This window comes from Botryllus schlosseri, chromosome 4, assembly GCF_051294905.1.
Source record: "Botryllus schlosseri isolate E-star chromosome 4, Bs_hap1, whole genome shotgun sequence".
NCBI lineage: Eukaryota > Metazoa > Chordata > Ascidiacea > Stolidobranchia > Styelidae > Botryllus > Botryllus schlosseri.
In genome coordinates this window covers 26,894,103-26,966,191 of record NC_137239.1, presented here as the reverse complement: position 1 = coordinate 26,966,191, position 72,089 = coordinate 26,894,103, and the positions used below count along the sequence as shown (strand labels likewise).

At 40.7% G+C, this 72,089-nt stretch overlaps 3 protein-coding genes and 1 long non-coding RNA gene across 4 annotated transcripts; 2 read left to right on the top strand and 2 right to left on the bottom strand.

The window, feature by feature from the left end:
• Positions 1 to 21,156: 21,156 nt before the first annotated feature.
• LOC145437663 (uncharacterized) lies at positions 21,157 to 27,740 on the bottom strand. The gene is made up of 6 exons (XM_080314947.1): positions 27,282 to 27,740; positions 26,978 to 27,215; positions 23,543 to 23,614; positions 23,379 to 23,471; positions 22,674 to 22,848; positions 21,157 to 21,386 (listed from the first exon to the last, which is right to left on the bottom strand). Exons 1-6 carry the CDS (start codon positions 27,446 to 27,448, stop codon positions 21,178 to 21,180), a joined length of 954 nt encoding a protein of 317 aa, XP_080171073.1. The 5' UTR covers positions 27,449 to 27,740; the 3' UTR covers positions 21,157 to 21,177.
• A 5,035-nt stretch (positions 27,741 to 32,775) lies between these two features.
• LOC145437664 (uncharacterized) lies at positions 32,776 to 33,860 on the top strand. Its single transcript, XR_013914706.1, has 2 exons — positions 32,776 to 33,031; positions 33,507 to 33,860. It is a non-coding gene; the product is annotated as an uncharacterized LOC145437664 (long non-coding RNA).
• Positions 33,861 to 36,498: 2,638 nt separating this feature from the next.
• On the bottom strand, positions 36,499 to 42,365 carry LOC145437660 (kynurenine/alpha-aminoadipate aminotransferase, mitochondrial-like). Its single transcript, XM_080314945.1, has 10 exons — positions 41,790 to 42,365; positions 41,211 to 41,255; positions 40,973 to 41,149; positions 40,067 to 40,262; positions 38,765 to 38,974; positions 38,638 to 38,703; positions 38,512 to 38,580; positions 38,250 to 38,360; positions 36,992 to 37,327; positions 36,499 to 36,704 (listed from the first exon to the last, which is right to left on the bottom strand). Exons 1-10 carry the CDS (start codon positions 41,909 to 41,911, stop codon positions 36,654 to 36,656), a joined length of 1,383 nt encoding a protein of 460 aa, XP_080171071.1. The 5' UTR covers positions 41,912 to 42,365; the 3' UTR covers positions 36,499 to 36,653.
• Positions 42,366 to 46,778: 4,413 nt separating this feature from the next.
• Positions 46,779 to 63,010, top strand: LOC145437662 (SH2/SH3 adapter protein NCK1-like). Its single transcript, XM_080314946.1, has 5 exons — positions 46,779 to 48,566; positions 50,218 to 50,299; positions 54,120 to 54,742; positions 57,901 to 58,068; positions 60,218 to 63,010. Exons 1-5 carry the CDS (start codon positions 48,441 to 48,443, stop codon positions 60,413 to 60,415), a joined length of 1,197 nt encoding a protein of 398 aa, XP_080171072.1. The 5' UTR covers positions 46,779 to 48,440; the 3' UTR covers positions 60,416 to 63,010.
• Positions 63,011 to 72,089: the final 9,079 nt, after the last annotated feature.

Here is a 72,089-nt window from a genome sequence, read left to right as displayed (position 1 = left end):
CCACATAGTTCAGTGACAAACTTAAAACTTGTTACATCGGTCGATACTAACACTTACCGTGCCAAATGTCATGACCGATCTCGGTATAGAACATCGTCAAAATCAATGGAGACCAATACCGGCTTTTGAGTAAAATCCGTTTGCTGTACTATGTACATGATAGAACAGCACACACTGAACTTCGGAAACGGAATTACTACCATTATCTTTAAGTAGCAAGCCTGAAACTTGGAGCAGTGTCAAATACTACCTTCACGACATATCATACCAAGTTTCAAGAATTATCATGGTGCGAAACACCGTCAAAATCGACCTATACCAGCAAAGGTCGACTCAACGCATATTACGGTAACCGAGTTCAGATATAGATACGATTGTTACATCACACCTTAGGGGCGAGTAGGCATATTTGCCCCGGTTGCTCGGCCATTTTACGAATAGGAGAGAGTAAATCACCGTTTCTTTATTGTGCGCGGCTTTGAGAGAATAGATAGTGAAAGCTTGTTATGAGCGCTACCGGGGCAAGCCCCGGCTAGGCATTCACAAAGCGAAAACACAGAAGATAATTCGATTTTCGCAGATACTTCGCTATGTATGGGCGTTTGCAAGCGAAAGCACAAGAAGAACGCGGGTTTCGCTGTGATCTCGGTATATATTGATTGCTGTGCGTCTATAAATGGTTAAATTGTTATTGAACAGAATTTTAGGTGGGGCAATGCCCCAGTTGCCCTATAGGACGAGCCACCACTGATATAGTAGGGATGATGTGAACGTTTAAAAGGTTCAGGTTCGTGTGAACGCGAACCTTTTTGAAAGGTTCTGTGTGAACGCGAACGTGAACCTCATGACGTCACGTGACGTCATGCTGGTACTTCCAACCCTACATTTCAGTGAAGTGATAGCCTGTATTAATGTACGTACACGATACCTAGCGACCAGGGCCGTAACAGCACTTCGTCAGGCCCCCCCCCCCCAAAACTTTGGTCGTGGGCCCCCCATAGGGTTATAGACCGAACTTCTGGGGGGCGGGAAATTTCTAGAATTCATGACTGAATCGGTCAGTATGATCGGGAATTGCATATAGATTGTTATCAATCTTTATCTTCTCTCTGCTCACGAAATCAGATTTGCCGGTAGAGCTGAGTGTAGTGTGTTTGAAAAGGTAGGACCAGTCAATAATAATTAAACATCTTCGGGCGTATACCCGTTGGCAGGAACGAAACAGCACCTCGTCAGGCCCCCAAAAAGGTGTGTCCTGGGCTCCCATAGGGTGATGAAACGACCCCTCCATCACGTTGTTCGCGTTTGTCACGAAATCATCTGTACTGTACTGTGAGCCAGCGCGAAGCGCGAAAATTTTCGATAATTTATGATAAAATCGGTCAATCAGATCTGCGATTGCATATATTATGCTATCAATTTATTGTCCTCTCTACCCACGTAATTAGATTTACCGGTAAAGCTGAGTGAAGTGTCTTGAAAACGGGAGGGCCCGTAAATAATAATTAAACATCTTCAGGCCGGCGGACCCGTTGATATGACTTCGTTACATTATATTATTTCATGACTTCTAGTCTGCATGCTATATCAAAAAATATAGAATCGCCCAAACGTAGGTTTCTAAACTAAGAGACGCACACGATTTCAAATTGGTATTTCTTCACTGGCATAAATTTTTTCCCAGCGGGAGGGTATTTGACTTGTGAGGTTCAGATTGCAAAGACAGGAACATTCGGCGCCAGTCATTTAGGCGCCTATGGACAATTAAACCTATATGTATTTTGTATATATAACGAAGTCTTTGGTCAGCAGAAGGGCATAGACCCTTTCGGCCAAGGTTTTCTCGCTGCCGATCGTTCTTGCACACTTCTTGGAGTCGCATGTTATATGGCCTAAAACTTGGTAGGTCGCGGCACGGTAATGGCCCAATACCCAATAATAAAGATAAATGGATACTTGAATTCGCGCTAGCGCGAAAAAATTTTGAAAAATTGCATAAATTTTCAAAACATACTCTATGATTTATGCTAATTAACAAAATAATTTTGGGCCCCCTTCGAGCTCGGGCCCCCCCCCAATTGGGGGGTTTGGGGTGCGGCAGTTACGGTGCTGCTAGCGACGACTCGGGCCACATATTACCGCAATGCCGAAGTACATATTGACGTTTTAAACGTCGCCAAATGTATCAACTGGGGCAATCAAATGATATAAAAATCCCATAATATCAATATCTTCCGTCGCTTTGCCAGCAATTTCGACGAGGACTTGCAAGGGAATATAAGCTTACGCATTGCTAAGTATTGCTAAGTTGATATTGGGCAGACTGTAAAACGGGTTACTGTACTTGCTACCGATATTATCCCTTAAACAAGTTATACAACAGTTGCCAACACCACAAAACAAGTTCTACAGCAGTTGCCAACACCACAATCGCACGGATTTAGTTTTGATGATACAATAAACATATGAAATCAAAATTGACCCAGTACGCCGGGTAGATTTCTTACATCAAACAACGATATCAATTTCATTGACTGGTTGAATAAGCATCATTCGCTGACTACCTACATGTAGAGTATTTCACTCTTGATGTTGAGTGATTGCGGGTCAAGCTCACAGCAGAGAGTCACTAAATATGCACAAACGGAAAGCTGGATATTTCGAGCAAACTTTTGTAACAAATCAAGTAAAACTTTTGAGATTGTCAAGGTTCATGCTCGTTTAGTGTTAATTTTTATGCTGCCAGCGCCATGCATAGAGTGGCCCGCAGTTGAAATTGAAATATATTTCAACCAAAGATCTTATTATGAAGTGAAAATTATAATCTATGAAAAAGGTTCACAGTGCAGAACCTACCAAGGTTCGTTTGTGAACGTGAACCTCTAAATTTCCGAGGTTCACTCACAGAACGCGAACCTCGCGTTCACACCACCCCTAGTATATAGAATATTGGTACCGCTCTGCAATGGCGGGTACATAATTAGTGAAGCTATTACCTAGGAGACCATCGACCCGGTCATTATCGGAAGTATTTGTGCGTAGGAATGGTACGGAGTTTTTATAGATAACAAGTTATCTATAGTTTGTTCCAGTTTGATAAATCAAGAGATTAACACTAACTTTATGCGCTGCGATCAACCGGTTACCTTAATCCTGGGTTGATAAATCCTGACGAACGCGATAACCGACTTTCATTGCTAATCCAACTTTATGATCTCCGCCCTAAATACTTATCGACTTCTCCATTCTCAAAGTATTCGGCGGTAACATAACGTTGCGCTACACGCATAAATTTTATACGACACAGAACGTGAAGAAAACGGAACGTGGATAGCTGAAGGCGTTGTTTGTAATTCGAGTTTGTAATTGTGAATGTCACATCCACAACAGTTCATTTCGCGCCGTAGATCAGGAAGACAATGTGTATTTGAAAACTGCGTTTTGAAATGAGCGGCGACATATCTCCTGTGCTCATCGACTCAACGTATCGCACAATTCATGATTTCGATTCGGATACATCGCCAGGAGGTTAAAGGTAGTAGTCATTTCGATGGCGTGGGTTCGAATCCCATCGCTGCCACCACGCCAGGATACAGAGCCTCTACTCTCTGTTGCACCACGAAACGATGTCGCCACACGATAACCGTTTATTACAGAAGAGTCATCTTACCAGCACAAGTAGTCGTTATGTCAGGCAACTAAATTAACGGCGCAATCAGATGACTAATCATTAGCGTGCCAATTAACAGGTGCCGAGATTCGGCTCCAGTAGGCTATATTACAAACAATACTGGCGCATGGACTTTGCGAGCCGGCGTGACAGTAACTTGAATTTGATGATTTTGAAGAGAGGGGGTCCGAGCTCCTAAACCTGAAGACGGCATTGTCTTTACCTGTCAAAGACATGTTTATTCTGCCACAAGAATAGTTATTTTGGCCGTGATGAAAATTTACCAACAAGTCGCTGCGATATTGATCAATTTTGTACAAAAATAAATAATTGGCAAAGAGCCATATCTTATACCCAAAAGAGCCATATATGGCTCGCGAGCCATAGGTTCCCGACCACTGAGATAGGAGGATGTAGAACGACACGCATCAGTAGCGATCCTTTTACTCTAACATCCACCTCGGCCTAGAGTGCCCATTGTCACAGTTCTTTTTCGATGTTGATCTCTTTGAAGCCACGGCCCTTTCTACTAGTTCTTTTCCATTCATCGTGAGTGCTTTCTTTCGTCGGGTCTTTTTCTGGGCTTTTTTTGTCACCGTAAGAACGGCAACGGCGGGGGAATAGGAGCCCAGATAAACATCCGACGGCAATCGGACCCGGTTCGTCAGATTGGTGGGCGCCTATCGTAACCACTACACTATCTCCCCCGCGCGCTACACCATCTCTCCATGCAGCATTCATTTTTGTCGCTTCTTTTTATGTTATCCAGCGTGCACGCCACTTGTTTGCATGCTGTAGGCCCAGGTGGGTGTCTGATTAAAAGACCACTCCATGTCGCTTCGGCACTCTCCTAGCTTTTCATTATATCGCAATCTTGATGTGGTGTATTGATTTGATAAAAATTTCAATAAAATGATGGTGGATTATTTCGAAGCGGTATCATTTCCCTAACCAGATTTTAATTGGTATTTTCGGAAACTAGCTTTCAATTAATACCAGCTATATAAACTCTGAGCGCTCGTGCCGCCGGCTATAGGACTACCCAATATGCTGCTTTGTAGCTTTGTGCTCTGTAGTAAACTCTAACGCTTGCCCAATCGTAACGACGGGAGTTGCGTATCTATTCGTAGGTTAGTCATCTATAGTTTTATCGATCCGGGTCGGATCAGGATCCTGAGAAACCATGATCCGTATATCTCTAATACTTAACAGCTCAGATTCCATTATTTGTTCCAATTATCCAATATGAACATGGCACAATAGACACTGGGCAGTGAGCAGTTGGCAGCGAGCAGCAAATATCCATTTCTTCCCGAAGCTTTGATGCCTGCATTCACATTTGACATTTCCTCGGACATAGCTGTGAGTCACGACATTGGCGAGCCGAGTATCTTTACAACAAAGGTATTAATACGTGAACCTAGTCCTAAAAATCGTAACCCCGATGACTAAAGTTATAAATATCTATCTTTTCACTACACTGCGCATTGGGACTGTTCGTCCGTATTCCGCATTGATAACATGATAAATGATCGATTCAAAATGCATAACAGAGGATTATTAGTTCATTTACCGCGTGTAGAAGGAATTTCGTCTTAAGCAGTCGTCTCCGTGTAGGGTTACGCACGGGTCGGAAATGATCAATGGTTTATGTTATTTGGTTTACAGCAGAGGTCTCAAACACGCGGCCCGCCAGAGCATTTTGTGCGGCCCGCGACGACATTTTAGATTTTTAGTAATTTGAAAATATTTGAGTGTCACATATCTTTTCAGGTTATAAAGTCAAAATCCCCTCTTAAATTGCCCCGAAAGCCTGAAACTATTCATCAAACTTCACTATCACATCAATTGCAAATGCTACCATGCAGTGGAAGATTCACTATTTCGCCACATTTCCAATTCACGATGACAAAAGCTGACCCTTAGACGATTCGTGACTGAAATTTGTGAGTTGGACTTGGACGCGACGTTTCTTAGAATTACTCAGACTCGGGCTAACTCGATGGCAAAATGAAAATGACTCGAGTGGACTCGGAGTGACTCGGAATGCCGTGAATTTGTTAGAACCATGGATGCAACAAACTAATCGCGTATCAGGGGAATAGTAATAGATCAGAAAATCACATCTTGGTATTTCGCTAACTAAGCAAGTAGCTATGGCAACCATTGGCAATCAGTCAGTTACATCTTTGGTCGCTAAACCAGGTTATTAGGGCCACTTACAGGTACCGAGTACCGTAGTGGTACGCTCCAACGATGTAACAACAATGGGCCGTTCGGTGTTCCGACATTCCAATCACTAGGACACATTCATTAATATATTTATATTATATTTATATTTGTTTCTGCTCCTACATTTGAAGATATTTGGCCATGAGATTAATAGCCTACTTATGCTGATTGGAATTACAATGGTCAACCGAAAAATGTTTTGATATCAGATCAGTCTTTATTATCAATCTGTTCAATTTAAAATATTCATAGTAGCTGCAAAATTATAACCCGATAGCTTTTATGATCATACATTTGTCCGCCCATTTGGTGTCTATATGTTATAATTAATATATATCAAGTACAACAACAATTCTATTCAAATAGTTGTATGTGATGATTCTTTTCTTGCCAGGCCTAAATTTATACCAGCGTAAATCACATTTTGACGATGTATGTATACTGATAGTCTTCTGGATCGGTTCACTTTCAATAGGACAATTCATTCCCGCCAAATAAGGCATACTTGGAAAGACATAGAATACCCCTATAAATGCGGCGGCCCGCGGCGTCGTCAAAACTGGAAAACTGGCCCGCGAGCACATTTGAGTTTGAGACCTCTGGTTTACAGGGACACCTCCGTAGCGTCCCAAATTTACCAAAGGCCTTATTCGCTTGCCTTGTTCATTTCTTTAACGTCGCATAGCCTCCAGAGCGAGGCCTTCTGAAATCCTTTCATGTCATCTGAATACTTTAAAATGTCTTTCGATCGCTCGGACGTATACGTTATGGATTCATACTACAAATCACAATTGCATGTATCTGTTGGACTTACCTGTTCCATTGAGTTCAGCTACTTTATCATCTTCTGTATTTGAATGACACGATACCTCTTGACTTCAAAGGTATTTCTCACCGATGTGAGGTTACGCTGTCTTTCCACGTGCATATGAACTCTTGACACACGTCTCCCTGCACTAACGCTCACATCCATATTAGCCAACTACAATGTATGGATAGCTTACGGTGTACACTAGCTCTACGGGTTGAACTCACATATATTAATCAAGTGTCAATGCCAGTACATGGAAGATTCTAGACCACCACGGATATGCAACGCCTTTACGGGCGGACTTGGACAACTACATAATTCTGGATGTCTAATTAAGAAATGTCGGTAACCTAATTCTAATTCTAATCTAATTTTAATTGTATTTTCTCGGTTCCGAAAGATGTTGTGCGAAAGTGCGAAAGTGCGAAACGAGCCAATCTTGGCGTAGACATTTGCCATCATCATGCTTGTGAGAAGGAACTCTGATTTGATACGAACTAAGCTTGAATTTTGTTATAGTTCTTTCTAGTTCGGAATTATTATTATAGTTATTATTATTATTTGCACACCACTGCGGCCCGTATCGCCCGTTTCAGGTTATGCGCGCCAGGACACGAATTTTTTGTAATTTCTTTGGTTCTCGTAAACTTGGGAACGACTTCCCTTCTCTTCTCTCAGTCAATCGTCAGCTCTTGCACCCATCAGACCGCTTCGTAGTCTCTGCTGCCAACCTGTAGCACGGCTCACTTAAAGTCTCGACTAATCAATGGCACTGCCGTAGAAGTGAGATCGGCGACGAGGAGCCCAGAGAAACCTCATACACGTCGAAGATGGTTAGAACCGGGATTCGAACCCACTTCCATTGGTGTCGTGACTCAGTGCGTAAACAACTGCGCCACACTTGATTCCGTATCTGCTGACTTGTAGCACGGCCAACTTCTAGGCCGCTCCAGCCGCTCCAGCCTTCTATGGCTCGGGAGCGATAAATGGCTCTTTCGGGAATAAAATATGGCGCTTTGAGAAATTTTTAATTTTGTACTCAATTTATGAATATTGCAGCAACTTGTTAGTAGATTTTCATGACGACGAGAATAGTTATTCTCGTGACAGCACAGACATGTCTTTGAGAGGCCAAGAGAATGGGGTATCCAGGGTTAGGGGCTCGTACCACCCACTTTTCAAAATCTCCAAGTTACTGTCGCATAGGCGACTAACACCACTCGCGAATTTGATCTACCAACAATCGCGAGCCAGGAAATCTTGGATTGCACGATACCATACCTTAATAGAATAAAGAGAATAGCAGATATGGCGACACTCGTAGGACAATGCAGTTTTCAAAAACGAAATGTCTTCCTGATCCACACCGACAAAAATGCCTTGGAAGTGGCATTCGCAATTACAAATTCAAATTAAAAACAACGCTATACCTATCCATTTTCTTTATTGGTTATTAAAATTAGCTTTCTAGCACCCCCTAAAATATAGGTGTGTAACGCAACTTTACATTACGACGAAAATATTAGGAGTCGATCAATACTTGGATTTTCGGAATCAGTGTGACAATTACATTTGATTAATATCAGTGAGTGTAAATTCTACGCTATGTACGAAGAGTTGCGCTGTCACAGATGAGGCTTAGCCCGTCTGTAGCTCATCTGAGTCTTACCTCTCCCTTCGCGCTTTATTTTCGAACAATAAATTAAAAAATTCCGTGATTTTATGTATGAAAATGTTCAAATTCTAGTCATCCACAAACATTGATAGAAGATACCAATAACCATTGAAGGGTTCACAAGTTTTCTTCGCTCATATCTGAGAACATCTGAGGCACTGCCTCACTTGCCTCACCTAACCTCACGTCACTGACGTATCACATGATGAGTATTTACTGCTGTAATGGCCATGCTTGGCTCCATCTACCCACGTGGACAGAGAAATACGGCGCACACTACGAATCCCAATATATTAGTGCCCCCAATACGTCACGGATGTCCAATTGTGACTAGTTGATTGACATGTATGGCTATTTGGGAGTTACAATTGAAAATATTGGGCCAATATGGTTCTGGTCGAAATAGGTTCCCGATCACTGAGATAAGACTTGATAGCTAGCTTGAATGAATCCAGCCGTGGGTTAATTCGAAAGCGTCATGGTCTTCGAAAATTGCCCAAACTTGACAATCCAGTTATATACCAATTCTAAAGTCCAATTAATGACTTCGCTCTGGTAGAGTTTGTGAACACTGGCGCAGGGGTGTAGGAGCCCAGATTAACACCTCTCACTTCGAAGCGCACCACATGCGAGCCTCGCAGACTCTCGTGCTGCCCCACCTCCCCCATAATCAGATCAACAATAGTTCGCCGGATTAAGTGCGACCTCTGCTGACGTGCTTCAATATAATATTGGCCAATGTTGAAAATTTGCCAGTCTGTCCTAATCATATATGTGTATTCGAAGTTCGAACCTCGTCTCATATTTTATTTGTCGCGACTAGCAAGCAATATAGCCACTTCTGTTTTTCTGTTTTTGTGAAGAAAATCTCCCTGAGATAGAAATAACATAGCGAATCACAAATAGAGAAATTATATAGACTTGTTTCAAGTAGGTATATATAGTCGATAAATTTGTATTTAGGGGAGTGCGACAATATCGTGCTACATCCCCACAATATACATGTGGCGTCATAAGAAGGCACAACATTTCACTGACCAACCCCTGCCCCAAGGATTGGGTTAACTTGGAATAAAAAGTTTGAAACAAAGTACATTGGATGTGTGACACCATGGAAAAGTATTATGACTATCACGTTACGCCCATGTAAATTATGGTCAATGAATCACAGAACAAAATGGGAGGTAGGATAGTTAGAAGGGCATAAGATGCGTTTTTGCTCTATGAATTGGGGGTTCGGCGTGTATACGGTTGTTCTCATTACTGCGCGATAGCGCCACACGATTGTAGAAATTGTCTATCCCTAACGCCTATTTATTCAGCAATTATGATTGTACATTGCACACAGTTGTAAAATGGAGATATCTCCCCACCTGAACCGCGAACAAAACGTAAAAATGAAAAAATAAACACTAAATACAGATCGCAAATGAAAATAATACGATCAGAATCAAGTCACGAGCCAGGTTTAGTCAATTTTCCTTTGTGTTGTATTGCACAATGACTTGGTCCGTGGTACGCTGAAGGTGGCGAGATAGCGTAGGGGTATGTTCCATAGCTGCAGATCGACTCCAGAATCCCTATACCTACGTGTAGATCGTTTTTCTAGGCTCCTCCTCCTTATCCGATCTGAGTAAGCAGTATCTTACTAACGCCTAGAACGAATATGGGGGCTGTGTGCTACCGGCTGACAGATCAGCAAACCTTATAAAGTTATAATAATACAATAATAAATAAATTCGACCCGATGTAAAATGACCAACGAAGTCGAAACACCATGAATACGAAAACAATGACATACTGATGATAAAACATTTACAGTGCCTAGATCAGTGTTTCCCAACCTTATTTGAGCTACCTCCCCTGGACAACGAATATAGTGCCAGCGCCCCCAGCCCCACACACCCCTCGCCACGCCAAAATCATAAAACGAAAGTTAATATGCATTTATTACAGCCAATAATGAGACGGATGAAGCTCGTGTATCATTATTATCATCATCCTCGTCATATTGGGTTTGTGTTTTGATAGGAACAATCTCATTCTAAAATCTCCAGTGTCCACTTCATGTATAGGCCTACTGTCAAGCAGAGTTGGGTCAATTACATTACTTCAGTTCAATTACAATTACAATTACAATTACTTTCATGAATGTTTCAATTACATTACAATTACAATTACTCCATGCTAAAAATATCAAATTACAATTACAATTACAATTACTCCTTGCATGCTTCAATTACATTACAATTACAATTACAATTGCTGCTGTTGAACATGTAATTTAATAATCATAAATTCAACCGTGCTCCTTGACAACCGTAGCGTCGTATTTAACAACAATTCAAGTCTAGTTCAGATTGTGTAGTAATAAATGCGTTTATGTGCGTACAAGTACATAGTATGCTATGTGAGATGTCATTGTGGCGTAATATAAGCTTGTTTTGAATGCTCGGTAATTATGGCTCACGTAATTGGAAATGTAAAATGGTATTTACCTAATCTCCTATGGGTTAGGATTAAGGATAGGGTGCAGTATGTCGTTGAAAATGTATTATAATATATGCACGTGTTGGATTTGCGTCTATAGTATATAATTAAAGTAATAATATTATTTTTATCGAGGGACGTAGGAATTAGGATGAGTGAAAACAAAACCGTGCTTTGTCAGATAAGACGTTATATAATATCCAGTGGTCTGGTTAGTTAGCCAGACGAAATAACGATGCAGCATCGTGATCTGAAATCGTATTGTAGATTGCCAACCCACTGATAGATGCGCAAGATGTGAGTCACGGATGAATGCACCGACAAACATACTGCAGAGCCGGCTAAAAGCAGCAAACTTTGTAGTCCTAGAGCTGGCGATCCATGCGTCCAAATTTGATGCATCTGGTCTTTATCGTAAGCTATTGATGTACTAATTCCGAAAATACAAAATAAAATCTCGTCAGGGCAATGTAACTGCCCCAAAATAGCCGTTTAAGGCCGACTGTTCTGAAAAGTGAGAGCGCTGCAGCAGCATGACCACAACAATTACCAATTACGCCCAGCGATTGTTCAGAACAATGCCGATTCCCAGACTTTCACGACTATTTTGGGATGGTACCATTGCCTGGAAATATACTTTTATTGCGGAATCAGTGCGATACTAGCTTTCGATTAGGACCATACATATCAAATTTCGACGCTTGGATCGCCAGCTATGGGAATATCAATTCTGCTGCTTTTAGCCGGCTCAGCAGTTCGCTTCTCGGCGTATTCAATCGTGAGTCACGTGTTGCGAATCCATCCGTTGGTTAGTAATCCAAAAATTGTATACAATGGCAGCCGAGGCCAGCATAGCGGTAAAAATATTAAAAAAAACTTCGCCCGCAAGGGCGCAGTCAAGGGCTTCCGCGAATGGATCCACCAAATTCCTTGTCGACATTTAAAGAGAATGCATTATAAGTCAATTGTTTTATGTTGTGCTTGTCAGGTCTCAATAGCAATTTAATGTAATTGAAATTGTAATTGAGCAAAATTTTTGTCAAATTACAATTACAATTACAATTACACAAAATAAAAATGCTTCAATTACAATTACATTACAATTACATTGAAAAATGTAATTAATTACATTCAATTACAATTACAAATTACAATTGATCCAACTCTGCTGTGCATACTAAGTAGCTTGCCAAGAATGGAGACAGAACGTTCAACAATAGCAGTTGCTGGCTGACAACACTGAAGTTGTGCGTACACTGCTGGTGACACACCGTGTTGCTTCATTCTGACAATGTTGTCTACATCACAATTTTTCATCAGGCGCTTCTTGATATAAAAACCATGCAATGCCGAAGCAGTCTTGCTTCGTTTAGGATATTGCGGTACGTTGTTGACCATAACACCATGTCAACCTATTTGTTTCATTTGACCGTTTATGATTCACAATGAGCAGACAATGGGCCGTCTAGAACGGTAGGCCTATAAAGTAGGCTACAAGCTGTGAAATATCATAAATGCCAGACTATGAGTTCGATTGGCGTAGTGGTGCAAACTTATTTAAAAACAAACGTTACAGTAAAATTCTAGATAGCGTGACTGTTACATCCTAAGGTGGTTCTTACTTAACCACCTGTACGTTTTAGAAGTAGGCCTACTCTAGTAGATTTTCGCTACTTACCGAAGCGGTTATGATTTTAGACGACTTGAACTTTTATGAAGCAGTTCTCAGTTTTCTATAGGCAAAGGTATAAAACTATCTACTTGGAAATATCTGCTTCTACTGATACTTGAGCACGGAAATTACAAACGTACAACTTCCGATAATGTGACACATATATATTACCATGTTTGAACCACAAGAAATCGGATTATTTACTTCTCATTTTTAAGCGGAAACTTGATTTTATCATTTTTGTGTGGATCGCACAAAGCTAAAGCAAGCCTTGTTAAACAGCTCCTCCCTGCGTGACATTTCTTCGCCAGTTTTAGCCTAGTCGACACGCCGTATTTTGAAAAATGACCTCGCCAGATTTAGGTTTTTGCCTTCCGCCTTTCATAGGCAGCCAGGTAGGCAGCAATTAGCCATTATATATATATATATTAGGGTTGTCCAAAATCTTAAAATCTTAAAAAGTCTCCGTGATTGTGTCTCATTCTATAGATTATTGATAAAAAAACAACAATTAGCCTGAAAGAAGCTTACAGAAATGCCGTTAAGATTTCGGCGTTTGAAAGCGTTTGAAAGTAGCTGCTCAAGAATGGGCGTGCCACCGACCATAGAACGGCGAGAAGACTGGTAATCAAACAACAACGGCTATTGATTGGCTAATCGGCTATGCTTCAATGATCACGCCAGCTTGCTGATTAGGTGAGAGAGAGAGAGAGAGATATGATATTCTTTCTCGCCTGCACCATCGAGATGCTTTGGCGACGGAGTTGCGATACGGCCCCATGAGGTCATCTAGTCTGCGCCCCCGTTTTTTTTCTCCTCCATGCTATCCGTGATTGCTGAGCGCCTAGCAGGATAGCTGCGGATACCATTTTTCGAGTCTTTGGGATGACCCGGCCGGGGATCGAACCCACGACCTACCGCTCGAGAAGCCGGACGCATAACCATTACACTATCTCGCTCGGTGTTCAAGAAGTCTGCTACCGGCGGGGATTCTGAGTGTGCATTGTTAGTATTTTGGCGGGTGGTGATTTAAAATTGATTCAGGGCATGTTGAGTTACGAAATACATGATGAACAAACAACACCTGCTTCACAGAAGCTTTTACAGCATGACTGCTTTATTGTGATAAGGAAACGGCTGAAGCCTACATGCCGTGTTTTCATCGAGATAAAGCAAAGGCGCTTATGCAAGTGTTGAGCGAATTCACCGTTTCAGTACGCATCCATCATCAGTGAATACAAATATATATAGCTTAACAATGACACTATACTTTGTGTGATCTTATTGGGCTGAAGCTGTAGTATATAGGTGACGTTTTGAATGCTCTAGGGATTGGCGGAATCAGCCGGTTATGCTTGGCACTTATCAGATGCTTACAGCAAATTGAATGCACTTGTAGGCGTTGTTTAAGTCATTAATGAAAACGCAGAAAAGAGGTGGTAATGTACGCACACTCGTACAGGCTATGCTGGATATGGTATCTCAAAGTCCTTATTGATCCCGCTGAAAAGAGGTGAGAAGAAAAGCACAGACAAAGCTGCATATAGTATCCAGCATAGTTTGGATATCATATCCAGCATAGCCTTTGCTTACCTTACACCGCTTTTCTGCAGCATCAGTAAGGACTTTGACAACTCTTATAAGTGAATTCAATTTGCTGTAAGTATAACTGCCAAGCGTAACCGGCCGATTCAGTCGATCCCTAGAACCTTCAAAACTTAAACTATATACTACAACTTGGGTCCAATAAGATCACACAAATTAGTCAAGCTTTATATTTGTATTCACTGATGATGGATCCCTTCTTAAACGGGGAATTCGTTCACCACTTGCATAAGCACCTTTGCTTTTTCTCGTAAAAAACACGGCATGTAGGCTATAGCCGCTTCCTTCACAATACAGCAGTCATGCTGTAAAAGGTTTTGTGAAGCAGGTGTTGTTTGTTCATCATGTATTTCGTAACTCAACATGTCCTGAATTAATCTGAAATCATCACCTGCCAAAATACTAACAATGCGCACTCAGAATCCCCGCCGGTAGCCGACTTCTTGAACACCTAATCAGCAAGCTGCTGCTGGCGTGATCATTGAAGCATAGCCGATTAGCCAATCAATAGCCGTGGTTGTTTGATTACCAGTCTTCTCGCCGTTCTATGGTCGGTGGCACGCCCATTCTTGAGCAGCTACTTTCAAACGCTTTGACCGAAATCTTAACGGCATTTCTGTAAGCTTCTTTCAGGCTAATTGTTGTTTTTTATCAATAATCTATAGAATGAGACACAATCACGGAGACTTTTTAAGATTTTTCAAATTTTGGACAACCCTAATATATATATATATACAGAAGTGGTCAAAGTGGCCAAGAAAGCTACTCAAGTATAAGTAAAAGTAGTGACGAAAAAATCTACTCAAGTACGAGTAAAAGTACTTCTGCCATAAGAAACCTAAAACTACTTGAAGTAGAAGTAGAATTGACTGACGTTAAATCTACTCAAGCAAGTTAGTAGTTGTGAAAGCAATCGTAATTCGCTCGCATGGATTGTCAAAAGCTGCAAATTTAGCTATGCGAAAGGTGCAGACCTTGATTCATATTGATGCATACCAGGAGGTATCCAAATGTCGACAGCATAAGCATCCGCCCAGATCATGGGATGTAAATGATAGTATTGATATGGAAATACGATACTAAACCTCTGTTTACTCGAACAGCCCGTTTTAGAAAATATCATGGTATGGCGCCCTCCCCCATATTATAAGGCCCGTAGTTTAGTCGAAGACCAATATGGAGAAGGTTTATCGGATACGGTGTAAACACTTTACACGATTAGTAAACGTTAATTAATAATATGGTGGATCGTAAAAATGCCATATTGTGTAGCTTTATTTCCGGAAATTAAAGGCATTACTACATTTGCTTTTATGCTTCAACATGTATGTTCTCCAAACAAAAGACCTTAAACTAATTAGAACTAATTAGAAGTATTATACTGGGAATTGAAAGAAAAATATAAATACTACTTTAGTCCAGAAAGTTTCAAAGGTGGTATGTTAAAACAGGTCTAAAGCTAAAAAAAAGTCAGAGTCCACTTTCCCAGATTAGTACACGTCACGGACTGCTAGATTACGATATAAGAAAATGCTAGATTGCGAAACCTCAGTTTCAAAAGTTATGATGGGCCATATATACTGTGATGAATATTTCATATGGGCGACAATGCGGTGTGAACGAAACCACGCAACTCGCTACCTAAATTATATTTACCGATACTTTCGTGAAATCATATACTGGATACTCCATATTCACTGAACGCGAAGCGCAACGACTATTCTGGGCTTTACTCAACTTTTATGAAAATTAAATGTTGGTACTCCGTAAAAACAGCCCCGAAATTCCTCAGGCTATCTTCCTGATTGGAGGCTTAAGCTACTTGTACTTGACAAAAGGAAAATAGCGAAAATAAGTAAGTAGATAACAAAATATTACGAAGTAGAAGTATAAGTAGCGGGAAATTTCATCTACTTGAGTAAGTATCCAAACTACTTGAGTGCTTCAAAAAAGTAGAAGTACTTCGTTACTGACCACCTCTGTATATATATATATATGTGGTAACTTTACAACCGCTTCAACAGAAATATCTCATTTAACTAGGCTTACCATACGTCCCGTTTTAGGCGGGACAGTCCCGCTTTTTAACGTCTTGTCCCGGCGTCCCGCCCAGTCAGCCAAGCGTCCCGCTTTTTAAGGCCGTAAGAAATTTAGGTCAGATTTAGAGCAAATTGCGAGTGATAAGCCGTAAATTAGCACAGAAGTGACGCTCCGGCGGGTATTTCGGAGTGAAAAACGGTGATTTTAGCTCTGAGCGAAAAGATGACCTTTTTTTTTAGTCATCCACCTAGCAATGCGGAGAGAAAAATGGTATTTTGAGCTCTGAGCGGAAAGAAGACCTTTTTTTTTTTTAGTCATCCACCTAGCAATGCGGAGAGAAAAATGGTATTTTGAGCTCTGAGCGGAAAGAAGGCCTTTTTTTTAGTCAACCGATCACAAAGTGGGATAAATTCACCGGTTTTTGAGAATTTTTCTCCGGTTTTGCAAGCCTCAGATTTCTGAAAAAGTGTCCCCCTTTTAGATTTCCAAAATATGGTAATCCTACATTTAACTAATCTCTCTTGGCTAAGCTGGTGCCAATAACATAATACCAGAAGAGAGTGATTGACATTTTAGTCAACAAATCGAGGTTTTGCAAGTCTTCAAATACCACAAGCTAAGACTGTAAACCAGTGATGTCAATCATACCTCCCTCGGTCCGGATGTGGCCTGCCAGAAGGTTTCATCCGGTCCGTGAAGCAATTCAGAGTAAATTGAAAATGATTGTATTCCCAGCACATTTCTAACATAAGGTGAGATTATTAGTAAGAAATAGTTTCACATAATATTCACTCAAGATAGCAAATGTCGATCATGTTAATATCCATATTATAACAATCCAACAACGGTGTTGAGTTTTCACGCGAGTCACCATTAGCACCACGTCAGTAACAGTCGAGAAGGCGAAAAAGTTGCAGAAGAATGTGTAATCATTCTTAGGGCTCTATTGCATTCTGTGGACCACTCCTACCCTTACAAGTTTAGGAAAGATTGAAAGACTACTCCAAGTCGTTTCGGCACCGTCCTATCTTTTCATTATATCGCAATCTCAAATCGCAAAATGATGATGATGACCGCTCTAAACTAAAAATGTTACTCACTACGATCAAAATTAAATGGTCGAGAACATCTTTCAGGCTGTGGAAAATCATGGTTATATTGATGATTGAGTATGCAGATTTCCTCGGTATAAGATTCACAAATATATAAAACCTACACGGTTAGGTGATTGCGATAGCGACCTGTTTCTTATCACATTAGTCATCTTCACACGCGGGCTATCTAGGCTGCTCGTCGCTATCTGTTCCGAGTAACCAGTGGTTCTCAAACTGGGGTGCGTGAAAGCGTCTGAAGGGGGCATGAAGCTCCGTTCAACTTATAATTTCTTCCGCGCTTGGCGAGAATTACCTACAATTCATAATTGATGCTCTTTGTATGGTCCTAATTTTATATTTGAGAATTCTTCCATCAACAGTCATTACCTTCTATGCCAGGGGTTCTCAACCTTCTTGCCTTCGCGGACCCCCTTTGGACCGTCACGGTCCCCTGCGGACCCCCTCAAGTTTTCGTTGGAAATTATCACAATTATCGTACAACCATCATCTGTATTGTACAAATATTAACTGTAGGCTTATGGGAAACAGCCACAAAATGCCTTTTCCTGAAAATAACATCATACTACATGGAGAAATTGGGTAGACCTTTATTATTTCGAAGCAAATTTTGCAGCTGTTTTTATTGTCTTGACAATCCGCGTCTTCGATTTGATTTGAACGATTGCCGGAAATATTTCCACAAGGATAGGTGCTGGCGAATGTAATATTGACGCGTAAAACTTCTGGCGACACCTTTTGGTATGATCGCAACTTTTCAGTTCCTGGGCAAAACTAGGCCTGGAATACTTACCGTTTAACTTAATTGATAATCGCTACTTCCGCATGAGCAGAACTTTACGGCGTTACCTCTACTTTTATTTGAGTACCGATGATGACTACTTTGACCACCACTGCTCGGTTCTCAAAACACATTATGCAGCAACAGTTCCGGATTGTATCAAACCATAAAGTATAAAAGTATACTCACACAAAAAGACAAGGCAAGTTTGACCAGTCTCTGAGCACAAGTCGTAACCTTCAGTTTCACAGTATTCAAAGTAAAGTGATATTACGAAAGTCAAGCCGAAAAACAGAATACTAATGAAGATTGTTCTTACAATATCAAACATCGGTACGTAGAAATGTTGTCTGTATTTTCTGTAAAATCATATATGTAACTATGTGGCTGGCATTCAAAATATCATGTGCCAAAATAGCGAGTTTCAATATATTGAGGCAGCCAGAATAACCCTTTAACCCCGAAGCTAACCTAAACCATAACCCTGTAACAAGCAAAACTGACCTTACATCCAAATAGAACCGGAACTCTAAGACAAGCTACCCTTACACTCAACCCTATCACAAGCTAACCTTGTCCTTATGCGTAACCCAAGTGTTTCCCAGATTGGATAACGAATGAAATATCAGCTCCCCCCTCCCCGCGCCTAAATAATAAAACGTAAGTTATTCTGCATCCATTACAACTACTAAAACGGATGAGGCTGGTACATTGTCGTCATCCTCGTGATATTGGGTGCCAGTTTTGCTATGACCAATCTCAATTCTCAAATATCCACGTAACACTAGATGTCAAGTCAGTTGATGGTGTGTGTTCGAAGCTTTACTAAATATGATCTGGGAAATGCAAAGGGGACAATGTAACAACTTTCACATCTATTTCAAAAGTTTTGGAAGATGAGCTACTCAATTGTTATATTTTCTCAAGAATAAAGTAGTATATGTATAGATTTGCATCGCTTTCAAGAGTGAAATTGTGATAAAAACCGGGCGATATCGCTTATGACTTAATTACTTTCATACATTGGTAGTGTAAAGTTACGAGATTCCGAAATGAAACATTATGCCAACTACGAAGAACGATTAGTTGTGGTTTTCTTGTTCAATTGCCGATCGAAACGGGTATCGCTGTGTGAGCGTGGCAATAAAACTATACGGATCCTTACACACACCGCATATACGTTTGCGAGTCGAACTCGCGCGTGACTTGATTTCAGTACGCCGTCGCCTACCTACCCACCCTACGTCCTGTAGTGTGTGGATAATATCATAACACTGCTCCGATAAGCCGCGATTTAAACTCTGCCTTGCCGCTTCACGACTGGATATGATTTGAAAGCTTAGGCCTCGCCCTAATGTCCCGCAATCTGATGGATCACAGTCGGCGTCAATGTTTGACGCGAAAATCCAGTTATGCTGTAACACAAGTTTTGCTTACAACTCTCAAAGACTTTTCATCCGCGATCGTTGTAGATGTAAATTGTTTTGTTCCACTTCCGTGAAATTATGTACTTAACAACACCATTTCCTCCTCACTAACATTGAACTGAACGGCAAGAAAATGGAATTCGCATAGGAAGGAAATGCAAATCAATGTATACAGTCTTTTTTCAGGAAAGCTTGAAGATGATTAATCCCCGCATATCCTTCAGAACATTAAACTACGACGTGTAAAGAGCTGCTGTGGTGGTCAGCAACGAAGCACGTCTACTTATTGGACCTATAATTTTGGGTTATAGTTGCGAACATACATCCTGTAATTTCCAAATTTGCCACCTCCGATTAACTGCTAAAAGCATGGGACCAAAAGTCTTTGAAACTATTCTTCTACATATCTTCGTTTTTCAAAAGTCGTTGTGGCATGTCTAAATCGTTACTTCTACTTGCATCGATACTTTTATACTTCTACTTGAGTAGTAGCGTTGACTAATTTGACCACTTATGTACGTATGCAAGCTAATATGCAATAGCAACTACCAACACGGAGCATATCACCACACGCTTGTAATCGGCAATGACGTGAGATATGCACCTATATATCCTACATCCTTCCTAGATTTGACTTCTTGATGGCAGATGCGCAGAATCAGACTTACCCGTAATGTTACTTGAAATAGAGCCTTATAGATGTAACCTCATTTATCAGTTGCTGGCAGTAACTAGTTGTTGTTAGAAATGGAGGTCATTGAAGTAGCCTATGTCATAATATGAAAAGGCTAAGAGCCACTGACATAGCATTACGATTGAACATACGCGGTTGCACACACGCGCAAATCTATTAGTTTGGGTATGACACGATTTGACAGGCGCCAGTACAGATTCAGAATATTTCCGCAATGCCAACCGCGATGTACGAAAACTAGGAGGAAATCGGCGAGGCAAGTGTATAACCACAATTCGAACGGGGGCAAATTATTTCAACGAAGAGTGTTGATGCTACAAAATTATTCCCACAAATCACCAACGTGATGACTGATGACGGGATAAAGATCCGGAGATAACACTAAGATTCTCAGACACAGTGGAAATTCGATTGTCTTAATTGCAGTATTATACTCTAAGTAGCATATAGGCCTGCATTTGACATCAACAGACATGTTATACTTGAGTAGAGCATTAGTTGCTTTGATAACCACTGTTTCAAATTGAGCTCACCACGAATATGTGTGTGGGTGGGAGTGGATTATTCTAGTAACCTAACGGATTGACCATCGCGTATAATGCAGGACTGTCCACAGAAACAAACAATATGTCAGTGATTTCTTTTAGCCGATTAGCCCAGTGGTTTCTAACTAGTTTTTAAGTTTTGTTAACTCTTACCGTTTTAAATTATATTTATTGTTATTTTTTCGTCGCAGATGAAATATGCCTAAAAACAAAAGACCTAAAAGCATAATCCGACTATGAGACTACCCAAGCGACCCATACGTTCGAGGAGTCACTGGAATAGCCTAATCGAGCGCATAGAAAACGATCTGTCAGATGAGAGCTATACGGCTGATTTAGCGAATATTAACTTTCCATGTCAACGAAAGATGATATATGACGGTACCATATTATGGAGCGCTATCTTGTTGATATTGATCATAATCATTTAATTATAGGCAGGACGATATTCGAGTGTCCGGCAGTGACGCTGTCGCCTTGCTTCCAGAATCGCTGTGTGTTAGTCAGATAGTTCTTTGGAAGTTCTGGTGGGCGAGGCTTTAAAAAGTTCCACTTGTAAAACGATTTCCTAGTCCCGAAGTTGTCTTCGAAATTAGGAGACTTCGTGGAGTCGTGATCTTCCTTCTCGAAATCTGATCAAAGGGTTGCTACTTAGTGTCAACGGATTAGCATCTCACCATAGGACGCTTATTAGGGCACAGCTTGTCTTGGTGCTCTCAAAACATTATACTGCGACCGCCAAGGTGGGTGAGGCTGTTTTACCGTAGGAAAAGTAATGTTCCTATCCCTTATTATTAGTCGAGTAAACATTACTTCTTGGTGTTGTGTTATTAATTGATAAAATGCGCATGGCGTAACGTAGGTTTGACGTCCATAAGGATGCCTTTTTATACTATCATAAGTTGTTGCTTTGGGTATTCATGGTGTCTCGACTACAATGGCCAATGGTCATTTACACCAGGCCGATATTCTTCGTCATGATTTATCTGCCGACGTGTAGCACAGCCCGCTTCCGTTCTAGACCCTTTCAAGACACCGCTTGCGCGGATCTGATGGCACGGAGGCGCCAAGTGTCATGCGAGACGTTCGTTATTATACATCAGGGGTGGGCAAACTTTTTAGCTCGCGGGCCACATTCAACATTTGAATCCATTCGCGAGCCGCACCATATAAAATTGGGATACTAAGCCAAAATTCAATATTGCTATTCGATTAGCCTATAAAGCGACCGACGACATGGAAATAATATGCCAAACATTGATTTGATGATAACGTACACGCGTCAGAATCATTGACGGGAATTTAAAAGATGGTCGTCCTCATTGTCAAAATTAGGGATGAAAGTCGGTTGTCCCGATTTTTTAGAATTGGATATAAATTGGAGTCTGTGAGCATCCATTTGTTCATAGATATGCTGATTGTACTTTTGGTTTCACTCCAACACACACAATGCTGAAAGCATCCATAACCAACCATGCTGCCTTTAAATACGCTTCTACAATATATAAATTAAATACTTCTACACATGCAAAGAACGAATCTATCCAACACACTCGCGAATCGTTTTTTCCTAGTACAGCACGAACAGTTATAAACTTGCCCGTGTTGACAATCTAAAATCACACTCGTGGTCCGAATTAAGTCATCTACGTTTCACTTGCTGTGATGCTTAGTAATTGAAACCTTCCAAAATGCATGGGCCTCGAGTTCGGGGTATCGCGCCATACATGAAATAAAAAAATTACTATGGTATATATTTATGATTATTATGCTGAAATATATTAAGAAAAAGTTTAATCAAGTACCCACATTAATTTGATTTTCAGTGCGCATTTATCAATATTTGTACGTTTCTTGAGTCTTTCGCGGGCCGTACACAACGGTGTTGCGGGCCGTAGTTTGCCCACCCAGATACTCACCGTCGGTAGGCGCGCGTTCCTCTGGTATCTTTGGCAGGACAGATCGACGTCGATTTCCGTCGCCGTCTCGTGTTTCTTCGGCCATTCGTCTGTGGTAATTAGCGTTTGGTCGCATCGTTCGCGAAACTTGGATCGGCGGCAAAACCAGGCGACGTCGGCGCAGTATTACGTCTTTCTGCGATGGAGATGCATGGGTATTGTTATGGTGTAGTGTAGTGAGGTTAGATTTAGGGTTATAAATTCACTTCCTCAAGTGCTGCGTGCCTAACTGTAGTTGTAGGGTTACCATATACGTCCTCTTTTAAGAGGATTTGTCCTCTTTTTTGACTTTTTTGAAAGTGTCCTCGGAGGACGCCCTTTTGTCCTCTTTTTTGACATTTTGTCCTCTTTTTTGAAAATTTAGGTCATATTTAGAGCAAAATCCAAGTGATATGCCGTAAATTAGCACAGAAGTGACGCTCCGGCTGGGCGAAAAGTTGACCTTTTTTTTAGTCAACCGATCACAAAGTGGGAAAAATTCACCGATTTTTGAGAATTCTTCTCCGGTTTTGCAAGTCTCAAATTTCTGAAAAAGTGTCCTCTTTTTAGATTTCCAAAATATGGTAACCCTATGTAGTTGTTCATTGTGTCGCATGACCAGATATCAGACAACCGTGATAATCGTGTAGTTTACGCCGCTCCCTATGCGATAATATCTTCATATACCTGTTCTTCGTTCTGTTCTGAATCATTAACATCTTCATCGGGACCCTTCTTTATCACGTCTTTCGAACTTTCCGGTTTCTTCGCCTTCTCCAACTATTGTAAATTGTAGGTATAAATAAAATGAGTTGACATAGTAGTGACGAGAATATGAGATGCATATATACCTGCATTATGCTTTGCGCGATGTCCCCGATAACTTTTGGATCAAATGATTTAATGCGACCCGTGGATTTTCCCTGGAACGAATATACATCGTGTTATTACGCCCGAGAAGCTCACGTCGTCAAATTCTACTAGCAGCATAGAAATAGCGATTTCCAAGTAAGTAAATAAATGAGTATTCTAGGCCTGATTTTGACTAAAAAATGAAAACTGCTGTATAGAAGCAGTCTAAAAAATCATAAGCCCTGAAGCAAGTAGTGCTAGTACGCCTTCGGTAGAAAATTCACATTGTAAAAGTAAGCAGTTTCAGACCAAAACCTGAGTACAAGTGGGCTAAAATGTAATCACTTGAATACCTAGCGCAAGTAAGCAAACCATACTTGAGAACTTTGCAGAGGTGGTCAGTAACGAAGTACTTCTACTTTTTAAAAGTACTCAAGTGGTTTTCCTCTACTTCTGGTACTTACTCAAGTAGATCTGATTTTCTCTACTTCTACTTCGTAATATTTTGTGATCTACTTACTTACTTTTCGCTATTTTCAGTTTGACAAGTAGAAGTAGTTTAATTCCCCAATACGAAAGATAACCTGAGGAATTTTGGGGCTGTTTTCACGGAGTACCAACATTTAACACTCAAAAAAGTCAAGGCAGAAATTTTGTTGCGCTTCGCGCTCATTAGCTATGAAGTGACAAATATGTTTTCACGAAAGTGGCAGTGAATATAATTTAGGTACCGGATTGTTTATGGTTCCGCTTACACCGCATTGTGGCCCATATCAAATATTTCATCACAGAAAATATGGCCCACCATAACGTTTTGAAACTAACATTTCGCAATCTGGCAATTACCTATCCTATCGTTATCTAGCAGCCCATGACGTGTCCTGCTAATCTGGAAAATCCGAGTTTTTGGAACGTTACACCTATTTCAGCAGACCACCTTTGAAGTTTATGAACAAAAGACTGGAAATATATTTTCCGCTTTTTAGAAGTGGTATTTGTATTTCATTTTCAATTCCGAGTATGATACTCGGAGTATCATACTTTGAGATCTAATTACTTTCAGTTCTTTTGTCTGCAGAACAATGTTGAAGCATAAAAGCAAGTGTATAGTAATGCCTCTATTTTCCGAAAATAAATCTACACCAATTATAAATTTTACGATCCACAATATTTGTTATTAACGTATACTAATCGCGCGAAGTGTTGAAACCGTATCCGATACAACTTATCCGTATAGCTCTTCGCCTAAACTTGGGGCCCTATAACAGGGGTCGCCAACTCAAAATGGGTCGCGGGCCACTTTTCCAAATTCCTAGAGGCCGCGGGCCGCATGACATCAATATCGAGATAAAAGTAGGCAACGCAGTTCAACAACCACGTCTGATAACTCTACGTTATTACAATGCTGTGCTCTCTAACATGGGCGACGGTTATATCCACCACAAAAGAAATAATATTTAATTGAACAAACACAAATACAACAAAAAGTATCATGATCATCAATTTCATTATATTTTAAACTATGAGCTGAACACGATACCTGACAACACTCTGTAGCCGCTAAAACAGGGGTGGCCTACATTTTTGCTATTCACGGCTGCATTTCGATTAGGCTACTCAAACTCATGTAGCCTGCGGCCGCATACCGGTGGTTAGACGTGATAAACTAGCTGGGGCCCAATACCCACCTTAAACTATTCATGTCCATTGCCGGTACATTCCGAACTAATATATTTACGCATATCGGCTTACTATGCGCACCGAAATCGTTAGTAGTTATGTTGTAAAGAGCCAGAGGACACCGTTCTGTAGTCGCGCCAGGCGCGAAAAATTTTCTATGTTCATGATGAGTGAATTTCGTCAATAACTATTAGTATAGTTTCACATATTACTATAAAATATTTATCCTTTCTCGGCCAATGTGATCAGATTCACCGATTAAGCTGATGGAGGGGGTATCTTCGAAAACTTAGGATAGTTATTAAAAGTGTCGACAGCCGCATAATTGTTCCCTTCTACTGCCGCAGATTGGCCACCCTTGGATTAAAGAATCAATATTGGGGTTAACTAGACACGGTAGGCCTACTTGCTAGACAACTATCTCCTCGTAAAGCATGGTCTTTTGGAGAGCCCGAAGTCGTTTTTCAAACGTCTCGGTCTTGGCAGTGGTGGGCCACTGCACGTCAAGGCAATATGCCCATTCGTACCAGAAAATTCTTCATCCATGGAATGATATTACCATGCCGAAGCCGTATCGATTAGTGAGGAATAGTGATATTGGGCACATAGAATGGCTTACTTTGAACAACAACAACATCATGTTTCAACTGAAATCAATTCCAGCGTTTCAAATTGATTTACTAAGCGTTTTTCTGAATTTTTTTCAAATCAGGTCGCGGGCCGCATAATAGGACCTCGCGTGTTGGTGACCCCTGCCCTATAATATGGGGTAGGGCGCCATGCCATGATATTTTCTAAAACGGGGTCTTGTAGTAAACAAAGGGTTAGTATCGCATTTTCATATCAATACTATAATTTGCATCCCATAGTTTGCATCCCCAAAGAATGCTTATTCTGTCGAACATTGCTACCTCCTGGGATACATCAATATACGAATCAAGCTCTCTGCATCTTCCGAATAGCACAATTTGCAGCTCTTGACAGTCTATGCTAACAAATTAAGACTGTTTTCAAAACTACTTACTTACTTGAGTAGATTTAAAGTCAGTCAATTCTACTTCTACTTCAAGTAGTTTTAGGTGGCTTCTGGAAGAAGTACTTCTACTCATACTTGAGTAGATTTTTCGTCGCTACTTCTACTTCTACTTGAGTAGCTTTCTTGACTACTTTGACCACTTCTGGTACTTTGACAAAGTACAAGTAATCGTTACTGACCCGTCTAGGGTTGTTCAGATTTGAAAAATGCTGCTTTTAGAGTGCTCTGCAGTAACCTCTAACGCTTGCTCAAGCGTAACGACGGGAGTTGCTTATCTATTCGCAGGTTAGCGATCTGTAGTTTTATCGATCCGGGTCGGATCAGGATTCCGAAAAACCATGATCCGTACATACTACATATCTAATACTTAACAGCTCAGATTCTATGATTTGTTGCAATTATCCAATATCATAATGGTACAATAAACACTGGGCAGTGAGCAGTTGGCAGCGAGCAACAAATATTCATTCCTTCCCGAGCTTTGATGCCTGCATTCACATTTAACATTTCCTCGGACATAGCTGTGAGTCACGGCATTGGCAAGCGGAGTATCTTTACAACAAAAGTATTACTACGTGAACCCAGTCCCAAAAATCGTAACCACGATGAAAAACCTATAAATATCTTTTCACACTATGCTAGGGACTGATGCTAGGAATTGATAACGTGATAAATGATCGATTCAAAATGCATTACAGTTGATTATAAGCTCACTTACCGCTTGTAGAAGGAATTTCGTCTTAAGCAGTCGTCTCTGTGTAGGGTTACGCACGGGTCGGAATTGATCAATGTTCGATTTTATTTGGTTCACAGGGACGCCTCCGTAGCGCCCCAAATTTACCAAGGGCCTTATTCCGCTTGTCTTGTTCATTTCTTTAACGTCGGATAGCCTCCTGAGCAAGGCCTTCTGAAATGCTTTCATGTCGTCTGAATACTTCAAAATGTCTTTCGATCGCCTGGACGTATACGTTATAGATATAATCATACTGCAAATCACAATTGCAGATGTCTATTGGGCTTACCTTCTCCAGATGTTGATTTCGGCTATTTTGTCGTCTTCAATCTGTCTTTGAATGACACGATACCTCTTGACTTCTAAAGTATTTCTCATCGATGTGAGCTTACGCTGTCTTTCAACGTGCATATGCACTCTTGCCACACGTCCACCTGCGCTAACGCTCACGTCCATATTAGTCAAACACAATATATGCAGCCTATACGGCGTACGCACCAGCTCAACAAATTATGCTATGGATCAAAATTAATCAGGTGTCAATGCCATTTAGACTAAGGGCTACTACAGATATGCAACAGCGTTACGGGCAGACTTGGACTTTGCACGACTACATAATTCTAGTAGTCTAATTACGACTGAATACCAACGGAATGTCGGTAACCTAGTTCTAATTGTACTCGAATTCGTGAAATTCTCTATGCTCTAATTTTAATTGTATTTTCTGGGTTATGGAAAATGCTACAGGAGAACTGTATTATATAGAGCAAAACGAGCTAAGCTTGGCGTACATTTACCATCTCATGCTTGTGAGAAGGAATTCTGAATAGATATGAACTGAGATTGATTATATTGTTATATTTCTTTCTAATTCGGAATCGAAAAAGGTTTTGCGAATTATTAATTCTAATTCTAATCATATTTGGAAAAAAGTGTAGCTCTAATTTGAATTCTAATCTAATTTGAGAAAGCTGAAGATGTTCTAGTCGCCCAGCTCTGGTCGCGGGCCTTGTGACATTGAATGTGACAACGTCATTCGCGACAAAACCACTCGAATAGGGGATTCTGATCGATTGTATAGCAAACAATCTACATATATATGTGTACACCAGTCCTCCGCATTGTGAAGACTAGTAGGATCGGTGTTATCACTCTGATCATATTATTACTATGCTTTTCTTCTCGTATCACCATCTCGATTCGACATCATGGCGAGCTTATAATTCGAAAACTTCATGCCTCCGTTGTTTAGCAGCGTGAGATGTCGTCGAACCGCATCATTTCAAATGAACACAACTCATTATCGGTTTTTGAATAATTGACAGGGACAAAGTTAAAATTGGCATGTACTTTTACTGCTAAATTTCATGCCTATACTACAGTCTCGTGCAGAGGCAGTCGTAGTATAGCCAAGATTTGATATACCCATAAGTAGAAGTATCCACTTGTCGCTTGTTGTTGTTTGTTTGTGGTATTCATGGTGTTTGTCGACTACAATGGTCATACACCAGGCAGATTTGCTTTATTTCGATTCCATAGCTGCCGACTTGTAGCACGGTCTCCTTCTAGACCTTTTAAGTCAGCGCCTAAGCGGATGAGAGTGCGAGGAGGAGCCTAGATAACCTAGAAAACCTAGATAATAAGATACCTCGGTCGGACTTGAACCCGCAACCAATTGGAACTGCAACTGTGGATCATACCACTACCTATCTCGCTACCTCGTTGTCGCTGGCTCTCAAATCATTATGACGGGGTACAACTGTAATAATTTCTAACAGATATTAAATCCACTTCGTATGCTTTTCAACCATTAAAATGATTTGAAAATTCCAAGACAACCTGTTTACAACCTGACATTTTCGTGAGATACTGCTTAGCCTTTGTCAGTTATCGTCAATACGCAGCAATGTATTACAACGAAACACCGCTTCAAATGTTGCCAACACTCCTACCTAAACGATGCTCATGTCAAAAGTCCTTTCCCAGGACACGAACAACTTTTGTTGTAAGTGTTCTATGTCATATCAGGATAATTGCTCGGATATGGAACACAATTGCATGTGTAATTAGTAACCAGATACGACTCGGGACAAAGGCGAACAGTCATCTGTGATACATTGTGTATCGGTGTTTTGAAGATACACGATAATGTTTTCACTTTTGATTGTTCGGCGCATCAAAGTATATGTATTTATTTGTTGATGTCATATCTAACGTCATAATAAATATATATAAACCGTTTTCTACGAATAGTTTTAGTTCACGAAATGACGAAATAGTGTATAGTATCATTGACTGTTTCTTCTTACACTGCCGCTCTACGCTTGATGTTGACTGTGGCAACGGTCCATTGGTGCAGTTGTTCATTGACTCCCAACATTCCGCTTCCCAGAGAATGTCATGGTCTGGCGCCCTTCATATTCGGAGAAATATGCAGAATACGATCAGCGATAGGGTGATGTAATGCCGAACTCAGCATTGTGGTATTATATAATTGGAATATTATGGCTGACCTATAAACAATATTTTTCATTTAAGACGCCTTCGGTAAAATACACCTACTCATACTCATATAGGCATGTGTCCCAACAAAGCAGCTTAAATTAGTAACTACTAACTAGTGTAGAATTGGAAATAACATTGCATATCAACAATCGCATCACCAAGTATGTTGTTAAAATGCAATGTTATTTCCGATTTTCCATTAGTTGCTGGCGATTAGCCACGGCGAGAGTCAGCCGAACATATTCGGGGTTATTTCAATATTAATATATTTTATTGAACTGTGTGTTAAAGTTCTGTACCTCCAAGAAGCACTTTAAAATTATGATCGTTGTATGAATCTCACAAATTATCAAATGCAGAAAACGACGTTGAATTTTTTAATCAATTGTGCAACATATTTTCATTTGTGCATGCCAAATATATATTGACCAGACCTGTGAGTTTTGAGCGACTGGTATTACCGGTTTCGTGGTCGTTCTACTGCCACCTAACGGTACATATGGTATAGTGTTCATGATCTTTATTTTTGATGGATTACATATCATGACGCTCTTTCACGCTCCCCATATTCTCCACCTTAGTATGCGTCCATCTCCGAGTCGTTTTCTGGGCTTACCAAGAGGACGAGCCCAGATAAACCTTGAGCGGTTAGATAAATTTCTGGCGCTTGTTAGGCTATAGCAGTGGTCGGGAACCTATGGCTCGCGACCCATATATGTCTCTTTTGGGTATAAGATATGGCTCTTTGCCAAATATTTATTTTTGTAATGAATTAATCAATATTTGCAACGAGTTGTTGGTAAATTTTAATCACGACCAAAATAATTATTCTCGTGGCAGTACAAACATGTCTTTGAGAGGTAAAGACGATGTCGTCTTCAGGTTTAGCGGCTCGGATCCCCTCTTTTCAAAATCATTAAATTTAAGTTACTGTCACTCCGGCGGCCAATATCACTCGCGAATTCTATGTACCCGACTCGAAATCTTGAATTGCGCGATACGTTGATTAATCAAAGAGCATATCACTGTAAAAAATCTGGTAGATTTACTGGGAAATCTCTGTAAATTTTACCACGAATTACCGGTCGCAGCCAATTACTGTGCGTAGCTTGTCATTTTACATTTTGATATATAATATTACCTTGACATAGCTGTAAAGTAAGTTACCAGAATTTCTTCCCAAAATTACTGACAGTTACTCGTTACTGCAGTTTACCGGGCTATTGGCAAAATTGATTAGCTTCAAAATCGCTGCAGCCAATGTATAAGTAGAACTGACTGTTACTGATATATCATTCTAGAGGTGATCTGACCTGATTGAACCTCGTTTGCGAGACTGGGGTCTATCATACCGAAATTGTTGGCTCTAGTATCAATTTAAGCTTAGTAGGGTACAAGAAATAACTGACAATCGTAGCTAATGTGGTACACCGTAGCCATATATTATATTATAAGGCAATGGCTGTACGGCCAGTCTCGCTGGTTACATTCGTTGTCACGGATAAGGCTGATAAGTTAGAAAATTAGTTCAGGATGTATAATATTGCTCGGGGAAACTAGAAATATCAGCACCGCATGCTCAGCTGACCATTTGTTGATGGCGGACAAGGCGACCTGTAATAGGTTACATTAGGTGACTGCTTTATCTGAGATTCGTAGTAAACAACCAACGCACAACTGTGACATCACAAGCAGCGTCTGGTTAGGTAAGTACAGTAAGTAGTGAACAACACATGGAATATATATCAATTTATTCGAAATTAGATGAAAAAAGGGACTATATGCAATCAATGTTCCCTCTAATTTTTCAAGAGTCTGCGCAAACACGCCAACTCACTGCGCAGGCCCTCGGACAACAGTGCGCAACCACCCTCCAATAGGGTGATAAAACTAACTTCTGGGGGGCTTCGCCCCCCAGACCCCCCTACGGCTCTAGGCTTCTTACGGTACTTATCATGTACATTGGGTGCCCATTTAGTAGTAGCGTCCCTAAACGCGCGAAGCGCGAAAAAATTTGTAATTCATGATTGCATCGGCCAATATGATCGGGAATTGCATATATATATTGCTTTCAATTTTTATCCTCTCCCTGCTCACATAATCAGATTTACCGGTAGAGCTGATCCAATGAGGTGTGTTGGAATAGATAGGCCCTCTAAATAATAATAAAACATCTTCGGGCATACCCGTTGATATAATGACTTCGTTACATGATGCTATTTCGTGACCCCCTGTCTGCCATGTCAAAAGATATTGAAATCGCCAAAACGTACTAAAGTAAAAGACGTTCAAGATTTGAAATTGGTATTTCTTAACTGGAAAATAATGTTCCCTCGATATGGAATTTGTCTTGTTGTGGGACTCGGATCGCCAGGACAGGAACATTCGGCGCCAGCCATTTAGGCGCCCATGGACATGGACAATTACAGATATATTTGTATATATCGAAGTTTTCGGTCAGCACCGGGGCAGTCTTTTTCGCCCAAGGTTTTCTCGCTGCTGATCATTCTGGCGGACTTCTTGGATTCGCATGTTACATAGCCTTGGCGCGGTAATGGTCGACGCCCAGCTGCCCATTTCTATAAATCATGCCTAATTTTTGTTGGGAAAGGGTACCCAATAATCAGATATCTTACAATAATAAAACGCGCGTAGAGCGAAAAAAAAATCCTGAAAAATTTCAAAAAATACACCATGATTTGTATTAAGTCTCGAAATAATTTTGGACCCCCTTCGAGCTCGGCCCCTCCAATTGGGGGGTTTGGGGTGCGAAAGTTACGGTCCTGAGTAAATCTTACGCAATGTTCATGCCACGTGGAGAAGACTATCATTCGTTAGTTTCTCGCAGATTAACTTCGAGCTAGCCCATTGTTATTTATAACTTTGTTAAACCATGTTATTTCGCCATTCCCAGAAAATAATGCGCTATTGAAATGATATCGCTCACGTGTACGAGGCCATACTAAAAAAATATCTTCCGTGAGGCGCAGGTGAGTGTGAACTCTCATTTCTTTACGGAGCGCAATAGTTACCTTTGCGGGGCGCACTTGTACCTCGGTTTCAGACTTCAGTGATAACACTATTTGGCCCTGGCAATGTTCCATCTTAATTTTCACGAATCTGCGCGCCTGCGTGGTCCATTGGACAACAGTGCGCAACAACTATAAAAAAAAACATCATTTTTGATTTTTTGTGCGCAGCGTAGATTTTCTGTGCGCAGATACCGTTTCAGCACTGCGCATTTGCGCACGTGCGCAGCTTAGAGGGAACATTGTATGCAATGATAAATGTTTCTGTATGGGAAAAAACGACCCAGATCAAACATTATAACGTGGCCAGTAAATATTATCGGTGTCATGTGTCAGCGGATGAATACCATTTATTACGAAATCGTTCGAGTGTCGTCTGGCCAGTGGCCAATGGCCATTAGTGAGATCCGAGCAAAGGGTGGAGCGAAGCTTGTTGTGCTTGAAGAAAGTGGACACGATCGATGAAGATTCCTAGGAATGCTGAATGGAATACGCATCTTAAAAGGTAATACAGTACTACATAGTATTTGTTACAGTGATTGTCTGACTCTGCACACCAGCCCTCGATGACTTAGATTTCATGATTGATATATTTCATTCGCCGCATTTTCTGTTCTATTTTGGGATATTTTTCGACTTATATAGTGACCACATACTCCGCTGCGGAGGAGTTGAAACTGTTGGCTTGGTAATGTCATTTTCGGGCCATAGCATAGATATGTTTTCATCCACTGCTGGATTTGTTTGCCACACATGCCACCTTAAATTAGGAACCTTTTGCTTCAATACAGAGATAAAGTCATGAATCTCTGCTGTGTCATGTAAAAGACGGAGCCGTCATCACACAATGTGCCAGTACCGGTACTTCAAAACATGTTATATTTTTGTTAGCCTATTTGTCTTAGTCTTTATAATGTCATGTCCACTGTCCAGGTTAGGAACTTTGCTTTATTAGCGACTTACGCATGAATTCTTTTTAGTGGAACTGCAAGATACTACTTACACAGAAGGAATGAGAACGAGAAAAAGAAACAATTGGAAGTTTGGCCGGTGGTGGAATTAATTCACGTTTTCTTGAGACCACTCGTGTTACTGCATGTCTCCTAAAGAAGAATTAGACCTCCAGCAGCAATATTTTCCCATCTATAACCACTTCATCGTCATATCATGAATGAATATACAGTTTGTTCCAATGTCGTTTTGGGGATGTGAAGAAAATGTTGCGATATTCTTGCATCGCGTTGCTTTGCGATAGGTATGGATGTACGTGAATTTAAAAGCTGGTATGTAATCCTGATTTACAGGGACAGCATGTAGGTAGGTAGGCGGTAAAATGACAGTCTCGATCGCAAATCTACAGGAGAACATGTAGATTAGATATACTGGAGGTGACTAACATTACAGTCTGGCGTGTAAAGTGAGATTACCGGGCGAGTGTAAGTTAAATTTACATTGACTAACGGTAATGTTAGATTACCACGAAATGTCTGGCTACCGTGCTTCCAAACATTTCGCGGTAAATCGAGGTTTTTATTTTTTACAGTGAGCAGACACGGCGCCGCCCATTTCAAAATGCAGTTTTCAAATACGCATTGTCTTTCTGATCTACGTCGCGACATGAACTGTTGTGAATGTGACAATTACAAACTCGAATTACAAACAACGCCATAGCTATCCACGTTCTTGATCGGTACGTATTGCTCTGTGTAGTACCTGCGATAAAATGTATACGTGTAGCGCAACGTTATGTTGCCGCCGAATACTTTGAGAAGTCGATAAGTATTTAGATTTTCGTAATCAGTGTGACATTCACATTCGATTAATATCAGTTGTAAAAAAATTCTAAGCTACATATGAATGGTGTTATCAAGGGTGAGGCTTGGCCCGTCTGTTCTATACCTCTCGTTTCGACCTTGATTTCCGAACAATAAATATACCAGATTTTACTGAGAAAATATGGCGCACACGATGAATCCCATGCAGTGAACTCGAATTAGTGCTACCATGACGTCATAAATTTTCAATTGTGACGTAATAGTTGATTGGCATGTATGGCTCTTTGGGAGTTGAGATGGAAAAATAGGGCCAATATGGCTCTTCGGACAAAAAAGGTTCCCGACCACTGGGCTATAGCCTACCATATGTGCATTGCGGATAGTCGCGATTCGAACACACAACCACGGTCTTCACGATTGCGACTGTGGTATTATGCAAGTATGTACGACGCCAACTCGGGTGGCGACTGACTCTGAAGGCCTAACGGCCCCTCGTCGTCTTCCAGACCATACCGCAATTTGTTTTGTATACTTCTTTATTTATTGATATGACGAATAAAAGACTATCTATCTAGATCTAGGCTATCCATCTATAACTCGGCACAATTTTCACTCAAACGTTCTGTGCTGCCCTGGATGATACGAAGAGACTTCCTAATCGATTATGGGCAGTCGAGATGAAGGTTATTGCTCGATTTGTATAATCACGAGAAATGGGGAAGGAATCGACTTATAGGGACACATAATATGTAGGCATATATCCTTGAATAAAATCAGAAAATCACAATTTTCATCCGCAAGTGAGTAGATATCTAACACGTATCTGCCTATTTATCTACTAGGCCTACATGTTCTTACTTGTGATGATCAACACAACTTCAGTCAGTACTATAGGGCAAGTTTTTAAAACATTTGCAACGACAGCTTCCTATATACTCAAAATCTATGTACTATGTTTTAAGCTGTTTTGAGGGATTTTATGGTACAACCTTTAGCAACTTTTCTCTATTTTTCATACCAATTTTTACTGCAACATTTATCAAATATTGCGCAAAAATGTACAGAGCAGTGATTTAAAAACATGCTATAAACTATTTCTAGTCTGGCTCTATTCTCTTTGATTTGCATAACAAAGAGCTATATGATGGGTTTAGCTGCATCTCACTGTTGTTTATGACACAATGGCTTGCAAGCAAGCAGCTCGACTACCCCTACGTAACACGACCGTGCCTGAACAATATGTAAATAGATCGCTTTATTAATTCTGTCGTTTCAATTTGAGATAGTTTCCCATTTCACGAACACCCAGGCGAGACCGCCGAAGATTACATTTTCACTGGGTCACCTTATTCATGCTATTGATTTTGTTAAAGTCGCCAAGACTGAGTTTTTCTGCAACGCCTTAGGTCAAGCTTGCAGACCTAGTGGGTTTGCAGTGTGTGTTATTTGATTTGTTTTAGGGGGATGGGATTATCGCTATGCTGTTTGGCTTCTTTTTTCGGGGGGGGGGGGATTATTGCCGCATTGCGTAATTTTCTTGCTGTGTACCGAGAAAATATGTAATTTTCGCCGGTCTCGCCAGAATGTCCGTGAAATGGCAAAGTAACAAATTGAACAGTTTTGCAGAAACTAGGCTATACAATGGAACCCTTGAAGTATCTCATATCCTACTAATTCAACAAAAATTATAAATGCAACTTTTGTCAAAATTAAGTGCAACTTTCTCGCGATTTCAGTACAACAATAACTTGCCCTGGTCATTACGTATCATCAAACTTCAAGTTCACCAGAGTAATACGCCGTATATGTCACGGACAAGCTATTTCTTCATTCGAGTACACCCAATACTTTCCCCGGATAAAAGAAAATAACCTCTTGCTGCAACATACGACTTCTTGTGGACCGATAAACTGCAAAAACCTGCGACCGCGCGTGCCAGACGTGTTCGTAACAGCAATATTGGTTGTCCGCAATTTATAATTAGTTTCAAGCGACGCATACACAGCGGTGAACTGGTAACCGTAATGGTGGTGCTCTACCGCGCACATATGCATCTACTCATTGTATTGTATGTATTTATTTTGCAAGTTAGTCAGTACCCCACTAGAAACCCTTGAATTCCCCACTGTTTGGAAACCATCTGCTCCAAAAATACGAACTTCGATGGACTAGTGTAGTTGTACTGCGTCGTACTTCATTGTAGTACAGCGAAACCAGTTTATTGTGATTCAGTCCCAGTAAAGCATATATTGATAACCGAAAAAAGATAGCCCAAAAGCAACATTATAATAAATGCAATCATCACAAATATCATATCATCGACGAGCCGCAAAGAAATATTCCGAGAAGTCTTCACAATGCTGAGATTTCATCGCGAACGACTTCCGAAAACCGTCGGATTCCCTGAAAGAAACAACGTGTGTAGGCTATACTGCATGATAATGACTGATATGGTTGCGCATAACTATGGATAATGTCCATTGTCGATGCTGACAGACTGATGTATCAACTCACTATGAATTGCATGTAGTGAGCGTTTAGGTTAAGTTTCTAACGTTTCTTTCCAGCATAATTATTTATGCGAGTGGGTAAATCATAAATATATGCATAATTATATATTGTTTTATCTTAATACACCCAAATACTCCAAATATCCGGACGATGTACATTGTACAACGTTTAAAATTCACCTCGTCCATTTCCGCCGGAGACGCGGACGAGTAAGATATCCGGCAGTACGAGGAAGGCTTTACCGGGTCCACAGAAAACCACGAACCCGGAATGAGGACGACTTCCTTAGCGAACGCACGCTTGAGAATCATCTCGCGCGTGTCCTGCACTTTTGGGATCTTGATCCAAAGAAACATGCCGCCTGTAGGAACGTTCCATTCCGCAACTCCGCTTAACCACTTGGTTAAGCTGTTGATAGCCGCGTCTCGCTGCGATTTATAGAAAGTTCGAATCGATTCCAAATGCCGCTTAAAGCCCTCCATTTTCCAAATTTCGAGTAGATTGATGGCGAGTGTCTGTAAAAGAAAAATCTTTAATCCCTGTCCAAGGGTGATAATCTATTGCGCCACACAATCAGATGTGGTCAGTAACGAAGTACTTATACTTATTCGCAGTACTCTAGCATTTTTGAGACTACATACCCAAGCGTTTATGATTTTAGACTACTATCACTTCAGCTTGGACAGTTTTTGAGCAAAACCATGCACTTATACTTTTGCGATTTGGATTTTCAAAAGCTGAAGGAGGATTTTGAATAAGTTTCATCGCTATTATGAGTGAAATTGTGGTAGGAACCGCGTGAAAGAGTCCTGTGTCTCGGTAACATAATATTTCTTTGAAGTTTGTACTTATCTGCAGTTTCATTAAGTATTTTGTTTTAGTCGCGAAGATGCATCTCTTCACCATCCATCTAACTCAGTCTTTCTGAACCTTTTGATCGGCCGTACACCCTGTTTATTTTCAGGCTGCCACCAAACCCTGGTCTTGAGTCCCCATATAGGTTTCAACAAAACTTACGATAGGGGCAATTTCATCACTATCACACAGACACCCGATACGCAGCAAACACACTCTTTCCGTATCGAATAAAGCCCTGGATTACATATTGTACGGACGAAAGACTGATGCATTTCGTACCCCTTGCTTTGGTGCTTCGTACCCCAAAGGGGTTCACGTACCCCTGGTAAGAAGCCATGAATTCGAACAGCTAAAAGAATACGACCCCTCGACAAAATCTACTTTTTGAATCAACTTACATGAGTACTTTTCAGAGCTTTCAATTTCTACTTTCACTTGATGTAGATTTGGCATTATTGGAAACTACTATAGTTATACATGTAATTGAGTAGAAATTGATTTCGTTACTTCTACTTCTGTAGCAAAGCAACGCTGTTTACTTTGATCACCTCTGGATGCAAAACTCTGGAGTCGACCAACCTGAGTGACGGTGTTGCAATGCATCACGTTCGACTGCTGGTCTAGAATGATTCTTTCCATTAGAGGTTTCGGCCCGGATACCCAGCCGATACGAAATCCAGCAGAAAGAATCTGAAAATTTGCCAACTGAGAAAACAATGCGCACGTAAACACTATTGACTGCGCTAAACATATGATTGTTGATATTGTTGTTGTTTTCGTTATCTACTTTGACCACCTCTCTCACAGTACAGAACACTATTCATCGATGGCAACAACCAACCTTTGACATCGAGTCACACCGAATCACTCTGCCATCCGAGTCCATCGATTGATAGCTCGGATCCAACTCCTAAACACCACGATTGAAATCTATCATTTTGTCATCGATTCCAAGATATCTACAAACCTCCTTGAATTGAAGGAGAAAATACGGGTCGTCTTCGATCAGAAGCAGGTTGTAGGTGTGGGCGATCTGGATAATGCGAGAGCAAATTCAAGGCACGAGTTTTGTCAAAGGTTTCAGAATTTGAGACTTGGTAAATTCTCTTCTTCCTCTCCGTGGAGGTAGACGCGCCGGTTGGGTTACCGCAGTTGGGGACGGTGTACAAAACTTTCGGTATGTCGGACTCGGGGTCTAGCGCATCCTTCGGACTCCATTTGCTCAACACTTTGAGCAAACTGTCAGGATCCAAGCCGAGGTCGTCCGTTTTGACGCCGAGAATCTTCACAGGCAACGGATCAAGCTGGAAACGAGAGTGGTTCTCAACGAATTAAATACGACACACTCCTAAAGATCATTGATAAAAAACTGCACTGAAAAAATTCGGTGTGAAAATTTATCCCCAAAATTAGTCTGAAAAAATACACAATTTAATGTGAATCGCAAAAACGTTGATGATTTACCAGCAAATTTTAATATAAGTTAAGATGTCCACCAAAGCACCCTGAGTCCAAATTTTAGAAAGATTACTATATTAGTTTTGAAGTTATGGGCGTGTCACTGATATTCCAATTATTGGGGTAGTCCTGCCCCAAGTTATTTTCAGAGCTGGTCAGTAACGAGGTACTTCTACTTTCTCGGAGTACTACAGGCACTATTTACTCAACTACTTCAACTAAATAGTTTTCAGTTTTATAGGCAAACTTAAAACACTTACTTTTTACTTACTTGGGAGATCACTATTTCTAGTTGCACTTGAATAGAAATTTAGGAGGTTACTTCTACTTCTACTTGAGCATACCAACGACGTCGACTTTGAGCACCTCTGGCTATTTCGAAGTCTAATAATCTCAAAGATCCTCACAACTAGGGTTGTGCTTAAAGCAAAAATCAATTTAAAACAAACATGTTTAAAACAAGTCCCTCATGTTGTTTTTTCTACGCCATGACGTCACGTATGTTCAATTGTGACGTCACTCATAGCAGATTAATATAAGGTAGATTTGCTCCCTTGACGAAATAGGCTTCCAACCCCTGTCATATATAAGGATCAAAAATATCTTTAAACAGGACTACATCGTCTTGAAGCATTTTTACGGTCGGCGGTCATCATCATCAGAACATTCATTCCGTACCAAGGATCTTTATCTACGTACTATAGCTGTTAAACCAACTATTTCAAGGGTTCCAACCATCCCAAGTCGTATACGTCGGCTATATATCGGGTGGTAATCGTCATCCGTGGGCTCATGCAACTTGTTTGTGGAAAGTATTTGAACAATTATGGCATAATATTACAACTTGCAAAAAAGGCATTTGTTTAAAACACTGTTTAAATCATGTTCCAAACAAAGTTCTTCAAACAACCATTTGTTTTAAATGCAGCCCTACTCACAACTGATAAGGCTCCCGTATAAACTGGATCCTCCACGAGCACATGATCTCCAGGCGACAGGAACGACGTCAGAACTTTTGACAGTCCGTCCTGACAGCCCGCCGTGACGCAGATTTCGAAATTGCCGTTCTTCATCAGCGGGGGGTCGTGATACGTCCGGTGCAGCGTCTCAAGCCACGAGCGAAGTTCTGGAATACTGGAGTCAGGATCATCGTTACAGGACTGTGTGGTAAATGGCTCATGTCGTCAGGCATGAATGATGTCCACAGACAGGGACTTAGCTCATTCTTAGTCCAATTATTGTGAAATGCTGCAATTTGAGAAATGTTTCTATTATGCTCTAATTTGAATTTCAATATAATTTTTGGTTTTACTGAAAATGTTACATAAGAACTATATAGTGCGAAACGACTCAAGATTTCTGTGCCGACACTTGCCATTCTCGTGCTTGTGCTAATTAACACATATTTAATGTGACCTGAACTGGATTTTTGTTGTGTTTCGTTTTATTTCGACTTTAAGTCAATTTCCAATTGCGCATTCAGTACTTCTAATTCTGATATAAAATTGGGAAAAGCTGAATATTTTCTAGTCGTCCAACTGTGACGGAGTGGTGTTGCAGTAATGCTTCATTTCATCAATCGTGCCGACAGAGATTGGTGTATTCTGTATTGGGTTGCATTAAGATTAATCATGTACAATTATATAGTTTTATAGTTGAATTAAATTCCTCTATACATCATATGCTATCAGCTCCACAAAATATTCATTTATGTGAGTGACAGATATTGGAGTATTTGGTTGTATTAGGAAAATCATGCACAATTATTCGTTTATTTGGGTGCGTAGCTTCTAAATAAATGCATAATTATACAATGTACAAGCCTCGCAATGTGACGATCGTACCCGGTGGTCTCTGAATACTGCAATGCTCTCGACAGCTCGCTACCTTCCATTGTGAATTCGCTGCCATCCTTTGCTTCGACTCGGATCGATTTGTACGGAAAAGTCGTTGGGTTAGGGATCCCTCCTCCCAGTGATATCAAGGTGGGCGGAGCGGAAACGACATAGGACGTGGATTCCCTGAATAGAATCAGTCGGACTCGATTCAACACGAGAAATTCGCGCCAAAACTAAACGTCACCTTAGGGCGCTCGGTTTTCTCGCTTTGCTGATTTGGCTGATGAACCTGGAAACATATTTTCATTTTCAAGCGGCATCTACAGCGAGAATTACTATCAATTCAAGACACCATAATATTTCGATGAGATGAAAATAGATGGATGTGACGGTATCAAAACTACTTGGAGAAGTCTCTCAGTAAGACACCAACATTTTGACCTGGAACAGGTGAGCAAGAGGCGAGTGTACACAAAATTGAAATCAATAAAAGGTAACATAAAAGAACATGAGATGAAAATGATCCAGTGGTTATGATTTTACACTGCATTTACTTATACTTCACAATAATCAGTTTTTAGGTACAATTCACCTAGAATACTTACGTCTTCTCCTACTTTCAATTAGGTAGGCTACTTCTATTCGTACGCGACAGAAATTTACCTCGATATTACTACTTCTGCGTGAGCAGCCTACCAACGACGACTATTTTGACCACTTATTTCAAATCGCAGACCTCGTCAATGAAACGCACGGCTATGAGCAAGTTAGTTCGAATTCATGCGAAAACTTAAGCCGTTGTACCAGGAATATTTATTCTGACCTGCTATAATTCATGACGAAATCCTCTAATCTACCCGTGAAATTGGATGCTAACAACCAGCAACGGACGCATTGACAAAGCTTGCGAGTCAACAATAGCGATATTTGCTGATTGGGCGGCATTGTCACCAACGTGCAGCCATGCGTGCAACTGGAAATGTTGACCACGCAGCTGAAAGTTTAACGCGTTGCGTATCCGGACAGTTCTGTCCGCATCGTATTCGGAGATTTCGTCGTTCTGGCGCGAAGGAATGCAGTTGTGAATCGCACGTAGGACTGTAGTCCTACCACAAGCGCGCAAATAGTGGTCAGTAGCGCAGTGGTATGTGTACCGCTGCAACACTAGTAGGTCACGGGTTTAAATCCGACCAGGTTACTCTCCTCCTAGCTATATGATCCGCGTACGCTTTGTGTTACAAAAGCTTGGGCTGTGCTCTAAGTCGGCAGCACGGAAAAGCATGTTAAAAATAGCGGACTGGTGTAAATCGCCGTAGGCTAGTCGAAACACCTCGAATGCCAAAATCAACATCGGCCTGGTGTAAAATTACTATAGATGCCGCGAGACCATGAATACTTAACAACAATATCAAGTGGAAAGCAGAAATTTACAATCATCATCATCATCATTGGTTTATTAGCAATTTTATCAGTTCAATACACCACAAAAATGCGATACAATGAATAGACAGGAAGATGTCGAAGCGACTTGGATTTGTCAATGGAATCGGACACCCACCTTGGCCTAGGCGTAGTAAAGAGGAGGCATGCACACTGAATGAAAGTAAAGAATACAGTATAGAAAAAGAAAGCGACAAGAAATAGGGCGGCATGTCATGGGAAGCGAGATCGATAGGTCAGTCGTGGTCCGGTAATCTTGAGGATGGACTGTATTCGTCAATAACTTTATTCATTGCAAATTTTTTACATCATTCTAATCCAACTAAAATCATTTGACATCGCTCATCCGTTCTCCGCCTCTCTCGATCGTCGACCCGACGTGCTACACGTCATTGCGCTTCTTGTCGTCGAATGGCTGATGTGGGGAGGCCGGAGGGGCATAGATTAGGGTTGCCATACGTCCGGAATTTCCCGGACATGTCCGGAATTTCACTGTTCAAACTAGCCTCCGGGAGGAATTTTTAAAATATGCCAAATGTCCGGAATTTTGAAGACTTGACGTAGGCGCATAATTATTTCGTAAATCAGCATGAAACAATATTTTTTAGGAATGTTTATGCTGATGTATGATATTTTTCTTCGCGCTGCGCGTGATTTATTATCACATTTATTGATTTTAATATGGAGACTACCACCCTTGCAAAAACTGCCATAAAATATAAATAAAACCAACCTTCATTTACTGAAATAAGCCTAATTGTAATCGCAATTATAGGAGACGGTATATTCCTCGAGATCGTTAAGGCCGTGTAAATGCTTTATTCAAAGATAGTGGTTCCAAACGGGGGGGTCGTTTTGCCTTTATTCTGGGGTTTGCGATTATGTTGAACGTAATTAGCTTCCAAAATAGCCCGTGGGTAAGTCTGGGCAAAGGGGCTGACTTCTTTTAGTCATCAGTTCGTCAAATATTGATCTGGGCCACGGAACAATTTCAAATTGGAGATGGGGTCGCGATCATAAAAGGTTGGAAACCACTGGATGTGGGATGTTTATAAAGCTCCGTGGTGCGCACCGGCATAAGGCTGATAAACAATCTTATCGGTACGACATGAACATAACTTAACTATATGCAATTACGCTCCCTGTATTTTCGAACTCATCATCCTTCACCAGCTCTACCGCTAGCTCTGATCATGTGGGCGTAGAGTAGTATCTATATAGTAATATATGGAACGACCAATATTATTGACAGAATTCATTCAAATAATTTAACGAGCAGATGCATATAGAAACCAGATTCATATAGTAAGCACCCCCCCCCCCACCAAAGCTGCGCGTCGATTACCCTATAGCAGGGGTGTCAAACTCAAATTGCGTCGCGGGCCGGATTCAAGCCTTCAAATCGCCCGCGGGCCGGATCAATCAACTGATTCCAAAATGCAAACTCATGTCCTTGCTTTTCAATTGAATACTTTATTATCAAGCAATACACGTATCATAGGGATTATACTCCAGCAAGTTGCAACACCTTTATTCGTGAAGAATTGTATTAGGAAAAATACGACGATTGTCCGGTTACAACGAGCCGATACAACAGTGGCGATAGTCGCAATCTGCCGTTAGCCACGCGTATGCGCTGTGAGCAATACAATATATATTTAACTGTAAACGCGGGCGTATGAATTTGGATCGCACATCGGGTTACTCTCCCCAAGCAGTGCGATCATAGATATTTGAATTATATATTTATGTAACTACTATATTTTCATGTAAATTGCATATAACGGTTCCGCATTGGCGTTTTTAGTTCTGTGCATGGCTACTTTTTGGTCCATTTTTCTATAAAACTTTCAACTCAGTCTGCACTTTTTGCCTTCTCGAATTTGAGAGAGTGAAAGCACAACGCCGTAGTCGGGTGGCTATAATGTGGTCTATGAACATTGAACAATGATCATGCTCGACATTTGTTGCCTTGAGGGAATATTTGACGGAAAAAATCTCAACATTTGGTACAAATTTTCAATCTACTCAAAATTGCTTCGCGGGCCGGATGAAATCGTCTGGCGGGCCGGATGCGGCCCGCGGGCCGTATGTTTGACACCCCTGCCCTATAGTGTGGGCTCAACATATTTGTTTATTTGGGCGGGAGGGGGCAGAAAACATATGCTTTCGGTTCCGGTTACTCCTGAACCGAAGGGGACCACCTCTGGTCCATGAACTATGCTTTGCTAGTGTGACGTCATAACTCAATTTGAAATCCACTAGTGGGCGCTAACGAGAGTCCGGAATTTAGGTTGCTGAAATATGGTAATCCTAGCATAGATGGGCAGAGGCTAAGAAAGGCCACGTGATCGCGAATAGGTCATACCCACCGATCACCGAAATGGCGCGTTCGTTGGGATCCTCGTGTCGTCAAATCCAGAAGTGGTCAGTAGCGACGCATTTCTACTTTTTCGCCATACTCAACGTCAGAGAGAGAGAGAGAGAGCGCGAAAGAGAGAATATTTGTCAACCATGCAAATCAATAACATAGATTGCAAAAATGCAATTGGGTGAAATGTATCAATATGAATGAGATACTTATGCACAGTATAAACGGTAGTCTCGACATAACAGAGTCATCAAAGCCGATTCACACAGGCCAGGATAATCTTTACTACAGAAGTCGTTACACGGTATTATTCATTATTAGACCTTAAAAACTTTAGATTACCTAATACAATTACAAAAATACGGGAAAACGTCTTGCCTACGTGCACTCTACTTACTCTACTGGGTATAGGACTTATTCAACTTTGCGATTGAATGGTGTTTGACCGAAACTATATAGAGAGGTTCTAAAAGTTAAAAAAAAAAAGTTTTGTGATGAGTTTGCATCACGTTTACGGGCGGAATTGGCATAAGAACCGCGCGTGAAAGAGCCCCGTATCATCGCGGATGAATAGGAATATATTTTGAAGCTTTCCCCTATTCTTAGTGGTGACATTATAGTTATTTTACGCTAGTGGCGAAGAGACATGTTGCAATTTCGAAAGTGGGCTACTTCGATTAACTGCTAAAAGTATGCCACCCCGCGACCAAATTTACTTTTAAACTATGCTTCCTTGAATAGTCTTCACACCTTCCATTTTCTGCTTCCATCCGAAGTAGTAGCCCGGGCTACAACACCCCTGCCACCGCCTCTCCTGCCCACCTCTGAAAACTCCATATTTTAAGTCGGAATAGGCCTACTAAAGCACTATATTCCACACAAGATAGAATGCATGACAATGAATAACATAAGAAGGTCTTGAATAGTCGAAAAGACGTAGTAAAGTATTTATCAATCAAGGCTTAACCCTACTATCGTGTGCTACACCGTGTTCCAATTCTAATTTGGATGAATTCCAATATCAAGGTCTTCTTCTGCAACTCAATCGCCGACCCTGTATTGGGAGGATGCGGTGTGCACTGTGGACATTGTGCATTGCCTGGTCGTTGTCGCAGTCGCAGACAGGCATGATTCTCTCGTTTTGTCGTGTCGCTACTCGCTAGAGTCGGTACAGAGAGAGAGAGAGAGAGAGAGTCTTTATTTTCATCAAACCAAAATACATAACACACGGCAGTGGTGGTGGTACAGAAAATATGCATGCACAGTATTCGGTATAGATAGGAATGATCGATAAGACCGTGAAGGTCATCTAGTCTGATCACACCAGCATCAAACAGGTACACTTGACTCTAAACAGTTTGGCTGTAAAAAATGTTAAGGTATAGTTAATAAAAAAATATAAAAAAAATTATATGATGGTAGCAAATCATCAATGAAGCAATGTCTGGGCGAGGTAGGGCAACAGTGTTAGTGTAACGACAAGAGGTGGTCAAGCAGGGCTTTTTTGAATCTATTATAAGGCAATTCACGGATATGTGGTGGTAATGCATTCCAGATGATAGGTCCGGAGTAGTCAATAGATCTCTTGGTTAGGTTGCTATTGGGTGGGGGTAAGTAGATATTTCCTTTAGACGAAGATCTCGTGTAGTGGGAGTGGACATTTTTAGCAGGCATGAAAAAGTCATCAAACACAGGAGGCAAACTATTGGAAAAATATTTGTGAATGACATCGGGTCTTTCGTCGCTTTCCCTTATTTTAAAGTTATGTCGACTATTTCAGATTTAGCGCACAGGCCTATTTTTATACGTTTTTCCATTTTTGCTAGCATACTTGTAGGCCAGGGTGAAAGGACTAGTTTGATTGATTGGCAAAGCCAAGTAGTATCCAGAACTTGTAAAAATGTAAACATTCCGTATAGATACTGAATCCGGATCCTGTTTCTGGCAACCGGTTTCGAGTAACTTCCCCATTGCCCCACCGCCGTTTCTGGCCGTAATCAATAAATTGGTTCAGAGCCTTTCTTGTCTCGGAATGTAAAATCATAAACGATGAATCGATTCATGTTATGTGTATTATCGCGGGAGTTGAACGATTAAAACTAATCTACACAATGATATACAAACCGCAACTGTATTGATCCTTGTATATATTTCTGCGGTATTACGGTGCCAAAATTTGTTACTAATCAGGATATTTCGAAAGCACAGGCACCGTGTGTAGCCGAAATATCGGCGATTTTTGCGATCGGCTTTCATATCTATTCCCATGTGAGTGCATGTCGGGCATCCCTACTTCCGGTGTGATTGGTTTTGAAATACTTTTGCCTGAAAAAAAGTGAAATCTCTTTTTCTCAAGTTAGCATTCAGCGGAGAGGAGCTGTGAATTGTTGACTTTATTACTACTGGTACTCAGTTGGGTTTGACCCAACTGGTGGCTTTCAGTGGCCTTTTGAGAGGGTTTAGTTTAGGCCTATGCTACGCAGGCTATAACAGCAGTTGGTACGTCTCACCAGCGCCAATTGACGCTCCTAATATCATGCTTATGGCTTCTATGTGTATTCACTGAATGTGAATGAAAGCACGTTCCGTGTTAAGTTACCTGGTAGTTATACCCTTCTTGCCTTCTATTACTATTGTAGTACCTAGGCTATTATATTGCATATGTTACATTATTGGACTACTGTTACGACATAGGCCTATGTTGAACACTTGCACACAAACAAGCCAGGCATGACTGGCATATTGATCTTTATTTATTCTTTTAAACAATCTAACTATACTAATTCTGACTTTGAGGCATACATCACAATGATGGTAGGGCCTATATCTTTGGGACAATTGATTAAGAAGACTGCTGAATTCCTCGATTAAAATCCAATAACAATTTAGTCAATTTGTATATAACTGCTGTTGCAGAATGTCAGATATTGAAGAAATTCTGAATTATTTCTGAAAAATTTTTCTCGCATGTGTTTCTACATGCAAGTGAATCAATCTGTTTGATGACCCTTTTTTAGTCAGAATTAGTTAGCCAGGCCCTTCATGGTCTACTATGGATTTGGTGTACGTCACAAGCGAAAGTAGCTCAAAACTTTTGAGAACAGTTATATGTGAAATCTAAGAAGACTTATCATACAAAATAAGTGACAGTTCGATTTAGTGACAATTTGCAGTATAATAGATTCTGACAGCAACAAATTCATGGTGCTTTTGAAAGAAATCGGAAGAATTAAATCGAGTTAGTGGTTTTAACACGAATACCCCTTACAGAAACTTCATATGGTGATATAGAATGTGTTAAAAGACATTTAAGTTTCTAATATTCTTTTTGGGAGTTGTATACATTTGTTGTGATAACATTTTGGGTTAATTGTTTGACCGGTTTGCCAAAAATTGTTTTGAAAGGGGGTAATTCCAGCTCAAATCAGAGCTAAAACGGCCGAGAAGTGAGAAGGATAGTGTCTGCTTGGATTTTGGTTGCCATAAATTGGTGTCGTTTGAATTTGACATATTCGGAACCCATTCGGAAATATGGCATCTTTACATTGTTTTTAAGGTCATTGATATGGTGTAGGCTATACAGTGTGTTCGATCGTTGGATTATGAAGCTCATCTAAACAATCACTTGCCTGGTAGCAATTGTGTTTCTTGCCGTGAACAAGAATGAGTTCGATCAATGAAGACTTTGTCATCGCGCTGTATGATTATCAGGCGAAAGATCCTGAGGAATTGACGATTCGCAAAAATGAATCGCTTACATTATTGGACGGATCAGGCACATGGTATAAGGTAAATGATAGATAGTTTTTCGTATGGTCTAGAAGTATTGCATGTCTTTTGAGACCTAAAAATCAATGAACAATTAACATTCCAGAGTCTGAAGATCAATGGCGCTGAATTCATTATTTGTTGTTGATGCACATTCAAAAAAGGCAATAGAACCTGATTCTATTCCTATTAAATATCTACTAGGCCTATCGACTTACTGTATGCTAGGCTACCGAATTTTGACAGTGTGTTTAAATGTATTAGTATTGATAACTTGACAAAATATCCTTGAAAATAGGCATATCGCCAATAGAATAACATTATAGTGGGATTTGGTTGATATCAACCAATAGCTGCTTCATATTCTGTCAATCTTCTACAAATATTCATGTCTTGATGATTACAATGCGGTAGAGGTTACAATTTCCTATTTGTTGACATATAAGATTTAGACGAAGAATCTTTATTATCATTTTACAGGTTCTAAATTCACAAAAATCGAGATGAATTACTGTTTTTGTCTTATCAAGTGTTAAGATACATTCAAAATCGGTCAACAGATAATTTTGGAAATGTTCAACTCCATGTTATGTGCTTCTCAAGAATTCCAGCTACCAGATTCCCTTCCTTTGAGATCTTTCTATGTTATTGTTTGCTTGATAGCATTTACAGATATCTTTGTGTGTTTTACCAGCATCATACATAATACCCCCACAGTTGGTATTCTAATCTTTTTGTGGAACCGTGTGGTATTGCAAGTATTTTTGTGTATCAGCTTACTGGATGACTTGATGATAAGCTTACTGAGTTGTTGGCAACTCTATCCATTTTCTATTCCAAACAAATCATGAAAAATCAATAAATCATGTCTGTAAAGTCACGACATCGTGCCTCATTGTGACATTTCCTGTTTTGCGAATGGTTATACGCGAAATGACCTAGTGGTAAATTCTGCACTGTCATAACATGCCGTTACGATCTGTGCGGCAGCCTTAAATTCATTTACAATTGTGAAATGACAAATTTAATAGTAAAATACACCCCCCCCCAAAAAAAATAAAAAAATGTTGAAGCTTAGTACAGATAAATGTATGATAAGCTGTGTTGTTCTGTGCATTTGAGTTTATTGTTGTCTAAAATCAATTATACTAACTTATTTTGGTATTTGAGAGGAATTTCGCACCTTTTTATGGACATAGATGAATATTTCAGTCAATCTGATCGTCAACTGGTTGCAAACTTATATTCAGCCAATGCCTATCTTTTTAAATTATGTTGAAAAAGTTGGTAGGATCCGATCTTCGTGCTGTTTTCTTTCAAGAGTTAGCACGTTGCAATAATAAGACACCGGCTGACTATACTGACGGCATAACTGCTTTCCCTATGCTAATTCTACGCTTACTGTCTTGAGTATGGAAAACTGGTTTCTAGTTATAGTAGGCTATGCAGCTCCACCAATATAATCACTCCAAAGAACCCACCACTGCATACATTCAAGACAGTGAATTGGATACAAATCGTATGGCGGTGTACAGCATGATTCATTGTAATTTTGATGGCGTGCAATTTCCTGTGTCATCACTGTAAAATCAGGCTCTTCCGTGTAGGCTATGTTGATAGTATCACAGATTGTCGATTCCAGTGCAGTGTTGTTAACTAGGCTCCATTTCAGGTACGCAACAAGTTGATGAATGTAGGCCTGGTGCCATCGAACTACGTCAAATGTAAAGGTGAATCTCTTGTGAATAGAATAGGTAGGTATTTTTACATATATATATTTAATAATACAATAATATAATTATAATGGTGTATTAATATTAAAACGCAACCAGTATTGTCTGTATTTTATGATGAATAGGCTAAACAATTACGCATGAATGCGGGAATCCCTTATTGAATTGTGCGCATCTGGTGTATGGTTGCTTCTGTTGGCGGGTGTATAAATAGAAGCCATAATATAATAAATCTGTTTCTTCGTTTTTTAAACTTAAGCAGATGGATATTTAAGCTCAAATATTTTGGCATTGGGCCAATTTCGAAATGATATGTTAACATTATCAGGGATGGCAGTCATTGTAGCCTGGTGTTGGCCTACCTTTAGTATGCAGTACGAGTTGATTTTAAAGCCCACACATTGCCAATGATGTTATGTGCATTGTGCAACGCCTACTGGCCAGTTAAGTATATTGTACACATTACAGTGTACTGCATTTGTGATTACACGAATAATGTGATACTTGTATATCAAGGTTTCCAGGTATTTTTATGAAGAGCTGCATTGCCTTTGAATATATATCTGGCAAGATAGCGTACTACTTGAGATTGCATGAAAAGATGAATAGTGTTGCTAACTTGACGACCTTACAGTTCTCCATCGTCCAAGCAAATCACATCTGTGTTTCAGGCGGAAATAAGCTGAGTTCCTTTCTATACAACATGCATTATCTCTTTGTATAGTCTTGAAATCAGAATGGAAAGGAAGTTGTTTGAATAAAGATTAGGATTTGTTGTGATTTAAGGAGAAGAAAATGTAACTTGATTGCTTCCTGCCAAGAATTTTACAATTGATATTGACTTTGAATTCTTCTTGGATATATTCTTTGGATTCTAATTCTATTTGATCTCTGAAACGTATCAATCGATCCACAATAGCTTGTTGTAGGTTTCGATAACCAGGTATCAGTATTATCTCAGTATCATCCAGACTTGTACAAGCTACCACTCTAGTTACGTTGAAAATCAACTGGCCATACTGGTTTTTTTATTAGCTGTAGTTCTAGTTCTGGTTGCTGATTTAGACAAGTGAGTAGTTGTAGTTCTAGTTGCCAGCCGACAATAAAGTGTGTCATCGTTTTGGTGTGAATCGTGCTACAGATTCACGTCCTTGCGGCCATTGCTAGCTCAGAGTCATCACTGCTAACGGAACGTAGCCAGGGGGTGAGTTTTTGGAGTCAAAATTCCTTCCTTCTAACTCAAAATTTCTTTTGAAATGCTGTTTCTATCTGATTATTGATTACGATTAAGGATTCAGAATTGAATCTCGTAAGTTGTGTTTTAGTTAGTTGGTTGCGGATTTTTTTAAAGGTCATTAGTAGGAATGAGTGCTGTGATTCGAAACAGAATCGATACATTGATTGCGTATTTATCCACCTATACAAGGAATGAATCGTACTTTAAGCTTAAAGCATAAAGACCAAAATCAGTATTTAATGAATTTATTACGGTTGATGTACTTCAATATCTGTTGAAGTCAATAAGACATCTGTGGTCGAAGAAAGTCTACAAGTAATTCAATCTCTGGCTGCATGTCGGATGTAGAAACCCTTGGTAAAGACTGCGTGACGCATGTGAACATCAGTTATATTGGAACGCAGCCTTGTCTTGTTAATGTTTATGGTCGAAAAGGTATGCTCGCAAATGTCTGTAGACCCGGACAGAACAAATAATTTCATGTTGGCAAACTTGGATTTATTCTTAACGCATAAAACTTGTGAATACTTTCAGATTGGAATTTTACTTTCAAAGTAGAAGCTCTCTGCGGCAGCCGGCAGTGTTGGGATGTCTCGAGTCATGACTTGCCGGCATGAGAGATACAGCGCGTTACTTGCGCGTATATTTAACTCTATATTCGTTTGTCGGTTCAAAATCAATGTCCACTCAATCTGTATTTCAAACAGCTAGCAAAATACGCGCCTCAATCACGCCTCATACCTCGAAAAGGCAATTTGACTTGAATTGTGACTTGACTCGTGACTTGACTCGACTCGACTCGAGTCACCTCCAAAAATCGACTGACTTGACTTGACTCCGGTCACCTTCGAAAATCGATTGACTTGACTTAACTCGAGTCAAAATGTTCAATGACTCGAAATGACTCGTGAGTCGAAGGTAGTGACTTGTTCCCAACTCTGCTCTGCGGGCCGCTCAAATTCCCGTCGCGGGCCGTATGTTGCCCGCCTCTGCAATAATAGTTAATTTATCGACTGAAATTACAGTGTGGAAGCTTTGAAACCTCACTTGGTGATACAGAGCATACGAAACATGTAGTAAAACACATTAAGTGTGATGTCATATCTGTGAAGCCTTGATCAACCCACAGCTTTGTGACAAAGCGCAATTAAATAGGCATGGTATAGTCAACAAAGTACAAAATTACCTTTGACGTGCTGGATGGCATTGTATTATTTGTGGTTGGATAAAAAAAAAATCCAGTAGTTTCTGCAAGTCCTGTGTCATCAGGGATAGGATAGGAATAGGACGTTGTATATTTTCGCCCTTGATGTTTTTGCGGCATATACACCGTCTCATGATAGACATACACATTGCATATTAAGGCTGTTAAAAAAAAAATCTTCAGATTTCACTGGCTATGGGATAAAATTGTGAGGATTGTGAAAAAAACGCTGCACACCAACTTTGGCTCAATTGCAACCAGCAGAAGCGATTTTCTTGCAGTAGAAAGTTTTGAATTTATCATTAATAAATAACAAATAAAGTTCCACAATTTTTCTGTCAACACCATAGAATTGTTAGCCTGTCGGTAGAGATGATGCACACCAAGTTTGGCTCAATTCCAACCACTAGAAGCGAGGTAATTGCGGTAGAAAAATTTAGATTTGAATAAAGTAGTATTTATGGTGACTAACTCTTTAATTATTTATTATAAAATCATGGAATTGGAAATTTTTCTACTGCAATAACTTCGCTCCTAGTGGTTGGAACTGCGCCGCATTCGGTATGCATCATCTCTACTGACAACCCAACAATTTTATTTTTTAATGATAAATTCAAAACTTTCTACTGCAAGAAAATCGCTTCTACTGGTTATAATTGAGCCAAATTTGGTGTACAGCGTTGTTTCACCCAACCTGACAATTTTATCACATAACCAGTGAAATGTGACAAAAAAGTTCATATGTGTACCATAAGTTCACTATGTGCATATGCCGCTGGACAATGAAGGTCCAGAAATGACCTTGTAACAGTGTTAGGATGACTCGAGTCATGACTTGACTCGAGTCACTTTACTTAAATGACTTGACTTGACTCAGCGTATCAGAAATGTGGATTGACTTGTGACTAGGAGCAAAATCCATGAATCAATTTCAAGTCATCCAGTAATCGGTGTCGATAAAAATCACTGTATCTTGCATATGGTAGTATTATTCGCGAGAAGCTGGTGTAACCCGTGGCACAGGCTTGAATTGTATCATATCAATTTGTAAATGGGTATTCTCTAATTTGGCTGGTAACTATAAACTGACGCTATGCAATTAATTACTTATGTAGTTTGACAGTTCTATGACCACTCAGTCTGTATTTCAGACAGCTAGCAAAATGCAATGACCTAATCAAGCCTCATACTTCGAAACGCAATTTGACTTAAATTGTGACTTGACTTGACTCAGTTACCTTCTAAGAGCGATTGACTTGACTTGACTCGAGTCAAAATGTGCAATGACTCGTGACTCGAAGGTAGTGACTTGATCCCAACACTGCCTTGTAAGGCTTTCTAAGTCTTTGCACCACCTCTCCATGCCATCCCGGTAACGCCTTTTCGTCATCACGATTCAGGTTTCCGATTTCCCGGTACAAAGAAAAGCAAACTACCGCCCTTCAGCGGCGCCAACTCGCAGATTCCTAACCCGAACAATCACGGAGACGGGGACAGAAAGATGCAGCACTCCTCGCCCGAGAAATACGTAGCGAAGTACAGCTATTCCGCGACACAAACAGACGAGTTGGATCTCGTCAAGGGCGTCGTGATCGACGTGATCAGCAAAGAGGCGGACGGATGGTGGCAAGGGAAAAACCAAGAAGGGAAGATAGGCTGGTTTCCGTCAAACTACGTGGAAGTATCGCACGAGTCTAATGACATGGGAAGCGGGGCGGTGTCGCGTCAAGGCAACGACCCGCGGCCTGTCTTGGAAGTAGCCCGAGCTTTGTACCCTTTCAAATCTGACAATTCAGAAGAGCTATCTTTCGAGCCTGGCGATCTGTTTGATGTTATCGGAAAGCCGCCGTCTGACCCGGAGTGGTACGAAGGGCGTAGCGCCGATGGCAGGGTGGGGCTGATACCGAGGAATTATATCGAGACGGTGCCGGGAGCTACGTCGGCTTTGGCGCAGAGTGAAGCGTCTAATTACGATGACGTCACGCCGGATATGATAATCGGGACCAACACGCACATAGAACCGGTGAGATAGACCTAGAGCAGTGGTTGGTTCAGGGTTGTAATGAATCGAGTCCCGAATTTCTGATGACTCGACTTGACTCGAGTCATTTTCTCAAAATACGGAAATGACTCGACTCTAGTCAATCTGTGTATTGACTCGACTTGGACTCGAGACTCAGATGGCCAAGACCGACATGTCATTGTAATTTCGATGAATAGTCAAGTAACCACACTATTGGGTTTCGTCTATTGATACTTTGGTACTTAAAAATGCGACCAGAAACTGCTAAAAGTGAGGAAAATTAGTGTATTACAAATGCGAACCATTCGATATCTCCAAACAGAGCTGTAAAAAGTGGGTTTAACGAGACTTTCACTGGAAACTGAGCAGTCAACACAATGACTTAGACTCGGGCTCGGGTCGTGATGCCATGACTCGGACTCGACCCTCTGCTCACTGACTTGGACTCGGACATGACTCGGTGGTGAATTGAAAATGACTCGACTTGACTCGAGTCAAAACTATAAAAGTGAGATTGACTTGTGACTCTGTTGCGACCCTGGATTGTGATGACTCGAGTCGCGATTTTTTTGGAACGCGAGTCTTTTTCTCAGAGTACGGAAATGAAATTGTTAAGGGTGATTAAATTTGTATATTGTGAATGCGAGGCTTTCGATATCACCTAAGCAATGTCGTGAAAAAATTGATTGAACATGACCTGTACCCGAAACTGAACAGTGAACACTATGTCTTGGACTCGGACTCGAATCTCAACACTATGATTATCATATATGTGTAATTCTCGAATTCCTTGCGAATGTGGTGTTGAGCTGTTTATCTGTCGTTGCTCACAACTCAGATGTAGATGAGTCCTTTGACATAAGTTAATTACTGGTGCTGAACGCATTATGACGTTGCATAGGTAGACCTAAGTGGAATTATTTTACAGGATTGTAATGAAGTCATGAGTCAATTGAATTTTCTAGTTTTGACTCGAATCAAGATGAGTAATTTTCAATTCACCACCGAATCGAGTCCAATTCAAGGAGCAATGGGTCAAGTCCGAGTCATAGCCTAGTGTATGGCTTGAGTCCGAGTCCAAGTCATGGCGTTTATTGCTCAGTATTGAGTTGGACTCGGGTTCAAGTCACTTTTGTGAAACTCTTGGCTGATACTGAAGTCTCGGATTCATAACATATATACCGTACTCATTTTTCTCACTATAAACTTGATGATTAAAACACATATCCTTCAATTATCACTCCTGATATACGAGAATGAAATTTAAATTCTTATGGAATGTGACGAGTCATTTAACTTGGACGAGTCATGCGCAATGACTAAGTACAAGTCGAGTCAATTCACAAATTGACTTGAGTCAAGTCGAGTCATTTTCCATATTTTTTAAGATGACCAGAGTCCATGAAAAATTATAACTAAAGTCGTCACAACCCTGTTATTTCATTACTTCAAGTTTGAAAACCACTGGCCATAAGATAATACCTAGGTTAGCTTTGTTATGCATGTAATGGCGTCCCTTGAACTGTGAGAGAAAATCAGAAACTCCAATCATTATCGGTACTGAGATAGTAAATTTTCAACCCTACAATGCATGTTACGCGTACCGGTAGTGGATATTCATTACAATAACATCTTTTACGGTTAAAAACCAATAAAATATGTCTTGTGGACTGCGAAAGACAGTTCTAAGTTTTAGTGTTTTGCAGTTGTAACTTGACATTTGAATATTCGCGCTATCTTTGAATTGATCGATAGCTGCATGCATTTATGTTGACGGTGCTGCCTGACTAAAAAAGTCAACCTAGAATGTAATGTTATTGTGATGAATATCATATGTGCTGTGCTATATTCAAATATTGTAGCCTACCAGCTACCGCACATCACCACTTCGAACATAAAACATGTGCCTTGTGATCCCCCTCATTAGTTTCAGTCTTCAGATATGTTTCCTTTTCTAAAAGACTCGCTCAAAAATTGACACCTGCCGTGTATGTGAGTAATGACGATTGTCAGGAATTTAATGTGTCATTTGTCTGCCTACGATTGAAAATTTGATGGCTAAATTTTACTAATGAATGGATTTCAGCAAATTGACACCATCGGTTAGTTGAAGGAGAATATTATTTAGATTTGCAAAATGATAAGCGATAAATAAGATGTCGATAATCATTGGTCAATGTCAACAGTAGGCCTATCATCGTTACCTTAATGTTTCACCAATCGTCAGTTATATTTACCAATTTGGGAATGTATGGAATTCACAATCTGCCCTAATTTCTATTCTATTGTTGGTAACGACTGATAATTTCCAAATCTATATTTGCTACTCATGTTTTGTTCCATCGGCCGCATTTCATTGCCATATTTGTATTTTGGTCTCCTAGCAACTTCGTCAAAATGACAGCTAGCCCCTGAACCAATAGCGGTATAAAACACGACGTTTTGTGAATTCTGCTTAAAGGGGCACTGCGCTCTAAAAATGATGTGGTCTCAATTTGAAGGTAAAAACGAACAAAAATTTTTGGCCGCGGCCATTTCCTTCAGAACGCCGCTGTAATGGAGCTGCAATTTATTGAAATTTCTACAAGACCAGCTGCCGCGGCTGCTTAACCCGTTACATGGCACGATATCTTCATCGTCGCACTTGCTCGACGCGACTAGGCAGTCACGCCGAGAACAAATTTTAGATAGTTGTCAGCCGATGTTACGAAGGAAATGTATCTAAGTTTGGTTCTATGCGTGACTGCCTGATCGCGTCGAGCAAGTGCGACGATGAAGACATCGTGCCATGTAACGGGCTAAGCAGCCGCGGCAGCTGGTCTTGTAGAAATTTCAATAAATTGCAGCTCCATCACGGTGGCGTTCTGAAGGAAATGGCTGAGGCCAAAACTTTTTGTTCATTTTTACGTTCAATTTGAGACCACATCATTTTTAGAGCGCAGCGCCCCTTTAAAGTACTTCTCTTCAAGTGCTTCAGTGGTAGTTGCTGTTGTTACTTGCTAAGACTTGTCATATTTCCGAATATTTGAGGGAAAAATAGCTATCTTAACTGGTGCAAGGTGGTCGCTGTTGTAAATATTTATTAGTTTTTAAACAGACAACTTCAATACTGTCCCGGTTGTTTGTACAGCCACGCTAAACCAAAATATTTTCTTCAGGTGTCGAGAATGGCGCAGCCCACCAGTGTTAACAGGTTTGTTGGAAAGATGGATTCCATGATGGACAAGCCGTGGTACTTTGGAACTCTGAAAAGGGCGGAAGCTGAAAAAATGCTGTTATCGGGAGCGCAGAGTTCGCAATTTATGGTCCGCGATAGCGAGTCCACTGTGAGTATAACTTTTGATCTTATTGATATGATATTGATCATTTATATTATACAAATACCTATACATTGTTTCAATACTTGTGAATGGAGAACTATGATAGAAAAAAGATACATAGAGATTTACAGTTCCCACATAATTCAATTCAGTATTAACGATTTCCTCATTTCAATACACCGCAAGACTGAAATACAATAAAAAGATAGGAAGGTGTCGATAGGACTTGAAGTAGTCTCACTTTTGATACAGAGGTAAAGAAGTCACTGAAATTTTTGGGGCAGTGACCACAGTGGAACTGATACATAAATCTCTAGTTTCTGCATACCGAATCTTTTGAGCAGTGATTTGTTGGACCTGTCTCTTCCAGAGTACAGAAAATGCATGCAGTATATAATAATTGTGTCTCATCCCTGACATTTTAGTTTGCCTATCAGTCCGTATACTAGTGTGCAGGCAAGTTTCAACCAATCTTTACTGCAGTAAGAGCAGTTTGCATTAGCATATCATTACTTAATCAAGCTAGTGTCAGCCTTACATGTCAGTTTTCTAAAACCATATGCGATTTGTGACATCAGACTGGTCTTTACCCATAATTCCAGCGCCCTACAATGAGCCTACAATAAAACCATAAACTACCATCTCCATTGAGATTGACAGGTTTAAACCATTCGGTCTGTTTCAGTTTACCATTTAACTAACACAATGCTTCTGTCTGTACTTTCCGTGCACTTTGGTAATATTTACCTTCCAGCTGTTGAAGCGAAACTACTTTCTTGTGACCGAGTTTATGAGAAATCCATGCTTGCCTGTGATGATATACATACATCCTCAATGCCAGTGACGTAATTGTCTGTTGACGATTGTATTTATGCCGGCTAGGCCGTCACTTCTTTAAAGTCTAGTAACCTTTTCATATTGTGATGTGACTTTCGAATGGACTGACATTGGCATTTGGTTGCCGGCAAACCCATTTTGCAAGCATAATATAAAACGGTCATTTGTAATTTCAACATCCATTTCAATTCGCATTTGGATACTATTTGATAGGTCATGAAGTTTACCTACGGAGGCCTATGTCAAATTTCAAGTTGCGTGATTATAAATAGGGTGCTCAACTGTCTACCAATTCAGCACCGTAATGACTTGATTTCCATATAAGATTTTGTATAACGAGTAAATCTATCTAAAAAAATCAGTGTAGGTAAATGCTTTTCTATAGATTGGTGCAACAGAACTGGAAGAACTGGTTTTGTTGTTTTTTTTGATTTGCTGCCTTGAGAACTAGAATGGTATCACTTGCAATTGTTGTCGGACTAACGGCTGTCCAGAATCCTAGCTATGACAAATGACAAGGTCTCACAGGAAACTCGTCACGCTTGATGCTGCCTTCAGAGAAACAAAATTTCCTGTCAATAGCACGAGCTGGATGTGTCTGGCCTTTGGCATCATGCATGTCAAAACTACACGGATAATGTGGGTAAAAATACATCATTGTCTTCAGGCGACCACCTGAAATAGTTTTATCATGTCTCGGAATTTGTTACTAATGGTTGTACTGGAGCCCGGCCGAGCGGCAGGGCTGTAACCAAGTCATAAGGTTCCGAGTCCCAAGTCAATCTCACTTCTAGTTTTGACTCGAGTCAAATCGAGTCATTTTCAATTCACCATCGAGTCCAAGTCATTGCATGTTTACTGTTCAGTTTTGAATTCAATCTGGTTCAACCCACTGCTTCCAACTCTGCTTGAGCGATATAGAATGCCTCGCATTCATAATATCGTAAATTTCCTCAGTCCTAACAGTTTCTGGCCCTATTTTCCAAGTATCGGGACTGATAGACGAAATACCAATCATGTGGGGACTTAGCTATTGTTCGAAGTTACAATAGAATGTCTGTCTTGTCCGTCCTAGTCTCGGAGTCGTATGACTCGGTTCGAGTCCTGCACAATGACTCCAGTACAAGCCGAGTCAATACACAAATTGACTTGGGTCGAGTCATTTTATGCAATTGAAAAAATGACTCGAGTCAAGTCGAGTCACCACAAAAGTCAACACCACAAAAGAGTCGAGTCAAAGTAACTCCTCTTTCGACCACCTCCGACTTGACGCTTCCAGCACGTATTTCTTATCTTATTTGTTCCGTGAAAATCGCAGGTAGGAGACTTGTCCGTGTCTATGAAAGCGCCGGACAGGATCAAGCATTTCAAAGTGTCGAGACGAGACGGGAAGTACTGCATCGGCCAGCGCAAATTCGACTCGGTCGAGGACCTCATCGAACACTACAGGAACGCGCCGATATACACGGCTCCCGAAGTCGGAAAAATTTACCTTTCGGTACCGATGCCAAAATGAACTGTTATCAGAATGCTGCTCTCTGGACTGAGCCGAGCTCTCGTCGCGAGACGGTTCTTTGATTTAAGGTCGGTTTACACTGCAAGTGTAGCGATGAACGCGCGGCGATCAGCACGAAGCGTTCTGTTCTGAAAGCGATCTTCCTCTATTGTATGACACTTTGGTAGGTTCGAACGCACTCTCGGAGGTACAGAAGTTACACATACAATTGAATAGTATATATATATTCAATTAAACCCAGATATCTGCGGCTGACGTTGGGCAGGACTGATTGTCAGCGACTAGTTAGTGAACATTGTATATCAAAAACCGTATCACTAAATATGATGTCGTCACTGGTCAGCATGAAAATTCGAATGATCAGGCATGTTGAATGTTAATATGCAATTGCAAAGTCTTTACTAGTTGCTGACTATTACCCTTGACTAGTGTCAGCCGAAAATATTCGGGTATATTTCAATACGAATATATTATTCAATTGTAGACTCTCTGAGATACAGAACTCCTATGGACTATATTCATATTGAAATGGACCCGAATATTTCTGGCTGACATTCGTCAGGAGCCTAACTTTTCTACGAAATCACACTATTAGATATGAGATTACGAACGCGTGCTATACTCGCATTGTTAACCGACGATTACGCGGGGAGACTTCATTGTATCAGAACTAACCTTGTAACTGACTTTGTGTGTATTTGCAATAAGCGCTAATGCTGTAGCACACAGATCATGCATACCACAGTGTACACCGTTTCATACCGAAAGTGATTAGCTGTGCGCGCATCCACTCACAGCTTGTCTTAACTTGCGGCGTTGGTATTACATGTGAAATATGATTGCTTGCCTTGTAGAAATGTGAAGAGTTTATTCGCTGTGGTGATAATGATTATGTACGGCTTCGTGTATTGAATTGCCCGAAATGGTGCCGAGCGATATTTTATTCTCTTGGAATGTGATCGTTATTAGGAGCGCAGGGAGGAAGGTTTCGTGTGCTCAATTCCGAATCGAGTATTTATCGTAAATAATGATTCGGGTCGAGTAGTTGAAGACGTTTTTTTCCGAGTAGTGATTTATCCAAAACCTGTAGTACAAATCTTCACACGTTGCTGGAAATGACATATCTGTGGAGTCGTGATCAGTCCACAGCATAGTCACCGTGGTTGTAATCAAGTCGCAAGGCTCCGAGTCACAAGTCAATCTCACTTTGATAGTTTTGACTCGAGTCAAGTCGAGTCCCTATTCATGGTATTATGATTCGTGTCCGAGCCCAATTCATTGCGTTGACTGCTCAATGTCGAGTTGAAGTCTTGTTAAAACCACTTTTTATAACTCAGTTTGTTATCGAATGGTTTGCATATAAAATGTACAAATTGTCCTCACTTAACAATTTCCGATTGCATTTTCAAGTCCCAGTGCCCATAAGTGAATTACCAACAGTGCGGTTACTTTACTTCTCTTCCAAATTTCAATGAAATGTCGGTCTTGGCTGTCTGAGACAGAAAATCGCGACTCAAGTCGAGTCATCACAACCTTGATTGTCACAGAGTGTAATGAACCAGGTAGGCTCCAAAATACCGAATTAACATTGTTCTGTATAGAACTAGCATTATGTGTGTGGCAGCATAAAAGGTACGGACATACTTTAACTTTCCGCACGGTTCATACTCTTATAGTTGAATGCTGGTCTCGACGCGTAATACTCGATTCGGAATCAAACGGCTCGGTTACTCGAGTCTTGACTGCACCAGCCGACAATCTCGTTATCGAATTGTTGATCACAAATATATGTCAGCATCTCAACACTACGTCTCAAGTCGTTTTCAAAATCCGAAATAATGTGCGGAATTCCAGTTGTTATATAGAGTCGTGCGGTCAACCTGTCATGCGTGATCGATTTTTAAGCAGATTCGACTGCTACAGTGGCCGTGTCAGGTCGCATAACCCAATCTTTTGCGATGCATCGCCCCCTTATCAATCTCGCCACAAATTTTCGCCCCCCATCCCCGCATATTTGCAGATCCGAAAAACGGGGCATATAATCGGGAAGAATTTATTCATCCAACTCTGATCGCTGTTGAATTTACGTTTCCGCATCTACTTTCCGTTGAGTTGGCCCACTTTGGGATTTGGGAACCACTGGTTAAGACCATCATTGGTTACGGACCTTTTTTTCAATATATTATATGAGTTTTAACTTCTATCCCATCGATATCAAATGTTGGGCAACATCGCCGTGCTATAGCAGTAAGGTATCATTATACTGCATCCTGGTATTGATATGGACTCATTTTTAGTCCCAAGACTATCAACCCTGGGTTTCTATCCCCACCAACTATCCGGCACTTGGTATTCACCGTGTAAGCAAAGAGAGACGGTGTGCTGTAAATTCGAAGGCCTACACTAATAAAATGAACTGAAGCTAACTGATTCACTTGGTAGTTGAAGTTATATTTCATGGTAACCGTTTGTTTCATGCCACTGACGCTTTGTGCTACTCTTAAGTATCATCTCAGATATACATGAGAATGCGTCGAATGAAGATCTTATCTGTAATATCACCTTGACTGTTATTGAATATAACGAATTTTTTTTCATCGGGTGGCCGGCAGAGGCATTTTGGTCAGGAGGGGGAAGATACTGATACGCTTTTGATTCCTAGGTCAAGAAGACGTTGGAGCTTACATGGCAGTAACAGCGACCGCAATAGAACTGATACATAAACGTGGCAATTTCTAGTTCCGTCATATCTTCATGAGGACACCTAGTCTTTTGAGTATACAACGACTTCTTAGTCGCACAACCAGGCTCCATAGTAATGATACGGAGAACATGACGTAGTTTTTACAGTGTTCGAATTGCACTATCATTTGCAGCATCTCAAAAGAAAAAGCCATATTGTAACTATGATTGTAATGATAATATCTGATTTCAGAAGAACTCGGATCGGCAATGGCGGACCGTAAACCAGAACCCTAATGCGATAGAACAGGCCACGGTTCCGTGACAACTTTGATCTTGCACTCTGACAGCTTCGCCCGAAATTCGTGAACCTAACAGAATCTGCCGGTTGACAGCGTCGATTTTTTTCTCGGTGAAGAATTCGTAGCTTTGCTAATAAACCACTCTGCAGACGAGCCCCGCTTACGGCGTATACAAACGAATGATCGATGCTTGATTGTAAAATGTATCAAGAGCAGCAATTACGGCGAGGCAGCAGGCCTACCGGTAGCCGGCAAATAGCCAAATGGTTGAGTCTAGCAGCCGTCGAACCATGTTTTTGGTGCCTTTAATTTTGAGAATACGTCGGTGGTTAATTGTTACACAGAGTTGTAATGCGTATGAAGTCCGCAAGTTGTCGCAATATTACGTCTAGCTCAGCACACGGAGCGATGGTAGATACACGTACGCGTCACAGTCACAGTGGTCACACCTGCACCCCTATCGCGGTATCAATGTGACTACTGAGCCATTGTCGCCTACTCTTGCTGAAGCGAGACGAACATGTGTGTAGTGCTCACATTCTTGGCTCCTGTCATGAAAACTTCTCCCTTGACTATAACTAGCTAAATAGGCCTACTTCTCGATGGTCGGTTTCGCAAGTACCTTGACACAGGGCTGTTTAGACTAGGTCAAGTTCATATAGGCGAAGGATCAGGCGTACGTGGGGAAAGGATATAATTATTAGGTCCAATACCTGTGATTTCCTACTAAATCATCGATCTATGTTTATGTATATACATTTAAAAGATAAATTATTTTTCGAATACCGTTTCAAAGACACACAATCTCAACTGCTTTTAAATTGTGACCAGCAGAATACATACAGAATGACGCAAATGAGATTGAATGGCAATGGAAAACACACTGCAACGGCAACATTAATCTTATTGATCATAAATCGAACAATGAACGTACTGATTGGAATGCTAATGTTCGATAATGAGCTCGTTAGACTGACCGCTCTTAGCCGAATAGCAAAAGGTTGATCGGTCATAACCGCCACTATGCGGTGGGTGATGCACACAAACGCAATATATCTCGTACTGTCAATCAACAAAATGGAACCGATAACTAAATCCAATGAATGCACATATTCAGATAAGCCCAATGACAACAACATAATTCCAACCATACTAGAAACAGTAAGCGCGATCAGCATCAATCGCGGCCTGTCATATCGGTCGAGAATGTATCCAGCAATGGCTGAACCAACGGAAGAAATACACACATTACACATGAAAATTGTTGCAGCAAACTCATCATTTGCGCCGGGGAAGGTGGATGTAAAAATAGAAGACAGAAGTATTTCGGTCATTGGCAAGGAAGTATATGCGAAAGAACTGACCACTAGTAGTGAAACAAATGGCCTATTGTACCATACGAGCATAAATCTTCGCAAGTCTTTCTTGAAATCGTGTTGTAATCGGCGCTGTTGAGATGGATTATTTGACTGCGCAGAGCCATCTGCTTCCGGAGGTGTTTCAGAAACTATCATCCACAGCATAGAAATGAAATGGACAAAAGAACACCAAACACAATCACGTACGCTGTTGAATATGTGTTAATTAATTGACGTTGCTTAAATATATCAGTCACGTTTTGTGTAAATTCAGTGGTTATGTTAGCAGCACGCCCCATAGACCTCGTAGCTACAGCGCTCGACATAATTGAGGTTATTCTCCTTGCAACGAAGGGAAATGCCACAGCCCTACCTCTTTCATACTTTGGGAACCAATTCATCGCCACCAATTGCACCAGCAATACAGTTAACGCGGATGAAGCGCCGGTCAGGACCTGACCAAACATCACGAATCCAATATCACTTCGTGACGAAACACCAATTGTGATCAAGGCATTCGCCACAATCATAATACCCGAAGTCAAGATAGTCACGTTTCGAAATTTTACTCTGTCGCTAAAAAAGCACACAACTGTACCAAACACTGCTCTCGCAATATGGTTGATGGCAGTCAATATGTCCACTATGGCTGGGTCAGTTTTGAAGAAGTCAGCTGTGACATCGTTTATAAAACCGAAGAAGGACATGTTGAAGATATCCAGCATCAAAATAGAACTAACAAGCAATAGCAATATCCATCGTTTGGAGGATATTTTGTACTGTTTTCCATGTAGTTCGAAAGTTTCTTGATCCGTGGTCGACTCAACGTCGCTTCCAATCTCTTCGTAACCCGAGTTCATTTTCCTGTATTGCCAGTCACTTCGTCATGTATACCTCCGACTACAATTGCATGGAAATGTCTGGTATAAGATGCATTCATTATCGACGTCCGGAAATTAAAGGAATGCAGTTCATAAGAATCGTAAACGCTGAGTTTTGGATATTGAAATGAATTCAATTCAATTCAATTTATAGCTAACAATTTCATCATTTCAATACACCACAAGACTGCGATACAATGAAGGATCGCGATTTCGGTACGTATAGTAAGCCGATGTGAATAAATAGATATGAGTCCGGAGTTCATAGGAAATGGTCATGGACATTGAACACTTTACCATGGGTATTTCGCGCTCAGTTAGTTCATTAGGACTGTGCCCAGGAATGCGGCCGTAAACTACATGAGTAATCGCAATACGGCCGTGAATAGGTACGGGGTTGGCCCCGCTCCTGATCTAGATAGATTTAGATAGTTCTAGACCAGGGGTCGCCAACTCGAGACGGGCCGCGGGTCACTTTCAAATTTCGTAGAGGCCACGGGTGGCAACAATGCGATATCGAGACAAAATAGGCCACACCGTTTAGCAGCCAAGTTTTTAAAGCTTTAAGCCAGTTCAACACTGCTTTCTTTAACATGAGCGACAGGCATAGTTATCACGAAAGAAATAATATTTTAATAAAGAAATACAAATGCAACAAAATGTATCATGATCATCACTTGCGAACGATACCTGACACCCAGGGGCGTAGGCGGAACTGAATAAAGGGCCAGAATTAACCTCTATGCGCCATACCCTTTGCGACTTCTGTATTTCGTACGCTGCGGTAATAACCAGGGGATTGTCTGCCTGCTGCTTTGGAAAGCGTAACTTTAATCGGCGAATCTAATTACTGAAAGCGAGTTACCAATCAACAACTCGCACGAGGATCATGTCACAAAGCGCACGCGTTCACATTTTAACTGTGCAGCAGATCTCATTTGCATTGAAATATAAGTAATCGGCCTTGAAACAATACAAAAACAACATTACAGAACAATCGATACAGCACGGAATCTGTTGCTATATCGTAATGAATTTTGACATGATTCAGTTCTCGTGCAAGAGTATAACGTCTGCTCAGCGGATTTCGTCAACAAATCCTTTCGCTGATTAAGGATTGATATGTGATTGCTTTGAAATGTACTTTCATTCAGTTTTTACTTTCATGTTCTATATCAGTGGTCGGGAACCTATGGCTCGCGAGCCACACATGGCTCTTTTGGGTATAAGATATGGCTCTTTGCCAATTATTTATTTTTGTACTGAATTGATTAATATTGCAGCGACTTGTTGGTAAATTTTCATCACGGCCAGAATAATTTGTCTCGTGGCGAGGACCGTAACTGCCGCACCCCAAACCCCCAATTGAGGGGTGGCCGAGCTCGAAGGGGCCCACAATTATGTCGTGAATTTGCATAAATTAAAGAGTATTTTTGAAAATCTATGCAACTTTTTCCAAAACTTTTCGCGCTCCGCGCCATTTCAAGTTGCCGAATATTTTTATTATTGAGTACTCTTCCCCCAAGAAAAAACACGCAAGATTTATAGAAATTGACATAACGGCGTTGGCCATTACCGCGCCACGACGCACCAATACATATAACGATTTATGACATATTACATGCAACTCCAAGAAGTGTGCCAGAACGATCGGCAGCGCGAAAACCTTGGCCGAAAAGGACTGCCCTCACGCTGACCGAAGACTTCGTTATATATAATAATACATATAGGTTTAATTGTCCATAGGCGCCTAAATGACTTGCCCCGAATGTTCCTCTCTTGGCAATCTGAACCTCACAAGACAGATACCATCCCGCAGGGAAAATTATATGCCAGTGAAGAAATATCAATTTGAAATCGTGTGCGTCTTTTAGTTTAGTACGTTTGGGCGATTCTAAATTTTTTGATATAGCAAACTGGAGGTCACGAAATAACATCATGTAACGAAGTCATACCAACGGGTCCGCCCGCCCGATGATGTTTATTATTATTTACGGGCTCTACAGTTTCCAAGACACTTCACTCAGCTCTACTGGTGAATCTGATAACGTGAGCAGAGAGAACAAGAAATTGATAGCAATATATATTCAATTCCCGATTTCATCATGAATTATCGAAAATTTTCGCGCTTCGTGCTGGCTCGCTATGCAGTACAGCTAATTACGTGGCAAAAGCGAACAACGTGATGGGAGATCTGTTTATCACCATATGGGGGCCTGACGAAGTGCTATTTCGTTCCTGCCAACGGGTATACGCCCAAAGATGTTTAATTGTTATTGAGGGGTCCTACCTTTTCAAACACACCTCACTCAGCTCTACCGGGAAATCTGATTACGTGAGCAAAGAGAGGATAAAAATAGATAGCAATATATATGTAATTCCCGGTCATATTGACCGATTCAGTCATGAAGTATTGAAATTTTTCGCGCTTCGCGCGATAAGACAAGGAAAGCTGACTCACTAAACTAACACCCAACGTAGATGACAAGTAGCGGCAAAGAGCGGACAGCCTAAGGGGGGTCTGGGGGCGAAGCCCCCCAGAAGTTAGGTTTAGCAGCCTATTGGGGGCCCAAGACCAACGTTTTGGGGGGTGCCTGACGAAGTGCTGTTACGACCCTGCTCGTGGCAGTATAAACATTTCTTTGAGAGGTAATGACAATGCCGTCTTCAGGTTTAGGGGCTCTGACCACCTCTTTTCAAAATCCTCAAATTTAAATTACTGTCACGCCGACGGCCATATAACACTCGCGAATTCTATGAACTCGACTCGAAATCTTTAATTGTGCGGTACGTTGATCTAATCAAAGAGCATAGCATACATAGCGACACCCATTTCAAAATGCAGTTTTCAAGTACATATTGTCTTCCTGATCTACGGCGCGAAAGGAACTGTTGTGGATGTGACATTCATAATTACAAACTCGAATTACGAACAATGCCATAGCTATCCACGTTCTTGATTGGTAAGTAAAGCTCTGTGTAGTTCTGGCGATAAAATGTAGGCGGGTAGCGCAACGTTATGTTACCACCGAATACTTTGAGAATTGAGAAGTCGATAAGTAGGCCTACTAAGATTTTCCGAATAATTGTGACAGTCACATTCGATTAATATCAGTTATAATATATTTCAAGCTACTTACGATGGATTGCATTATCAATGGTGAGGCTTGGCCCGTCAGTGCCTTACCGCTCGTTACGAGTTTTATTTTCGAGCAATATATACCAGTTTTTACAGAGAATATGGCGCGCACGAGGAATCCCATATAGTGAGCTCGAATTAGAGCTACCATGACGTCATGAATTTTCAATTGTGACGTAACAGTTGATTGGCATGTATGGCTGTTTGGGAGTTGAGATGGAAAAAATAGGGCCAATATGGCTCTTCGGACAAAAAAGGTTCCCGGCCACTGTTCTACATGTTCGTTTACAATAAACTGTAGATTATAAACCAACTCGTGAGCGCGCGAAAAATGTAATTATTACTGGCGCTTGCGCGAAGAGCGTTCAGAATAAGGGGATAATCTGATTGATTACACTGGTCGACATTTTTCAACTGTTTTTGCTTTTTAGAACAATTAATTGAGTTTACCGAATTTGCCGTCAGAATTCACTCATCACGTCACAATTTTTCGCAAAAATCGAATGAAAATTTTACTCAAATATGGCTGTATTAAGAGCGCCTATGCCCGTTTAGGTCCGTATATGACACGAAGCACATCCTACAAAGATCTCAGCTTATTTTATTGGATTTGAGGTTTATTATCTTGAACTGGAACCCTCCAAATGATCAGGATCCTTAGTATTTCCAAGAAATTTAGATGCAACTTCAATGAAAGAGAGTCATGTATTTTTTTCCAAATCCGCCTTCCTAATAAGTAATAGGGGGTTTTGATGAGTGTTCTGATTTGAGGTCCAACAAATACACCCTCTATTGTAATAACTCAAGTGAGGAAACTTTCCGTGAATGTATTTAAAACGTGCTCTCTCTTTGATCAGAGTCTTTAGAAACTTTTTCATGAGATACGGTTTAATATATAATGGTGGAAATACAACTATATATATGTCGATAAGAGCAGGCTCTGAAACATTTTAAAGCCTGGTTTAAGACAGTCTCTCATCGGCAACTTACGTTTAATTCAATGATTTCTATATACTGTCCCCTTTTCACATAAAACAAGGATACCTTGCGGTTCTAGACTGTTGAACCAGTAGCATATTTACGAGTTCAAGATCAACGAAAACTTAAAACGTTTGAGTACTATATTCCAAATTTGAAATTAAAAGTTTCATATTCTCGTACGACCCCAGCTGTACCAGCTACAGGGAGAGAAGCACATTGATTTGTATTGTGCGACAAAACAGCTCTTAGGCTTGACGCATAAATAAAGACGCGCAATTCACAGTTCCAAATGTCTCTATGAGACCTTGAACATCGACACAATAGACTGAAGAGGATTCGCCGACAAAGACGCTTCACTATCACGATGCCAGAGATGAGCATGGATTAGGATTAGGTTTTAAAAAAACAGGATTTGTGAAATTTTGTCGGATTTGGATTGGATTAGGATTAGAGATTTTTTTTGAACGTATTAGGCAGACATGGGGTGATTACTTCACGAATGTAATCGATTGCGATTACGATTACTTGTGAATCCCGCGATTACGATTACGATTACGATTACAGCCAAATCAGGAAGTAGTCGATTACGATTACGATTACTTTTCAAAAGTAATCACGATTACTCACGATTACATTTGTTTTGCTTCTTAGAACTAATTTCAGAAGAGATATTGGAAGACAATATAAATAAGGCTTGCGATGAAAAGGTCTAATGAGATAACAACTTTCTTTACCACCACACGTCATTTGCTTGTTACGTCATAATGCACCCATTGCCCACCTTTATGCAGGACTATTCGTCGCACCCAACGATTTGCATTCTTGCCAGGTCCGTAACTACCACACCCCAAACTCCCCAATAGGACCGGGAGCGAGCTCTAAGGGGAATCAGAAGTATTTCGTAAATCAACATATTTTCAAGACAGTTAATTAGCTTGAAAATTTTCTTCGAGCTGCGGGATTTAATGTCTCTAAATAGCTTGATTTTGAAATGCATACCTCTCCCCCTCAGAAAAAAAGCATGCATGACTTATAGGAATGGGCATTTCGGTGGCAGTCATCACCCCGCCCCGACACGCCAAAAGACGTATGCAATTTCGGCCAACATGCAACTCCACAAAGTGTGCTACCAAAGAGTGGCCTTGGCAAAAACGTTGGGTATGTGTCCATTGTCAGTAGCCGCGCTCTGTGGGCGTGACGAATAGTCCGTCCTTCCAATCTGAGCCCCAACAATTCAAATGCCACCCGGGGCACTTACAGAGGAATGAAGACATGACAATTTGTGTGTGCGTCTCACGAAAGTTTTTCCTTTAGTTTGCCACGTTTGGGCGACTACAGTATCTTTTGATTATATAAAAGACGGGAGGTCACGAATTAACAACATACAATAATGAAATTATAACAACATACCAGATGCTATAATTATGAATTACTTGCCCCCTGCTCTACCGGTAAATCTGAATGAATAGCAATATAATGCAATTACCAATCTTATTGACGAAATTCAGTCATCAACTTGAAAACTGACCCCCTATGGGGCCCCAATACCAAGGGTTGTAATGACTCGAGTAATGACTCGGCTCGAGTTGCGATTTTTTGGTGACTGGACTTGACTCGAGTAATTTTTTGTATTGACTCGACTTGTACTCGAGTCATTTTGCATGTCTCGAACCAAGTCATATGAATCGAAACTAGAACGGCCAAGACAGACATTCCATGCAACTTCGAAGAATAGTAAAGTTACCCCATTATTTGTATTTCGTCTATCAGTCATGATATTCGGAAATAGGGCCGTAAACTGTGAAAACTGATGAAAATTACAATATTATGAATACGAGCCATTCTATATCACTCGAGCAGAGTTGAAAAAAGTGGGTTGAAACGGATTGATCAGAATACTGATCTGTGAACATAACGACTTGGACTCGTATCCGAGTAAAACAATATGACTCGGACTCGACCCTATACCAGCTGACTTGGACTCGGACTTAACTCGGGGTGAATTGAAAATGACTCGACTTGACTCGAGTCAAAACTATAAAAGTGAGATTGACTTGTGACTCGGAACATTGTAACTTGGTTATACAACCTTACCAATACCAACGTTTGGAGTGGGGGATGAATTGCGGTTTTGGTCCTGATTGTACCTACAACCCACGCTAACATGGTGTATAAGCGGATGGCTATGGCGACAGGTATAAATGTCGAGTGAAGAATTGTGAAATAACGATTGGCGCCCGTTTCAAGTAGTCATATGAGAATAAGATAAAGTGAACTTGAAATTCTACCTTCCACTTAATACGGATACTGCAAGCTGTCGCTAAGCCGTTA

Bases quoted from the DNA above. Each gene is read 5' to 3' on its own strand.
- LOC145437663 (XM_080314947.1), bottom strand. From the start codon at position 27,448: ATGGACGTGAGCGTTAGCGCAGGTGGACGTGTGGCAAGAGTGCATATG. The intron at 23,615-26,977 runs GTAAGTGAGCTT...TATTCGTTCCAG, and splicing joins CGAAATTCCTTCTACAAGCG to GGAAAATCCACGGGTCGCAT. The intron at 21,387-22,673 runs GTGAGTATCTGG...CCCTTTGATCAG, and splicing joins GGAACGCGCGCCTACCGACG to ATTTCGAGAAGGAAGATCAC.
- LOC145437660 (XM_080314945.1), bottom strand. From the start codon at position 41,911: ATGCCGCCCAATCAGCAAATATCGCTATTGTTGACTCGCAAGCTTTGT. The intron at 38,975-40,066 runs GTGAGTAGGGCT...TCTCGTTTCCAG, and splicing joins ATACGGGAGCCTTATCAGTT to CTTGATCCGTTGCCTGTGAA. The intron at 38,361-38,511 runs GTTGGTTGTTGC...GCAAATTTTCAG, and splicing joins GGTGTGACTCGATGTCAAAG to ATTCTTTCTGCTGGATTTCG.
- LOC145437662 (XM_080314946.1), top strand. From the start codon at position 48,441: ATGAGTTCGATCAATGAAGACTTTGTCATCGCGCTGTATGATTATCAG. The intron at 48,567-50,217 runs GTAAATGATAGA...GCTCCATTTCAG, and splicing joins GATCAGGCACATGGTATAAG to GTACGCAACAAGTTGATGAA. The intron at 54,743-57,900 runs GTGAGATAGACC...TATTTTCTTCAG, and splicing joins CCAACACGCACATAGAACCG to GTGTCGAGAATGGCGCAGCC.